Here is a 70,475-nt window from a genome sequence, read left to right as displayed (position 1 = left end):
GACTGCAAAAGTTAATTATTTAGCTCCTCTCTCTCACCCCCAGGCTAGGGGACATTGCAATTAATGTGCACAGCAGAGGTGGGGTGTGTGTGTGTGTGTGTGTGTGTGTGTGCAGGTCCAGACCCCACGGAGAGCCCAGATGGGCGCAGCTATGTGCAGGTGATGGATGAGCCTGTCTTCTCTGGAGAAACATTTTCTTACAGCTGATGCAGCCCTGGGGGAACCCGACCTTCCATTGCCCGTCCAACGACTGCTGTGGATCATTGACCGCTGCTTAGCCTCCTCTTAAGATGAAATGCTGCTTCATGCTTTGTTAGCAGGAGGACTGAGGGCCGGGGTGTGTACCAGCTCTGTTACGGGTTGCTTTTATAAAAGGAAACAATAGGCTAGGGGTTTTGAGCAAGAGCATTTTTAATTCAGCCAGGGCAGTTTTAAGTTAGTGCAATTAATGGCATTTGACTGTGGTTATCTCCTTTGACACCTGGTTATTTGCAGACCTGGGGCACTCCTCAGACGGTTGCACCATGCATACAGCCTCCTCCGGATGGTCGGGTCCCAACAGCTGATGTAGCGAGCGCCAAGGGGCAAAGAAAGTAAATGAATTAGGTAGTTAAACCTCCACCTCGATGATTTAGTGATAATTACATATTGAAAAGCAAAGCAAGCTGCTGTTTGCATAGCAACTGCAATATAACTACACTCTAATTACAGCTCTGTCACTGATGAAGCTGGCCATTTAGAAAGCTCCTGTCCCACCTCTGTGTCTTCTCTGGCATGCATGCTCCATCCCCAGACGGCGGAGCAGGGGAAAGTGAAACATGGCAGCAGCAAACAGACAAATCCACCTCAGGGTACAGGATGCATGATGCTTCAGAAGCACCTGAGCTGTACGAGGAGCCTTCACCAGTGCAAGAGGACAGTGGCAGTACCCATGAACCCACTGCTGGAGAAGAAGACTTGAGTCATGGAAGGTCCTCTCCTGGGGGAAAAAGGAGTAGATGAAGGTGCCCCGGTGTAGGGCAGACCACATGCCAACTGCTCCTGCCAGTGGTGAAGGTCCAGGGAATGCCATGAGGCAGGCAGTCCACATTTAGGGCAGAAAGGCTCAGAAACAGTGTGTGTGGTTGTGTGGGGTTTCACTTTTTTGTTTGAGTTGCAGTGTGGCTGGAAAGCCAAAGAAACAGGGCAGTAATATGAGAGTCATAGAATGGTTTGGGCTGGAAGGAAGCTTTAAAGGTCATCTAGTCCAACCCTCCTGCCATGGGCAGAGATACCTGCCACTAGACCAGGTTGCTCAGGGAATATGTATGTGGAGGTGACCGGAAACCCATCAGAGATGGGCCAGGGCATCCTTCAGATTCATCAGGGAGTAGGTACTTGAGCCTGAAAAAAGGTGGTACATGCCGGTTGAGCAAAACCCACAGAACAGACTGGGTGGATTTGTAATTATTAGTTCCCACAGAGCTTTCCACAGGTGAATTTGGCTCTGTGGCCCATTTAGAGCCAAATAATCATGTTATACATTCTCCACAAAGTGATGCATCTTCCTCTCCTTCTGCCAAATCGTCTGATTTGAGTGCCAGCCTGAAAGTGTCCTACATATTCCTAAACTTTTCCAGGGGTCTCAATACAGAATAAAGCACCAAGGCACTTTGGTGCTCCCCTTGACCTAAAGAGGGTTAAGACACAGTGGGGACAAGCCGCCAGAGACGTCCCTTTATCAGTCCTGAGCTGAATCTTGACTACCTTGGAGAATTCATAACCAGTACTAGGTGATAAAGCTCAGAGATTTTAGGGGTCACAACTTTAATAAGGCAAAAATGAGAAGCCATGCAGGCTCGTCGGCATCTTGTGCCTTCTTGGACCACTCAAGGAACAGAGATGTCCCCCCAGCAGGTACGACGGTGGGTCTGGGGAAGAGCCATATGGGAGCAGAAGCTGAAGGATGGGGGGCCATCTCAAAATGCAGTATATCTGGGAACAGTTGGATTAGGCCTTTAATTATGTAGGCTCTGGAGTCCTCGTTGCAATTTATCACAACCCGGCACAGATGTTAAAAATAGGGCAGATGAATCATGCCCTAAAAGTGCCTGTTTCTGCTGACTACAAAGGGAGCCTGGAGTGACCGGCTCTGCTGGAAATGTCTGCATTGTGGATATATGAAGTCAGGTGAGAGAAATCCCACATCTCCCACTGCTTCATCTCTGTTTCTTACCTGGAACAGTCACTTTTCAAGATAAAAGGCTGTCCCAGGCTCCAGGGCTACTTAATCCTGTACTGAGCTGCTTAAATAAATGACAGCGGTCAGCTGGGTAGAAATTCCTGCAGACTTGTTTGCGAAGCCAAAGTCAATTTTGAAGCAAGGCTGTTTTACTTTAGTGCAGTGGACAAGCATTTCGCAGAAATTTTGGAGCTAATTTAAAGGGGTTTAGTGCAGCCAACAGGAAAATGAGTGATGCAATCGGCCCACTCTTCTTCATCTTGCTTATTCTGAGATTAAATTCAAACTATTGTATTCCACCCTAACAGTTTGCGCTTCCCACAAGTTCTTGTGCTGACTACACATATTTCCCTTATGAGAATTATTGTGGGGGTAATGGGAGGAATTTGGGTTCTTATCTCTCCTCCACCCCAAACAATCAAGTTCTGTGCCTTCCCAGGAGCAAGTATCTCATCTGAAGGTTTTCCATCAAATTGAACCCCAGGCAAATTGTTGATGAAATGATATGTTTAAATGTCATCAAATTGAACCCCAGGCAAACTGTTGATAGAAATAATATGTTTAAATGTCATCATTAGGTTTCACTGTTATCAGCCTGCTAAGAATAGCAACAATCATGCACACTGAAATTTGCAAACTGATGGAGACATCAATGGTTTCCTACATCTTCTATGCCACCATAAGGCTGAGAGTTTATACTGAAATCAATTAAATTTATGGTGCATGGTGGATTGCTGGTTTTTTTCCTAGAGAAGTGAGAGATTTGAAAAAGGAAAGAGGAGAAACTGCAAAAAAATCAGCAGCCAAGGCCAGTTTGACCATGCAGGTTTGACGGCAGTGCGGGTTGTGATGTATAGACTTGTGCAGTAGGAAATGGACTGTAGCCATGACGGAGCATCTGTCAGATGATAACTTGCAGTCATTTGCAATCTGTGCTGGAGGCAGACCAAAGGCCTGAGCCAACACTTCGAATTATCCGAGCCTTTTCTCTGGGCCTTAACTCCATCTTCTTTACATCCCATAGAATAAGACTCTTCTGCTGCTCTACTGTAGCACAGCAGTGACATCCAGGGGCCATTTCATTTGCTGTTGAGATCAGCCTACTGATATCCAAGAGCATATGTACCTAAGCCAAAACCCCACTGAAGTTGCTTGGAAAGATCCCCATCAATGTCAACAAGCTTTTGATCCATCTGTTTTACTCCATGTTTTTTAACAGTTAGCAAAAAAAGAGCTTTCGTGCCCAATTACCTTGGTCGCTACCTTTTTGGCTGAGTAATCTAAGAAAAACCTCCCTCAGTCAGCCTTCTGTTCAACACACAAAGTGACCTTCTGTGCTGTGATTTACTCGGTCCCACCACATCTCCCAAAACCAATGACCTACAGCATCAGCAGTAGGTCATCCACATCTCTGGATCACACCGATAGCGTAGCCTCAAGCTTTTGCACCAGCTGCCAGTCCTATTTGCGCCTGTAAACATGAGATCAGCAAACTCCCAAGTCAAAGGCAATCAAACATGACCTTAGCCACCTTGATGAGCAGTTGGCAGCACCAACCTGCCAACCTTCAGCCATCTTGAATGATGGGTGGTCATCTGGTCTTGGTGGGGGAAACTTGACCTCAACATGACTGGTTCACATCTCTCACCTGGATTTAATCTGAGTTTCTCAGACTCCATCTCGTTACAACTTTTCCTAATGTCATTTCCAGCATTTACACCTGTGCAGATGTTGGTAACCTGGAGTAAAGTCACTTCCTCATTTTTTCTTGGATATGTGGGGGTTTTTTCATTCTAGAACAGGTTTTCAATGCCTAAAATCACTCTGGCAGGACTTCTCCAAATCTCTGCTGTTTCCTTAAGATCTTTTTTGGACATGTGATCAGGACTAGACATAACTTTTCAGAAATGGTCTCACTAATGCTGTTTACAGAGATAATATCACTTCACCACTCCCACTTCATATTTGCTGGCTGTGCAGCCAAGGATTACTCCAACCTTCTTGGCTAAGGCATTGCTTGGAGCTCATACACAAGCAACTGTCTACCAGCACCGTTTGATTTGGTTCTGAGTCACCGCTTTCCAGGATGTATCCCTTCATCTCCTAGGTGTGACCCACGTCCTTTGCTCCAAAATACCTGACTTTTCCCGTGGCCACACTGAAGTAAGTTGTTCAGTGATTCCCTCTTCACTCATCAGCACCTGCCCACACAACCATCCCGCACCCATTGCTACTTACCACCAGTCCCATTTTCATACTGTCTGCAAATTTTACCAGCTCTCTGTTTTTTGGTTGCTTTTTTTTTTTTTTTTTGCCATTTGCAAATAAGGGGCTGCTGCTTTGTGGTTATTGGATCATTCTACAGCTATTTGCTCTTCGCATTTTTCTTCCTCCCACTTTCTCTCAGCTTACATTTCACCGCCCGTGCTTTTACTCCTTTTCGCTAATATCTGTCGGGTCTGTTTTTATTTTCTAAAGGTGGCTCTTTTGGCTCAAATCACTGGACCTGATGGCAAATGTTTGGGTTTGGGGAGAGGTGTAATGAAAGAGGATCACACTGAGAACATGCCCCGCACGTCTCTGCTCTGCGTAGACCAGACATGCACCGTGTGGCCCAATGTGATGCTCATCCTGCATTAAAATGAGAGTATGAAAATATTCCACAAAACAGAAGTGCTTAAAGCTACCAGAGGTGGCTCTCCAAAAATCCCTTTTTAGCAAAAAATAGTTTTCTCATGGTCCGGTAACTGTTTTGATAACCCTTTCCCTGGTGTACCAGAATAAAGAATAAACAGGTAGCAAAGGAAATATTTTGCTACAAGCTTAACTACAGCAAGGCAAACACTTTCTCCATTCTCGTTTTCCCCCTTTTCTCAGCTAGAAGGACTTCTTTTGGGGGGTTCCCTGGGTGGGACAGGGCAAGCTGGAGAGCTGGACTGAGTGCTCATAGGAAAGAAATTAAAGAACAAGTGAAGATTTTGCAATTGTATCTTTAATTCCTGGTTGGGGTGTATTTGCCAGTGAAAGGAGCAACTAGGGGGAAAGAAATCAGAAATTCTTTTTATAACTAACAGGCAGTATGTACCCAGCTTGAATGGAAACAGGCAACAAGAAGCCTCATGCCAGAGCCTTGTTAAATGCACAGGCAGAGGTTGGGGTTTAGGGTTTTCCTCTAACAAAGCTATTTGTGTTCCTCCACTTCAGCCACTTATAGAGCTTCTTCCCCACGGTGCCAGGGAAGTTCATCATCTTTTAATCGTAGTAAAATCATAATGCCTGTGCCCATTGCTCCTTTTCCCATTTTGCATTTGGAGAGCTGAGGCAGGGCAAGTCAAGCCCAGCACCATGCAGACAGCTGTCGGGAGCGAGGGATGGGTGATCAGAAGAAGCTGGTGCTGGAAGTGCCACACCACCCTCCCTCTTTCCCTGCCTGACCCTGCAGCGGGGCATGACAGGGGACTCGACTGTCACCAGGGTGAGACGCAATAGATGACCTCTCGGTTGGAGAGAGAACCTAACGTTTCTGTTTCAAACCAGCACTTCTTTGGACCTCTTATGTAAAGGATAAAAAGCTTTTCAAAATAGCCAGCATGATTATTCATGACTACTCATTTGCAGCAGTGCTTGTTTGCCATGACAGCGCTGATGAGCTCACCTGAATAAAAATTTATGGGGGAGAACTGATGGCTGAAGGTTTTGCACAAGCAAAGGCGTGGGCCAGCATGGTCCCTTTGCACTGGCCACTTGCACCCCACTAGACCTGGGACCACATCCCCCTCCCAGAGCCGGTCCTGCCCCTGCCCTGGCTGCACTGTGCCGGCTGGCACAGGGAACTCCTCCCTGAGTTATTCTTTCCACTAGTATCTGCAGAGGGGAAGGGTTTGTGGGCAAACTGGGTTTCCGAAGGAAGCTCTTGATGGATGGGCACACCTGGGGGGTGATGATTCCTATAAAAAACACCCGAAGACATATGCCCAAGGCTGCTCAAGGAGAATGTGGCAGTGCTGGGGAGGGAGCCCAGGTCATGGAGGTCCCAGCCTATCTCAGGACCCTTTCCCAGCAGGCAGCCTGTCCTGTTCCCTCCTGCTCACCGCTGTCTTCCGACCAGCAGGCTGCAGGGACTGGAATTTCCTGACTCCCAAGACCCCAACTGTCCTGCCTCAACACCCACTGAAGCCTCCTTTGCTTCCCCCTCCCTGCCCCCCCCCCCCATTTTGTTTGTCTGTGGTTTTGCACAGGGAAAAAACAAAGTAACCGGAGGTTTCTGGGAGACCATACTCTGCGCCGCCCATCAGAGAGCAGACAATAATATTTAGCTGCTTTGATCAGTTTATTGTTACAGTATATTTAGATGGCGAGCTGCAAATTCCAGCGCAGCAGCAGCTGCAAGCAATGTGGTGCGTGTGGCGCAGTCCAAAACACAGGCAGGATTTGTCAGTGCAGCCGAGCGGCGGTTGGGCTGTCTGCTGCGTGATGTAACCCCTCCTTTAATTTGTTTTCCAGAAAATTCATTTTTGAGAAGTGCTCTGCGAATGGCTTGGCAGCAGCCGGAGGAAATGGGCTGGGGAGGACGTCAGCTGTCAGCCCGCAGCCCCCGCTCACCAAGCCCTGGCCGGCGGGATGGCGTGGGGGCTTGCAGGGCTGCCTTCCCTGCCCGGGAAGGGCCTTTGGGCTGGGTCCATACTTGAGTTACTCTCGGTCAACTGGTGCGGCGAGCTCCAGAGCAGGGATCATATTTATTTGTATGCTTTCACAGTGCACAGCACAGAACAGTCTGCACCTGTGGATGCGACAGTAAAACGAGTGATTAATAATAAGCCAAGGAGCCAGTGCAATTTAATCTGTGTAAGTGAATGCAGTTAACTGGAGAAGGATGCTCAGGCTGGCTGAGGACGTCCTTCCTTTCCTCTGTGGGCCTGAGACAGCACGTCCAGGCTAAAGCCTTGCAACATTTAGAGCATACAGCACAGAGAGCCTTGCCTGCTCGGTTTTGCTCCACTTGACTTTTTAATCTGTAGGAGGTGAACGGAACGTGGCTGGGAGAGGGAAGAGTGCCAGCTGCAGCGGGAGAGGGGCAGAGTGGCAAGTGATCTGCTTGTCCTTGACCTTGTTTGTATGCTTCCTTCCTTCCCTCCTTCCTTCCCTCCTTCCTTCCCTCCTTCCTTCCTCCCTCCTTCCCTACCTCCCTTCCTCTCTCCCTTCCTTTCTTCCTCCCTCCCTCCCTCCCTTCCTTCCTTCCTTCCTTCCTTCCTTCCTTCCTTCCTTCCTTCCTTTCTCCCTCCCTCCCTCCGTCCCTTCCTTCCTTCCTTCCTTCCTTCCTTCCTTCCTTCCTCCCTCCCTTCCTCCCTCCCTTCCTCCCTTCCTCCCTCCCTCCCTCCCTCCCTCCCTTCCTTCCTTCCTTCCTTCCTTCCTTCCTTCTTTCCTCCCTTCCTCCCTTCCTTCCCTACCACTGCTCATGTGTATTATCACAGAAGATCCCACTGACTCGCTCTGAGGTCCAAACCCTGTTACATGTCTCCTCCTCCTTTTGGAAGGCAAGGAAAGATGGGTTGCTCTTTCCCATGGTCTCAGAGCTGCAGGGACCTCCAAGGCCATCATGCCCACATGTGGCTTCAAGCAGAACCACAGCAGGTCCAGCCCCAACAGATGTTGCTATAGAAGAAGCAACATCTAGTGCTTGCTCTGAGAGACTTCCACAACCTCCTAGCAATGGGTCCTGGTGACTGGTCACCCCTCTCCAGCAGGAAGCTTTGCATGATGTGTACCCTAGATTTCCCTTGGTGCAATGTAGCAATGTCCCCTGCTTGTCCTGTCCCTCAGGGACATGGAGAACAGACTGTCCCTTAGTGCCCTCAGCAGCCTTTCAGAAGCAGACCATGGCCTGTTCTGCATTTCCAGGTAGTGAATACGTGAAGGAGTCTAGTTTCTTTCTGGAAAGGAGGTTCATGCATCTTTTCCTTCTGAAAGTCTTCCTTCCTTCCATGAGTCTCACTAGGGCCATCAGGGGAGATGACTACTGGGAGTAAAGTCACTGGAAATCAGCTCCCTCACTTCTTCCATGACCGCTGACCCTGAGGCCAAAACTGGGCTCTGTGCAGCACAAACGGGTGCAGGTGATGGTCTTACTGGCTTCAGTGGGACTAACTTAACATAAGCCTAAATGCTTCGCTGGAGGAGGTCAGAGGCATCTGTAGTGGCTCACTGCAAGAGGTGGTAAGGGAGCACTTGGGGACTTTCCTGGGCTTTGGGGCATGGCAACTGCCGAGCGTCACGGCTTAGCGCTGTGGGTGAGCAGGAGGGCAGTGTCAGCTCCGCTGCAGACTCCTCACCACCTTGCTGCAGGTCACCTACTTCATAACTCACTGAAATAATTTCTCTCTGCAAAGAAGGGCAAGCTGAAGATTTTGTTTGGCCAGATTGGATTTTTTTTTTTTTTCTTTTGGAAAAATAACAGCATAGCATTTCCTCTGCCTTGTCCTCTCCTGTGCTGTACTGGTAGCTGCACTGAAGCTGATTGATTAGTTTAATAACAGGCAGTTGATATGCAGCCATAAAATTATGCACTTTTACTCATCAGCCTGATTGAACTCCTCTGCTGACTGTACAGGAGCAGAATGGCAGAGTTATAATAATGAGGGAAAGAGCCAAGGGAGAAGTAAGCGCGGTGGTGTTATTGTTGTTGTTTTAAAGCTGAGGAAGAAAATGACTCCAGGGAGGAACTTTTCCAAAATAAATACCAAAATACAGAGGGAAAATGTTAAGATGTAATTAGCACTGGTACAAGTGCCATTAAATGTCTGCTGGTGTTGGAGGCATCAGCAGAGCTTCTTTTACACCCACTTGGTCTTTGTTGGGGTTCAAGAGGTTGGGGCTGACCCTGCTGAACACCTCCAGTTCTCTCGTCCTCAGGAAGGGTGAGAGGGGCTGAGCCCTTTGCAGGATGAATCCACTTGATGGGAAAAAGATGGGAATTCTGCTTTTTATAAAATTTTTCTTTCTGATTCTGGCCAAGGAGGGAGCTGGGAAAAATGTGTCTGGGAAGGGTTTGTCCCCTCTGACTCCATGCTAATGGCAACAGTGGAGAGGAGATAGTGTGAAGGAGGTGCGGGAAGTACTGGGGCTCTTGCATGCTGGCCTGGTGAGGACATGACTCCTGTCGGTGATGTCCCTATGGCCCTGAGCTCTGCTCTCTGCATTTCGGGGCACCGGAGGAGCTGAAATCAGAGTCTGTCCCACAGGGTGTCAATCATACTCTCCAAAGCCACCAAAGGGAATTGAAGGTTCCTGTTCAGCCATGAATCAATATGCAGGAGCAGGCAGTGGGGCTCGCTGATGAAAAGCCACACAGCCCCCATCCATGCATGGAGAATGGCATTTAAGACTTTATTTCCTAATAACATATTTCCCAGCGCTCCAGCGTGGCTTGCTCGGTTGACAGGCTCACTGTTTGTCCTGGACACATTCATTTTATTTATATGACTAATTTGTCTGCGAATAGGTCAGCCTGCTTCTTCTGCCTGTGATTCCCGTCAGTCTCATTGCTGTGAAACATTTTAATTGCACCTAGCCCCGTGCTGCAAGCCCCAGCGTGGGCATCACTCAGAGGTCTGGCTGCCTTGTCACCAGGTCCAGTCTCCATCCAAAAGACCCAGTACAAAACTATCCGATTTTCCCTTTGGGGCAGATCTCTTGGGGGTGGGAACAGGGGAGGGAACAAGCACCATTTGGCATTTATTTTCTCCCAGACAAATGCTTGGCAGATGGTTGCACAACTCTTCTTGCCCTTGTCCCTGATTGCACCCCGTCCCAGGTTGTTCCTGGAAGCAAGGCTCTGCCTTGTTTGCTCCAAAGGGCTTTGGGTCAGGCCATGCGTGGCTTGTAAAATGCTATTGGAGATTATACACAGCTGCACCGACATACCCAAGGGTGCTGCTTCTCCAGCTACCCCCCTGTTTATTAGGGGTGCCCTCACCTGTGGTTCTTGGGTGGGCTTTTCTCCTGGGTTCTGGCTATGCCACCTCCTGTTTCCCACCTCCCCCTGGACAGGAGCAGTTGGGTTGCTGTTGGTGTGCGTTATCTGGGCCAGATTATCTCTCTAAGACCCACAGGTCAGGAAACTCCTCCACAGCTCCCGAGATACAAGTACTGACTGGTACAGTCACCCTGTCAGGCTGGAGAGAAGTGTCCCCTGAGGACAGAGGGGTACTGTTTAGAGTCATGGCAGGTTCCCTGATGTCACCTCCAACAGACCTCAATGCCCATGCATGGGCCCCTGAACCCTGCCAAGGTGCCCAGTGACCACCATGGGAAGGCAGACCCTGAGCTCACGTACAGCCCTTGGACTCTGCAGGGGCAGGACTGGGAAGGACTCTGTTCCTGTTCTCGGGCAGGACTGACTCACCCTGTGCCAGTCCTGATGGATGTTTCTTCTCCTTATCCTTAGAAACCACCAGTGATGGAGATCCATGATCTTCCCTGTGGTGACTCCAGTGCCTCACCAACCCTGAGCCAGAGGTGGGGTTCAGATACATCTCTTAGACATCTGGTATCCCTTTAGGCACCCTGTTTTCTGTGATTCCTTGAGATTCCTGTGAAACCACAGCCTCGGGAACCTCCCAGCAGGAGTACAGTTAGGATTTCAAAAGCTGGAGCCCTGGTGAACTTCATGTTCCTCAGGGCAACGTCCATAATCATCCGGCTGCTCCTGGCAGGGTTTCAGGGCTGGCTGCAGCACACCTCTCCTGGGTATTTCTTGCGGTGTGCTATGGAGCTAAAGCAGAGTCTGCTGAAAGTGGTGGAAGTCTTTTGACGTACAGCATGGATGGATCAGACATTGTGAAGAGCATCTTTCCCCAAGCCCAGGAACCAGGGGCAAGGTCCTGGGTTGATGAGTTTGGAGCTGGAAGCCCTGAACTCTGTTTATTCTCCCAGCTGTTGCAGGTCTGCTTCCTTCCGGCAGCCTGCAGTTTTTGATAGACTTAGCAAAGGAAGGTGTGGGGTATTGCACCTGAATTCAGAGTGATGTTGGTGCTAGAGCAACGCCTGGCTCCATGGCTAAGGAGCAGGCCTGCACGTGGCCCCTGGGCCGGAGTAGAAAGGATAAGCACACTGTGTTGTAGCAAAGACTGCTTTTATTTGTCTTCATCTAAAGTAAAACCAGACCCCACAAATCACTAACAAATTGCCTTTCTGCAAGTGAAAACGTTGGTAAAAGCTGTCAGGGTTTCTTTATGAAATGAAGTTGGAAAAGAAAATTTAACTGCTCCTTCAGGCTTCCCTTCCCCTTCTTTTTCTGGTAAAAGCCCCATTACTGGGACGGAAAGCTTCAGTATTGAAATCTGCCATTAAAGTTTTAAAAGGCAACAACCACCACAAACCTTTCCAAATAATTTGGAGAAAAAAGCAACAGTAAAAGCTACCAAAGCTTTTTCCCCAGTCTGTATTTTGGGTAGTTGCAAAGAGCAGCCCTTTCCATGGTAAAGTATGTCACAGGGAGAGAGCAGAAGAGGAGGCAAAGGAAGTTAACATGTGGATGGAGGCTGCAACAACAATGTTCTGACTCAAAGAATGTTGCAAACACATTGAGTATATTTGGAGATATTTTTAAACCCGTTTTAAACCAAAGCAGAACTTGAGGAGAAGGTAGCCCAGGGCAGGAGGAGAATGACATGGAGTTTGAGTTAGGAATCCAGGCAGAGTGAAGGATCATCAGCCCTGAGAGGGAGCTTCAGGGCAGCATGGAAAGGGGCAGGAGCCGAGGCAGTGAGTCTGGGGAAGCCGCCAAACTGAGCAGGTTGGCGTGGGACATGGCAGGTCGCTAATGCAAGAATAGGTCGTGATATAGTCCTGTCTTGAAGTCACCCAAATGTGCAGAATGCAAACAGCAGCTTGCAAGGTGCCAGGGCCAGCTGTCTGTACAGCTTTAGGTATGGCCTGAAATAGCAGACAGAAACTCTTAATAAAAACAATGTTCATACAGCAGCTCTTGCCTACTGAGAGGGGGAAACCTACCCAACAACAAGTCCCAAGTGCTCTCCTGCTCTGCGCAGAAGATTTGGCTGAGTGACCTCCTCAGGTCCCTTCCAACTGATTTATTCTCTGATCCTACGAGCACAAGTCAATGTGCTCACCAGGGTCCTCATATATATTGTGTAAAGGATGATGAAGAGGGTGTAGCAAGTGAAGATCAGAATGAATTCTGTCCACAGTGAATATCTTTATGCAGACTTGGAGTATCATAGAATCACGGAATCATGGAACCATCTAGGCTGGAAAAGACCCATAAAATAATTGAGTCCAACCATAAACCTAACACTGCCAAGTCTACCACTAAACAATGTTCCTAAGTGCCACATCTACACTAAACACCTCCAGGGATGGTGACTCAACCACCTCCCTGGGCAGCCCGTTCCAGTGCTTGACAACTCTTTTTGTGAAGAAATTTTTCCTAATATCCAGTCTAAACCTCCCCTGGGGCAACTTGAGGCCATTTCCTCTCGTCCTATTGCTTGTTACTTGGGAGAAGAGACTGACCCCCACCTGCCTACACGCCCCTGTCAGGCAGCCGCAGAGAGCAACAGGGTCTCCTCTGAGCCCCCTTCTCTCCAGGCTGACCTCCACCCACCCCGCCATGCCCTCAGCCGCTCCTCGCAGGACTTGTGCTCTGGACTTTCCACCAGCGTTGTTGCTCTCCTTCAGACATACTCCAGTACAAGATACACATAATCCCAAGGATCCCTACAGCAGGTCTTGGTCCCCCTCACAGTACTGGGGTTTTACAGACCTTTCCAGCAGAATCTGGCTTCAGTTTGGGGATGTCTCGGATCATCTCCATAGATTCTCCTTCCCTCCTCTCCCCAGAGAGTTACCATTGCTTGACAAACGGGGACTTTACACCCAGCTGAGACAGAGGCAGGTGCACAAGAGATCTCAGCCCTGCTGCATCCCTCTCAAGTTCTGCCATTTTGTATTCCTCCACTGGCCACCATCCCCAGCCCTTTCCCAGAACAGCCTCTCTGCCTCCCTGCTGTAACACAAACTCCGAGTGCCATCAGACCAGAGCTGGCAGCCACTTCCCCTGCGCTGCAAGGCCAGCACGCCCCGTTGCTGCCCCGTTCCACCATCCGTCATCTGCCATCTGCTGCACACAGCCAGGCCCACCGCGTCCTCATGGCCCTTTGGTCCACCTAGGAGAGAGAGAAGGGAAAGGAGGGAACTGGGGAGGAGGAAAGAAGAGAGAACAAAAGGGATGGAGGAGAGGAGAGGAGAGGAGAGGAGAGGAGAGGAGAGGAGAGGAGAGGAGAGGAGAGGAGAGGAGAGGAGAGGAGAGGAGAGGAGAGGAGAGGAGAGGAGAGGAGAGGAGAGGAGAGGAGAGGAGAGGAGAAAGGGTAAGGGTAAGGGAAGGAGAAGGAGAAGGACAAGGAGAAGAAGAAGGAGAAGGAGAAGGAGACAGAGAAGGAGAAGGAGAAGGAGAAGGAGAAGGAGAAGGAGAAGGAGAAGGAGAAGGAGAAGGAGAAGGAGAAGGAGAAGGAGAAGGAGAAGGAGAAGGAGGAGAAGGAGAAGGAGAAGGAGGAGAGAGAAGAGAAGAGAAGAGAAGAGAAGAGAAGAGAAGAGAAGAGAAGAGAAGAGAAGAGAAGAGAAGAGAAGAGAAGAGAAGAGAAGAGAAAACTAAAGATTTGCCAGTAATTTAAAATATTTTATAGAAAGTAGAAGGAATGTGGCATGAAGCAAAATGCAGGTCTTAAAAGTGCTGCTCATGCTTGCCCCTCTGCAGGGGCAGCTCTGTGGCTGCCGTGCACTGCAGGACGGTCTCTGCCTTTGTTTTCTTCCGCTGAAGTGAGCTCTCGGTCACTCCAAATGTCACGGCAGCCTGCGGAGCCACGGCTCCCTGCGGCAGCCCCTTCCGGACACCCCCGGACACACTGTCATTTGACGAGAATCTTGGCTTCAAGCACCAGAGGGCAAATCGGTGTCAGAAACAACAGAACCACCGGGAACAGGAGGCAGAGGGGGTGCAAAGCCGCGGGCTTGGTCTTAGCGATCATTATCAATTAGCACACACAATACTAAAACTTTGTGGACTGCAACAGCAGCCTCAATGGGCCAAAATGCCCCAAATTCCCCTCAAACACCATCTTTGGAAATAGAGGGTTTCTTCATGTTGCTTCACCATTGGACTTTGCACCCGACATACTGATAAAACCTCGACCAACACAGGCAACGTGTGGCAGACTGCGGGGTCCCTCCCAGGTGGCACTGCTTGATTTTGTGGTTGACATTTAGCTATCACTGAGATGGGCACATTAAAACCATGATAAGGCAAATATTTGCTCAGCATGAAAAGCTGTGGATAGGTAAGTTGCCTGGCATTACTCCCAGCATGTCCCGCACAGGGTGAGTGGGAATGCACGGACTGGAGATGGGAAAATCCCAACCTCTGACCATTCAGAGGCTCTTAAAGAGACCAGTTACCCCCTGGGGAGCCCATCTTCTGGCTTAAAGCTCAATTTGCCATGTGAGCAGCATTGATTTGAAAGTATCAGGTGCTGGATTGATCTACCTAAATCTGTTGAAATCCTGATGGAGCAGTTGATGCAGGCCAGGACGACACTCATCCCAGCTTCCAGCAGAAATCCAAACTAGACCAGATGAGTTAGTGCCTCCAAGGTGCCTCTTTCCCTCCATGGCCTGCCAGCGTGCCTGCTAGCTGCACACAAGGTTTGGGGGGGTGGGGGGAATGTACACTGCTGCCCTTTGAGCGTGTCCTAATCATCTGTCAGCATCACTGTTAAAAAACCCTGCCTCCTTTCTAATGCAAATTCACCTGGACCTCAGTTTTCCAGCTCTCTGCAATTGTCACATTTTTCTCAGCTAGTTTAGGCAGCCCTGTATCCTCTCCCCCCCCCCCCCCCCCCGAAGGCAATCCTCACCCGTAATGAAGTCCAGTCCCAATTTTAGCTTGTGTTTGTTAACCCTCTCCCTGCGATAATTACCTCCAGCTCTCAGATTATTTTGGTGACTCAACATCCCCAACTTCCCAGCATTGTTTCGCAGTGGCTGCTTCATTAACACCCTGTGTGGAAGCAACCTTACTTCTGCATCCCTCTCACACTGACTCAGCCCTCCATCTCCAAGACAAAACCAGTCCCTTCTGGCCCTGCTTTGGTGCGAGTTCATGGCCTGCTCTTTCTCCCCTGTGACCACTTTATCTTTTTGCATCCTCACTGCTCTCTCCATGACCAGATGGGACTGTTCTTTCTTTGAATGCCACTTGCTAGTAAACACTGGTCCCAAGGCAACCATTAATTTTTTGTCCAGCATCAAATGAATCCATAGCCACTATACTGAGGTCCTCAACCGAGTGATTGCACTTTCAGTACATGATATTGCATGCTCGTGAAATGACCAGCTGTGTTTTTAGAAAGACTAATGCTATTCTGCTATTACAGCGCAGGTTTCTCAGACTGAATTCTCTATTAACTGAAGTCTTTTCATTTCTGTATATCAAAGACCGGAGCTCTTCTCCACTTGCATTCAATGGCTCATAACGGATCCCCACCACTACTCACTCTTGGGTAACGTTAGCTCAAAGATGCAAAGGCATGAAAAACTCCCTGGCTCTGAGCTATCAATAAATCTTAAATGGAATGTGGGGGGTTTATTAATGTGTCCTCTGCTCCCTTTTGTCCCTTCCATCTTCCTCCACATGTAACAGCCCATTACTGCACCACTCCACTCACCTGAATCCCTCATTTGTCACCCCAGACTCCCTGCAATACTATATAAACCACTGAAAAAACTCTCCTTCTCTGTCACATCGCTTCAATTTGCTCTTGTTACTCAGAATCTGGTTTTGTTTTGCATTTGCCTGCTTTACCTCTGCCCATTTCATTATCAGTTTGACACCTTTTTGCTTGCATTCTCTACGCTTCAGCTAAAGAAAAAATCAAAAAAATTTCCCACCTGGGAGCTGTCGGCTTGCTTTGCTATCTGCCCATCTTTGTCTTCTTCCACAAAACCAAAACTTTCAGCTGCATATCGCAGAGGAGGCAGCTCACACCAGCATTTTTTGCTTGCTTTCTCAATCTTTCAGAATCATCTCCCAGCTGCTCCCCCTCCAAATTATTTCTTCTTCAGACACATGGGTTCTCTGAAGTCTGCGCTGACCTGTGTAACTCCATGTGATCTTCCATCTGTTGTTGACTTCTATGTGTTTACTTACGAAGGGAAAACTGAAAATGTAACTTCAAGATCTGGCCAGTGTCACTGTCATTCCTCAAAATTAAATTCTGCCGTGGATTGAACTCTGATTTGATCTGCTCAAACCTGCTCTGGTTCAGCCCCAGGGATTCTGACTGAGGAATGACCCATGAAATGCTTTCTGTGCAGTGCTTCATCTCATGTGGGGCCACCTCAGCCTGTGGAGAACCAAGGATGTGAGCCGCAGACATGGATGAGGAATGGACCACACCGATGTGGCGGGCACAACCACCAGCAGTGAAGTTATTTAGCTCAGAGGGGTCCCTGGAGTATCTGTTCTTTATTCCCTGCTCCACCATGGGGTACAGAGCAGTTCCCAGTATCGGCATCATGGTGGTTGCCCTTGCTAAGGACAGCCACAGTGGGAATAGCTCTCCAAAACAGACCATAACCCACTGGTTTGAGCTTGGACCAAGACATGTGAGCCTGTTTTATTGGGAGCCAGACCCCCTCCACATAACAAAGACTCTGCATCCAGAGGCAGACTGGACTGAAGGTGTGTCTGGATTTATATGTACATAATCCTCTCTCTGCTCCTGTCTCCATATAGGCATACAAGATTCCACCAGCTGAACCTCCGGACCAAGTATATTTATACATACATGTATATGTGCATGGCTGGTGAAGTGTACTGAAAACAGTTTATTTCAGAAATAGCATCATTTTTCCTGGCGAAGGAGAACAGCTTCTCTTATTTTCTGTGCCACTTGCATTTTTGGGCTTAGTGAGGCAAAATGCCAAGGAGCGACAGCGTGTTTACCTAAGAGCAGCTAAAAGAGCTGTGTAGCAATCAAGGTATTGAGTGGGTTGGGCTGAAAATAGATCAGCTTGGAAAGACTTTGATCAAAAATATTCAGCAGGGGACTGGATGGCCGTGAGCACTGGTAACAACTTCTTCAGGAATATATCCCCAATTTGCCAAAGCTAATTAGGTGCAATGCTTTTATGCAGTGTGGCCGTGGTCTGCCTTGCTGACTCACTGTGCCATAGTTATCCCCAGCTATGGGGACTGCATTGTACTCTCCCATCCTTTGAGGTTTAACTTTCTAGGTCAACAGTGAGGTGCAAAGACACATGGAGGATCCCCCCTGCACAAACATCGAGCAAGGTGCACACTGCTGCCTGCAATTACTCCTGAACCTTATGGAGAAACAGGTTTCATTATAGGGACTGATTTTTTGGAGGGGAAAATCTCTTTTGAAAAGGTGTTTGTGGCCTCACTGGGACATCACTGAGCCCTTCACCTCAATCTTTCTGGGACAATTATTTTTGTTTAACCCCTTGAGGCTCTCCTAAGCTCCCACCAAAACAGGCTCCAACCCTTTTCACAGCTGATAAAGTTTTGCCTCCTCCTTTCTTGATGAGCAGACATGCTCTGCCCTCTGCCAAGCCTAACCTACCCTTGCGATTACCAAACTATTTGCCTGCAGTTTCACATATCTCACTTTATGCAATACCTTGTGCCAGCTCTCCTTTCTGGGCATGTCTACATAGCTATTTTGGCCCAGGATCTAGGTCTGGCATGTCTCTTGGCATCCTGACAGTCAGGACAGATTACAGAAGAAAGTGTTCGGGCACTTTCGGCAGCTTCAGGAAAGTTCTCACCCTGCGATAGGAGAACACAAACACAGCCCAGGCTTTGGCTTTGAAGGTGTGGGGATACGACAGGTCTAGTCACAAGCCCTGGGCTCAGGTCCAGACAAAATGAACAACATCATCGTGTCTCTGTAGCACTTTGTTTGGAAGTGTTTCCGGTCCTTCATTGCCTTATTTTGTAACAAATGGCTTAGGATATTGCACTACGAGGCTTTTATTTCTTTGCACTTCTCCAGCTGCAAACATCAGGGTGACCTGGTCGCTGTGTAGGGCTGGGAGAAAACTACCCACCAGACAGAGCACTGTAAAACCAAGGGCTCTCTGCAGACTGCCAGATGTGGAGCTTGTTACAGACTTTGGTACCTACCGTTATCACGAAAACCACAGTTACTTCAGGACTTTGCCTTTCCAGGGCTGCCAGACCCCTAGTTCTGTACACCATTAGTGGGAAGAAATAAAAGCACCACGTAAGGGTTGTTTGGCCAGACTTCTGCAGCTCCCCGCCAGCTGCAGGGCACGCAGGTCACTGTTCTGGATGATACTGCAGGCCCGTCCCCCCAGCCCCGCTGATGTGTAAGTCTTTATCAGACTCCATAGGAAGTGGTTTGAATGTGGTCCAGGCAATTACCTGAGGCTTTCCAGCCTCCTACATCATATCTGGCACAGCCAAGCTGAGGGTGTCAGGGTTGCTGGCTCCAGGGCTCCTCCTCCATGTCATACAGCCCAGGTCTTCTAATGGCCAGGGTAGTTTTTAGTACTCTGTAAGAGGCTTAGAAACCAGATTACTATTTGATTACAATGATACTGGCCATGCAATTTTCCTTGCAGATCTTGAAAATTGCCTTGGTGTCCACATCAGTCCTTTCCTCCATCAACTAACAGCACAAACCTCATTGATTCCCATATGTACTGCTGCATGCCTACGGCTCTGAAAAACTCATGGAGAAAAAACCTCAATCATCACATTTGGGTTTAGAAAGAGGGAATCAGAGCGAAAATTTTAAAATGGCAGACATCTGTAGTGCCACTGTTTTCCTCCTGGGCTCGCGATGCTGTGCTGGTTTCCTGCCCTCTACTCAAGCTGAACAGATTTCCAAATGCACAAGTGGTACAAGAACCAGCAGCTTGCCAGCTGACTTCTCCTCATCAGAGAAACCTGTGGATGGCAACAAGTCCATGACATCTCCTAAGTGAGCCCAGAGGGGCTGAGTCCTCAGCCTTGGGAAGCAGCAGGCTGCAGTTTCATGGAAAACAAGATAGCAATGAAATGTGTGACCTTGCAGCATCAGTCTGAAGGCCCTTCCTGCCTGAAAAGTCAGACTTTTCTGACTGTAGGCAAGGCTATGTTTTCTCCCTCACAACACTCAGTTAGAGGTGAACGCGAAAGGAAATTTCAAGCTTTGTAAGGAAACCAAGGATAGCTTTTAGCTTTTGCCTGAATATTTTAGATGCTGTCTTTTAGGATGTTCCTTGTACTGCTGAATCTTGGGCCAGGCACTGGGGTTTAAGAATTATGGGTTCAGGGGAGATGATTTTGGAAATGGAGGGTAGAAGGTCAGGAGGCACGGCATTAGTCCTGCATGAACTGGTTAGTTACTGTGGATCAGCTGATACTCCTCAATTTGTTAAATCAGGTAATCTGACCTTAAATCTAAGCCCATAGACGCAACCACTGAAAGAGCACTTCCAGGAATAGGCTATTTACCCTGTAGCTGTACACGGAGTTACAGTAAGATAATGACCCAGGGATGTGGTTTATTTCCCTCTGGTTGCTGTGCTTTTTGGGTGCTCAAATGAAGGCTTTTTCTTTTCTGTTCTTCTTTTCTTTTTTCTTTTCTCTTTTCTTTTCTTTTCTTTTCTTTTCTTTTCTTTTCTTTTCTTTTCTTTTCTTTTCTTTTCTTTTCTTTTCTTTTCTTTTCTTTTCTTTTCTTTTCTTTTCTTTTCTTTTCTTTTCTTTTCTTTTCTTTTCTTTTCTTTTCTTTTCTTTTCTTTTCTTTTCTTTTCATTCTAACATTAGCACTCCCCTACTTGGTGATGCCCAGGGTTTCAGCTTTAAAATGGAGAAAGCTACTGAAACTAGAAATACATTAGTGCTATCTCCACGGCCAACATCTCAGCCCTGCTCTGTTCATAGCACCCAACTTGTAGATTCTGTCTCTGCAGACAGGCTGCTGGCACTGACTGTTCATCATTATGGGCAAAAGCACCACCATACACAGCACATCAGCTACAAACGCACAGATACTGCTGCAGTACAGCTGGCTGGCTGTCAAGATGGTTTATTTCAGCATGCGATGAGGACCCTGTCCACTGCCAGGGGCACAGGCGCTTGATCCTGCTCACAGCCAAGTTCCCCAAAGATGCTCGGTGTCTGTTACTCCCAACGGTGTCATGCCACTGAAAATTCCAGGTGTCCAATAATCCCCGTATGAGCCAGCACAGATGTCAGCCATCCAGCCAGCTCCTTACTTGTTTGCATTCGATGTGCATTTAGAAGCACGCAAAAATAAAATGACTGGATAACACTCTCCTGAAGACCACTTGTATTTCATATCACCTCAGCCTAGTGCCACATTGAAAACTTGCCTGGAAACCTGGGAAAATTATTTGCAGGGCTGCTGAAGCTCAAAGAATAGGTCCAGTCAAGGGCCCTTTATTCCTTGGCTTTTCCAGGCAAGGTTTATGCAGTTGACATAGGGATCATGTTATTTTTCAGGAAAGAGTTTCAGGGAAGAAAACTAGTAGATACTGAAAGCACTTCTGTGTCCTGTCAGTAGCACCAGGGTGGGACATCTGGGTCCCTATGCAAAAATACCAGGAGTCTGTTGCATTTTATCTGATTACAAGGACAGTCAGGAGCTGACTCCCTCAGCTCTCAGAAGCCTGCAGAAGTGGCCTGATGCTGAGGGGTGCTGCCATGGGCTAGCTGATGCTCCACCAGGTCACAGCTGCCGTCCCTGGATTAGCCTCCCTGGGCTCCCCTTACAGCCAGGTATGGCCCTTTTAGGGCACAGCTCATTTCACCCCAAAGGAATCATCCAGAATAGGTAAAAAAATTCTTACAAACCCATCTTGCAGGCTGCACCCTCCTCTGAGCACATTAAATCTCCGGTCTCATGTGAGACCCCCTGCCTTGGTCAGGGGCTGGAGGATGAAGATCGGAGGAGAGGAGCAAGACTGCTCGGCCACGCAGGAGGCATTGGAGGAGTCATCATGCCTTGGTGACCCTCTCCAAGTTTTGCCCTTAGTAATGGAAAAAACCCTGGTGATGCTTTTCAGGACTACTAGTGAAATTATTGCTCCCCTTAATTCCAGCAGAGATGGAAGAGGGGACCTGTACAGCCCCTCAGTGCACTTACACATATGTTTAAGTGCAATACTTCCGGCTTTCTTGCATGTGGCCTTTTTAGTGGCCTCCGTGACAGGCATCTGGCTGCCCTCCAGGCTGCTACTCTTGAGTGTCTCCAGCTGATGTTGGGGGAAGGTGCCACAGCCCAGCTTTGCATCTCTCTTACATGGATCCAGAAGCCAGGATAGGAAGACCAATAAGAGTGCCTGGGACCTTCTCTGATCTCTGTCGCTCTTGTAGCTCAGCATCCCCCTCATTATGTCCCTATTTCATTCCCAGCCCTCATGCCAGGGAAAGCCTTCCTCATAGCTCCCATATGACCCATAGACTAGCCTTTCAGGTCCACAGCGGGAAGCAACATCCACCATCTCCTCACCCAATTTATACCTCTCTAGGTAAATTAAAATAATGTCATTTATGCTTCATGTTGAGTTTTTAGCTGCCTCCACATTGCCCATGTTGGTGTAGAACCATGGAAATCTGGGAGTTTGCCATGGACTGCTACAGGTAAGATACCCCAAGTATTCATCAGCACCTTGGGAGGGTGCTGGCTTTTTAAAATCCATCCCAGTAATCCCTGGCATATTTGGCAGGATATCAGGCAGATGTGGTCAGGCTATTTCTCTGTCTGGTGCATGTTCACCGCTTGTTCACCAGGTGATTGTTTGATGATACCTTTGCAGTCCTGGAGAGTTGAAGCCTACAAGGTTTGTGCAAACAGGCAGCCAGGTAGAGAGGGGAGGGAGAGAGAAAGGGAGGTTTATTATTTTGGGGGCACAGGAACCTATCTAGGTGTTTAACTTGAATTCTTACATCTGGGGAAGAGCAGGTCACTTACGGATCACTTGTTGCTCTAAACACCAGCCATGTGGCTTCACAAGGAGCAAGGGAGTCTGTTACCTATCCCAGTATCTCCACTCACTGTATCATTTCAGGCTGGTTTGAACTGGGGATAAGACCTGGAGAAGAGTTTCTCTAGCTAAACCAAGTCCTCACCAGCATCCTTGTCCTGCATGGACAAGATGACCGAGACATCAGGAGCCACTGGCAGTGACTGGAAGTCTGATGACTACAACTGCTGGAAAATATGTGTGTGCACACGTGTAGGTGGTGGTGGGCTCACAAGCTGCTTCACAACCTGGCCCTGTCCCCAGCACATCAGGCTTCAAAGTTGTGCATTTGTTTTCATGTAGAGCAGCTCATCTGTCCAGGCGAGAGCACGGTTAGATGTCAAGCCCTACTGCAGGTACCGAGGGGATGGGAAAGACCAGCCATGAACAAGCAGCAGGCGTTCAACCCAGACCATCTGCTGCTGTTGGACTAATCTCTAACCTGTGGTCTCAGCTGGCCAAGGGAAACTTGTTAGGCTGAATTTATGTCTCTAGCTTCAGGTTACAGCCTGGCACATTAAAATAAACCAGCAGTGACTTTGGGTTAACTTAAAAAGCTGGACTGTAGATGAGAGATGGAGAAGAAATCATAGAAGGAGCTGTATACGATTACCAATGTGGGGAGAAGGAGACAACCCCATGCCAACAACAGCCTAAGCATGGCTAGGGCACCTCCCTGAGAAGAAGGAAAGGATGGAGTACCCCAAGGTGAAGTGGTGGCTGAAAAGAGGCTTGGACCCATGGAGAAAGGTGCACTTCTGCTCTGGGATCAAATGTTGTGTGCTCTGAAGAAGCAAATTTCAACCATTTCTTCTCTTATTACTATTGTTTCTTGTTACCATTGTTTGTCTTGTTTTCTCTTGCAAACCATCCTCTGCCAGAGAAGTGGTTATCCTGAAAACTTGGAAGCATTGTGGAGGAAGGAGGAGAATTAATATATTTTTTTTATTCCCTTTTTTAGAATGTGAAATAATAATAATAATAATTAAAAAAAACCACTCAGATGTTTTCACCACTAGGGAAAAGTAAGGACAGAAACAGAGGAGAAACGTCTGGAGGCAAGAAAATCTTTCTCCTAGCTTTGTTTAATGCTGGAGCAGGAATAGATGGATGAAAAACATTAATAAGAAAAAGGTTGAGGAGTGGACTTGAAGGCTGACTTACTGCTTATCTGATTCCTCCGCAAACCATGCTGGCAGTCTTGCAGGATGGTTTCAGGTGGCGTCTGACCGAGTCTCCCAACCCATCTGCATGTGGGTTTTGGGTGTGTTTAAGCTAAGCTGAACCTGCTGGCCATTTAAAGTTTGCTTTTACATACACTGAGAAGAACTGGGCTGGTTGGGCTGACCGTTACAAAGCCTCTTTCTAGGAAAGAGGCTTTGCGCAACAGAAGGGAAAATAGGTTGCTGTCAAGGTTTAGGGCATTTGCGAAAGAAAGTAAACAAGTGGTGCTGCCTGGCTGGGTGAGATGGGAGGTCAGCGCCATGCTGAGCTGGATCTGCCCCCTGCTCAAAACAAGGCTGTACTTACAAGAAGGTTTGGCTGGGAGGAAAGTCAGCTCCATGTTTATGGCAGCAGGACTCAGATCACTACCCTGCCCTGATTCTCCATGTGGTCCCATCCCTGGCAAACCATTTAATCCCAGTGCCCTGTCCGGGTACAGGGAGGAATCACCGCCCCGTGATGCCCAGGGCTTTGGGTGCCAAGCTCAGTGGGGAGCAGCTTGCACCTGGGCATGATATACCCAGAGCAAATGCGGCCACTGGCACTGCTATGGAGCTGCTGGTAAGAGTGGGAGGCTAATGGGGATGGAAGGTTGGTACTGGAGCAGTTGCACCAGCCACAGCCATGGCAGACTCAGAGCAAAGCCTGTCCCACAGAGACTCAGATGCAGAAAGAAACAAAAACAGGGCAAAAAATAACAACCACCGATCGACTGCACAAGCAAAGTCCTTAAAAACGCCCTCAGGCATTCGCCCAGCAAAATCCCAGGGGAGCTCAGCTGCCTCCCTGGATGATACCGAACCACAGCAAGTTACCTTCCCACCGCCCTCTTCCCTGGGGTGTGGGGCTGGGGGAGGCTGGGGCGCACAGCGAGCATCATCCGCTGCAAGAGGCAACGGGCGGCCCTGTCCTCGCAGCAAGGGCTGTGGTTTTGCCCTCCCTGGGAGGGGACAGGCTGTGCTGGAGCAGGGCTGTGGCACCCGGGGGGCTGCGCAGGGGCTCTGCAGCACATCTGCCAGCCGCCTGGCCCCCACCGCCAGCCCGCGAGTACATCTTGTTTGTGTTTTTCTGCGGAGCACACTCCCAGTGGGTTATGTCAGAGGTGAGGAATGCAGGGCCACCCTGTGTCATGAGATCAGACTTACATTTTTAGGCTGAACGCTTACCGTATTTGCTGGGAAGCAGCATGCAGGCGGCACGCGGGGCCCTGGAGGGGTGGGAGATACCCCTTCGCCTCCATCCCTCTTTTCCAGCCCTTGCTCCAGCAGAGCCGGGTGGAGCGGATGGGGCCCGTCTGCTGGAACAAGCTCTCCCTCTGTTCCTCGCAAGGAGTAAGAAAGGAAATGCAGTGAATTAACGCGAATGAAAAGGCAGCAGTGAAAGGCGGCTGGGCGCCATGCCAAGCACTCGGAAAACGCTGGCGGAGAGAGGTGGTGGTGAGCTGCTCTCTGCCGCTGCTGAAGGCATCGACACCCTGGATTGCCCCACGGGAGAAACTCATCCGAGCACCCGTACCCACAAAATGTCACTGTCCCAGGGGCTGGAAGCGTGAGGAGAGGCACGAGCCCATCCAGGGCCATCAGGGAGGCTGGGAAAGCTGGGCTAGGGGCTCTTGATATGGAAGACATTTGCAGGGTCTGACCCAAAACACTGCTTGGATCAGTGACTTCCCCCCAGTTTTGTTGCTGGGATCCAACCCCTATGTCCAACCTTTCCAAAATTCCTTGACTGCTTTGCAGGAGGCCTTCTGCTTGAGGGAAGCTGGTGCAAAAGAACTCTCCTGATGTCTTGCAGGGCTGCTGCAGTGCTTGCTCCCTGGTTTTCCCACTTAAGACTCCTTTGCAGCTCTGCTTCCCACCTAGGGCAGAAAAAGGGGAGCCACTTTGATCCTGGTGCCATGGCACAGAAAACCCACCGAGGCAGTGTCAGATCCTGGCGCAGGGAAAGGCTCTGCTCTGGCATGGATTTTGTTTTCCTTTTTTCTTTCTTTCTTTTTTTTTTTTTTTCTTTCTTTTCCTGTACTCGTTGCAGTAGTAGGTATCCTGAGCTCAAAAAGCCAAAAAGCAAAGAGAAACACTTCTGCAGACCGTGTCCAAACTGAACGACACTGTTTGTCGTTTGGGGGTGGGGGTTTTTTTGTTCTGTTTGGCCTTATGGAGGGTTTTGACATGGTGGTGTTTTATTCTGTCAGAAGGAAAACAAACCCTGAAATACCAAATTCTTTCACACAATGGACTTTCCTTTCTCTAAACATCCCTGTGAGATGGGCCTCTTGCAGCTCTCTCCTCTTCCCAGAACATGAGAACAAATACTAGGAAATCTGGAGAGATGAACTGCATGGAGCTGGCTGCAGCAGAGGAGCGCGCACCAGCCCCACGCTACTCAGCATCTCCGCTGCCAGCTAGTCCTCACCTGGAGGGGACTGGTGAGCCTCCAGCCGGTGTTGGTGATCCCTGTGCTTCTGGTAGGCTTCTGCTGTGCACTGCAGACTTCTTTTTGTGTCCCTCTGAGGCATGACAGGGGACAATTTCAGGTTCTCATCTCTTATCCTCCATCACGTACTACCCCTGTTTGTCATGTCACTTCCATGTGCAGTTCCAGACTTCACCGGTCACTTTGCCATAGTCCCAAAAGCCTCTTTGGGAAATTTCCCCCTTTGTGGCAAATTCTGGTTTTGGGGTCCTCTCTAGGCTTGTGGTCCTACAGAGGCATCAGAGAGTGTCCTGTGGAGGTGAGAGAGGTGACCAGCAGGGACAGGAGGACAGAGCAGCAGCTCTGGGGGGACCTTCAGACCCAGCACCCTGCCCTGGCCAAGAGGGTGGAGGTCCCACAAAATGTGAAGGTGATGTGTTGACAGGAAGGGGCTGGTTGCTTCCTCGTAATAATGAGGAGGGAAAGGCTATTGCATGGATTCCTTGGGAAAATAAGGCTTGTTTCATGGTTTGGGATGGTATCTTCTCTTTCTCCCTGCTCTCTTTGCCTGCCTTCCCCTTAATAAAGTTGTGCTTTGATGAAGTTTTCTATCACTGCGGGGTTTCTATCACCCAGTTTGAGACTGGGTTTCATCTTCCCTGGACTTGGAAGAGAAGGAAAAGAGGGCTTGAGGCAGCATTTAGCAACAGCCCTGGACACTGAACCAGGACCAGACATGACCTGGAGAAGGGGTTGCAGTTCCATCTTGCCTGATCCAGAAGACTTCTGCACTATGAATGACAGGAAGAAAGGATCTTGGCTTTTATTAGTATCTTTCAGGTGTTTGGCATGCTTGATGGAACAGAAATCACCATTAGCGATGATTATAAATATGTAGGCTTGATATAAGTTCGGTTCAACTGCAGTGAACTCATTCGCTTTTGTTACGCTCCTTCAATTTGGAGGAAATACACTGACACTGCTTAGCAACCTTTAATCATTTTGACAGAGAACAAAACTCTGGGAAGGCGGGTTTGTATCTGTTACCCTGCCCCAAATGGTTACTTGATCTCCCACGTAATAAGTTATCTGTCCTTGCCATTTGCTTCTAATCAGCATTATTTTCCGAATTGCAATTGAGCGTCCTGAAATCACAGAATCATAGAATATCTCAAGTTGGAAGGGACACATAAGGGTCACTGAGTTCAACTCCCTGCTCCTCACAGGACTACTGTAAATGCATATTGCTTGACTTTAACGCGGTGCTATCCCTCGTTCTGCAGTGTGGCCGTGCACCATGCTCTCTCGGGCAGATCCATGAATATCAGGCAGTAATATTTCCATCTGACCCAGGCAGGCAGTTGCTGGTTTGACTCGGCATGCTCAGCAGTGGGATGTGCTGTCCCTGCCAAAGCAGATACTGTAGGTTCTTTATTTCCTAATTGTCACTTTTTCTATGACTGCTTCAAACAGAAACAAGGAGCACGGAAAGAACAGTGGTTCCCCTGTCAGGGATGGCACGGAAAAGGCAGAAAAAAAGACTAAAGGAAGAATGTGGTGAAAGGCACCACCATATCCAGGGGCCTGACTCTGATCTCACTTGGAGCAGTGTAAACAAGCAAGTTACAAAACCTAGGAGGTCTGACTCTGGTGCTGGCACCAGAAGGACGAGGAAAACATATTTTAGAACAATTATGCTGTAGAATATACATGATATCCTCAAAGACATCTTCATCAAACAGTGCAGAGGTTTGAGTTTTAGGGCCCGATCTAAACACTAGGGCCACAAGAAATGGATCTTTAACCCAGTATAAAGCGACTCTGTTTTACGGTTTCTAAAAATTTTGTATTGTTTGAAAGATTTTCTGCCATAAGATCTCCCTGCTGGGACATCCTGCAGATAGCCCAGACTCATCTCCCCCAAGCCCTCCACCTATCTTTCTGCTCTCTGTACTCCAAATCTCTGGATGACTCCGTCATTCTTTGCAAACTGCCTTGGCTTTGCCCTTTTCTGCTGGATACTCACCCAACCTTTCCTGAGCTACTGCCATATTTCCCCCATTTTTTGTAACCACCAGCCATGGTAAAGCTCTCTGCTCGTGTTCAGGACGGGACTGCCCTTGCCTGTAATCCTTCCTATGCAACTCACTGGAAGAACACCCCACACACACTTGGACTCTTGAGCAAGTCAACTCACCCACACAAAGAAAAATGAGGCAGAGCTGGTAAGTCTGAGTGAGGTACAGGCCAGCCCCTGTGGAACAATAGGACAGGATGTGCTGGGAGATCCTGTTCCTTGGTGTTCTCCAGGTTCCCATTAGGAGACAGGCAGAGCTACCTGGCCTGTGTGGATTCAGCTAGATGTCCCTCCTGGCCACCTCTCCACTGGTCACTGGTAGAGGCTAGGAACATGGGGCTGCTGCTCCACCTCTACCCATGTCCTCCAGGGTAGACCTAGAGGCTTGGAGAAGCAACGTCATGGTTGATCTCTCTGAAGGCCAAGGACACTGAGAGTGCTGGCACCAGTTGGGTGCCCTGTCCTGCCACAGAGAGGTCTCTTGAGCACTGTCTTAAGCTAGGTATGTTTCTCCAGAGTATGGCCAGGAATTCCCTGGAACAGCGCTTTATTCAGGGGCATCATGTATCCCACAGTTCCATGAGCAAGTAGATTGTCACGCCTCATGATTTATCCTTCCTGGTTCCCATGGAGCAGTGAGAGCCACAGAAGCCCTTAGTGGTTTTGGTTCTCCTTGGCTATGGCTCATTCCTCCAGTCCTTCTTGCTCTTACACCCTGCAGGGCAAAACAGAAAAGATCCCACTACAGGAGCAACACACATGGGCCATCTCCCTTTACGCTAACCAAGCGCACACTCCATGGCTGTCCTGCAGCTACCCGGGGGAATGAGAAGATGTCTGGGAGATGCTCAGGGGTGCTACTGTACCGCTGCACAAGCTACTTCAGAAAAGGGTATAGAAAGGATTTCATGCAGCAACAGCATGGTGATTTAATCCACTTCAGCAGGCTCTTTGCCAGGCATATCCTGTCCAGCTTGTGTTGAACTGACTGGCAACAAGGCGAGCCAGTGGCAGCCCACTCCAAATGACCAAAATTCGCCTCGTTTCAGTGCTCAGTAGCTGATTCATGTTTTGCTTTTCTGTCCCACCCAGTCCAGAGTGAGTTCAGCATGTCTCCCCAGGCTTCACTTTACTGCTTTCAACGCCCTCCCTCCTCCAGAGATCTTCCCACATTCATGGCCCAACCCTCTGCCACCAGTCCTCTCCATTCTCCTGGACTGGACACCATGCAAGGCAGGAGCCAGCAGCTTGCTGGCTTTGATTCATCATCATCTAGGAAAAATGCTGGCTGATCCTGCCGGCTATGCTTCCTCTTGCACCATCTGCCATTCATGATAGCCAGCCCCAGCACAAAGACGCGGTGTTTATCTCCACCACGCTGCCTCATGGGGAAAGGTCACTTCTGGGGTCACTGTTCCCATATGGCACTGCTGAAGATGGCATCTGGGAAGTGGAGCTGTGGAAACAGCGCTGTGCCATGCCCTGGCAATGCAATGGCATCCTGTCTCGTTGCTTTTTCTGTGGTAGGTAGGTTTTTGCTAAGGTAGTGACTCAGGAACATCAGCCTATATGCAAAGCTATGCCCTCCACAAACCTCTCCAGCATGTCCTGGTGTGCCAGGGAACGTGGCCCTGCTGGCTGCCATGGCTGACGGAAGGGACAGGCTGCCGGTGGCTATGAACACTGCAGGACATGCTCTGAATTTGGCAGAAAAAGCATGGCCATGGGATCATGGGAACAGATCTATATCCCACCAGCTCTGTACCACCAGGTAATGCTCCAGTTTGGTCTCAGTGATTTACCTCTCTATGGTGGGAGCTAAGAAACAAAACTGGAGGATTTCCCATGGGGCTCAGACTCCTGAATGATGCAAGCATATATGGCCCCTTTCCTTAAATAACTCCCGAGTGGAGCCAAATGGGTTTTCTCTCCAACAGATGGGCTGCTGACAGGTGCTGTTGGAGGCTGAGAGATGGAAAATCAAAGAAGATGCCCTGACATGGTCTGTCACTAGCTTGAAGAGAAAAAAACAGGTGAGATCCAGTTTCCTTATTCTGCCACAATATTCAGATGCTCTAGCAGTGCAATAACACAGACATTTATTAATTTTCCCTCTCTGTTCTGGTGGGTCAGGAAAGTATTGTTACCTTGTCTTAAAGGCAGGAGAGTGGAACGTGTCTTAAAGATGGGAGACTGGGATATATCCTTTGGGACAACAAGGATCTGCTTACATAGCACAGATCCCAGAAGAAGCAGGGTTGTGTCAGAATGGCATTCTGTAAAATAACAGAAAACAAAAGCTTTTCTTTCTGCCTAAATCAATAATTTCTGTGTTTCCTCTGTGGTTCACTTTTAAGGGCTTGCTGAATTCATGGAGGATGTGGTCACACTCGTTGGAAACTGCAGATGCTACAATATATGAACACAAATCTGCATTAAACTCACATTTTTGATGAGTTAAATCTCATGTGCTTTGACTCTTCTTGCAGGGTGATGGCAGGCTGGAATAGTTTTCATGCCCCTTGGAGAGCATTTGCTCAATACTTCTGATATCTCCTCCTTGATTTCTTTGACAGGATCCAGTCTTTTGTTATATACTGATGTCACTGTAGCCTAGGAGAGAAATCAACAGTCGTGAATTATGGGCTGTGCTGGTAGGACATTTCACTCTGATTTTAGTGTGAACAAATTCCAGATAATTAAAGATGAGTTCAAGCTACAACATTTCACTTCTGGCTTCTGAATTGCCCTAAGTGCTGAGGAGTGTCTGGGTTGAGTACTTTCACGTGGGTTGTTGGGAAGGTGAGATCCTTCAGCAAACATGGATCTGCACATAGGTCTCAGTTCTGAAGAAGCCTAGTAGTATAGCAATGCTGCTGTATCTCCACTTGGGAAACTTTCAGCAGACTTTGAAAAGAAGTATCTCAGAATGACTAGGCTGAAGCCGTCACGTGTTGTGTGGCCATTCTTCACCTTTAGGCATGGCATTCTCCAGCTGGTCCTTCACCTGCAGGTCATTTCCATCCTGCCTACCGCCTTCTGCTGCCGAGCACCTGAGGGATAAGGAAAGCAGCATCCTGGCCTGTGGGTATGTGTTTCTGAGATGGGAGAGGCATGAGGGCACTGACTGCCAGGACATAACATCTACCATCTCTGCAGAGCATCCTCATTTTATGTGTAGAAAAGCAACTCCGAACACTAGCTTCATAAAAACAAAAAGGGGTGGGAAGAAAGAGGCTAGAGTCTTGCTTTCTCCTTGAACAACAAAACTCTTTGACTCCAAGCAAAAGCAAACTGAAGTCACTGCATTTTGAAGTCCCTTTGGAAGAAGATGTGCACTGTTGTGGTACAACAGCGAGGGGAGGGTGTCCCCAAGCACACAGCCACCCTAGGGCACGATTCGAGGAGTAACTCAGACTTTTCCATTTGAATGCTCCATTTGTTATAAATAACCATAATTTTTAATCATAACTTACTACCCGCTGGAAGCCCCGCAGTAATGCCATTGTCATCTGTAAGCACTGGAGCCTGGGGAGAGAAAAGCGTAGGATGTGTTTAGTTATTTGATGGGCTCTTTCATGAGGGCTATGTTCAGATCTACCCATGTGCACAAAGCAGTGCAATTTGGAAAGTCTGGGCAGTCTTTGGCAAGGTCCTTTTCATACACTCCAACTACATCACCACACATTGCTCCTTAACATAGTAGTCAAGACATATGTGAATGCACTCTTGCCTACCCTTGAAGTTTATAGGTCTTGCTGTTGGTTAAAAATCTGAGAGAATTGGGCCAATATGTGGACATTGTGTCTGGAGGATGCCTCAGCTTGAGTTTTGGAGCTTTAACTTAAGATTTTTAACTCCTTGACATCGCAGGGGCAAACACTTGCTTTGCGGTCTGATGAACCCCACAGTTTCCAGCCAAGCATTTGACCTAGAGAGTCAAGCCCATTCCTGTGTACCTCACAAGGTAAAATCATCAACAACAACAAAAAGCACTGGAAACACAGCCTGATTCAATTGCCCTGTAAAATGCCACAATGGCACAATCAGATATGGAGCAGTCTTTTTACCACTTGGAAGGAACAGAGGCATGGACCTTCTTTGGATGTGAAACTAAAACACTGCTTATTTCTGGCAGAATCTAAAGAGCTTATCTTCACATTCAGGGGTTCCATGCTACCCTGTGAGGAGCTTCTCTGTTAGATCAGGCTGGGTCCATTTAGGGAGCAATGGGTTTGCATCATCCCAGGAGTGTGCCTGTAAGGAGCAAGACAGTTAAGGTGGGTGCTCATCCCAGCTATTGTCAAGAAATTGATTTTTAGTTGACAACATGAGGGGCTTTCTTTGTGATGGGTGAGGAAAAGAAGTCACCAGGAAGCTAAAACCAGAGAAGGATCAAAATGAGTATTTAAGAAAAAAAAAATAATAGAAGCATCTGGCAATATATTTTCTCTTTACATCCTTCTATGGTGTAATGGTCATTCACCACCCGAATTGTGCTGGTGGTTGTGGCTCCTCTCGGGGAGTACACATGAAGCAGTGCTGTATTGCACATGTGATGGCCTGATGAAGAACTCAGTCCCTGGGGAAGTGTCTGGTGACTGGTGGCTTTAGTGAGTCCTATAGGAAAGCCACTTGTGGTGGAGAGAAGCACTTTGGATCCCAGCTGGTTCATGTTTTACATATAAAAAATCAAATTATCATTTAGCATGCAATCAGCAGATGGAGTAAGGGTTTTTCAAACCAGAACCATAACGGGTTGTGTCAGTTACTGATCTTTAGCTCTCTTGGTCAGAGGTCCCCTGTGACTCTCCTATACTGCTCTGACACCATATGGCCTGGAGATCCCTGTGGACTTGAAATCCCCCCAGCTCCAGCCCCATGTATGGGGTGCAGGCACTAATTGCCTGTCCCACCAGAGACTGGCTGAAAAATATTGATTTCCTTTAAGAGCTCAGGAGAGGAGGCTGATTCACAGATGCTGTTGTCTCTCTGTTCACAGAACAGTGGGAGCGAGGACAAGCTTTCCATGTAGGCATCAGCCCCAGGTGGGCTGAGCTCTGGATCCGACATCGCACCACCCATGCGTTTATTGTGGGTTTGTCTCTCCTTGGAGGCAAAGGGAATACAAAGACAACCCCTCTGCCATGCCACGGTGAAGGTTCCAGCCACAGGACAAGAACACTGAAATAATTATCTGTAACATGCAAAATCTTGGTCTTCTACACCAAACCACAATGCAGACCCCTGTGTCCTATGTCAGCCACCATGGAGCCAGCTAAAATTAAATAAGCTGCTGTCTCCACCGAGCTGAGCCATATTCATCCTGGCAGCCCCAAGGTGCCATTTGTTGCTGCTCCTTCTACAAAATGCCACATCCTCTCCAGGGGATGTTTTCAAGTCGAGGTGCCCTTTCAGACCTGAGCTTCAAGGGTAGGAACAAGCCACCTGGGATCAGAGGCAGAAGAGAAAATGACTGAGGCATGAGGTGTTCAACCTGGCGACAGTAATAACTGGCTCAGATTTGTTCGGCTCATGTATACGCACAGGTGCTGTCAGAAGCGGGATGTAGGGGCATCACCAGCTCTGAGGTGTCACTGCTTTCTGAGTGCTACACACAGGTGCAGTTACTGCCTTGCTGAGGGAGGGTATCAATCTTTCCCATGTGATTGCCTTGAGTGCTGGAGCAGCAAACCCCTTGTTCTGCAGCCCCCTGCACTGAAATCAGCAGCACCCAGGGGTAAGTCCAAAGAAACGGCTCCTTGGAGGACAACCCACATGCACCTACTTGAGGGGCACAGAGTTCTCTCCATGAGTGTCACAGCCACTTTGCAATTTGGGAAGAGGTCAAAAGCCCCTCCATGGCACACACCTGAAGGGGCACTTCATCTTCTCTGCCTGAAGGAATTTGTCCTAACTAAAGCGTTTCACTTGATGATCCTTATGGGTCCTTTCCAATTTGAGATATTCTATGATTAAGGAGAAGTCAAAACTGAATCACTGCGAAGTGCCAGAGACAAGAGTCATTAATACTGGAATGCAAGTTTTAAATAATTTTTAATATGCTCTGTAAAGCATCTATAAAAGGCCCTTAATCAATATGCGTTTCAATTCCTTGCATTAGGGTTTGCAGAATTTAAATTCACAGCCGTGGAAGGGTCGGGAAACCAACCTGAATTTCTATCAAGAGGTCTTGCACAGCCAAACCTGGGAGACAGCCTGGATCCAAGTCATCAGGTGGGTGTCACCAAATGGATCAGACCTTTTTGGTGGCCTGTGCCACAATGAACTGGTGGTCCCAGTCCCCGGAGAATGGGTGTTGGGGCACATCATTGACATGGGGGCAAGTTTTGGAGTCCCTGTCGGTGGCAGCAACCAAGATTTTTGCTTGGCCATCTCTACCAGTACCAAATATTCACAGGCACTCTTGGCAATTTAAGCATTAACTGACCATCCCCTGGTGTGAAGAGCGGAGGGGATAAGGATGGACTGAGCTGTAGACGTTAGCTTTCAGGGCTGCAGGTGCTCATGCTTGGGGACTCCAGACCTTCGTGTGCAGCATTCACATGCCCTCATGGCATACACCATAGATTCGATAACTCTCTCCCTGTGTCAGTATGGGGCTAGTTTTGTGGCCAGTGCACAGCAAAGCAAGCTGGCGCTCCTGTCTCCTGCTGCCGGCAGCGAGAGGAGGAGAGCCATCACCTCACAGCAGGAGCACGGAGAGGCACGAGCTTTCCCAAGGCAAGGTGGGACAAGGGGACCTGTCCGAGAAGGCACTTGTAGGAGTGTGCAGGGGGCTAGGTGGTTTGAAGTGAAGCCTGTGCTTAAGCATGTGGCTGGATCAGGGCCAGAGGTACAGTAAAGAAATTTCCAGCAAGAAGAAACCTCTAGGAAGAACCAAACCCTAGAGGAAGTTCAGGGTGAGGTTTGCGCTTCCTATTTCAGTCTAAAAAAAGCTCTGTCCCAGGAGGGGGTGAGTTTCAGTAACATCTAGTTTGTCTGCCCCCCCACCAGTCAGTCCAATTCTTTGTATCCAGGATAGGGGTGATGAAGGTAAAGCACATGGAAGCTCCACAACGCAGATGCACCCCCAGAGCATCCTTCCCTGCAGCCAGCACCCTGGGGTCCAGGCGCAGAGCAGCAGCATCACACTTTGGTTCGTAGGTGGAGGGATGCACTGAAAGGGGCAGAGATGGTTGTTGCAGCTAACTTTATGCCCAGAGATGAAAAGAGGGCCTGGGGACAGATTTATCCCATGGCTGTTTGCATGCTCTGTGCCATGGGTTTGCATGCGGCCAGCTATTTCTCTCCCTAGACAGCCCCCAAACACAGCTCGGGGGTAACCAGAAGCTGGGGGCTGCTACCCTAGGAGCAGGCTGGATGCAGCCACCCCGTTTTAAAGGCTAAAAACCCACAGCCCTATAGAGGAAAGCCAGGTCAAGTAATTTACATGCCTGCCTTAGGCCCTGCTTAGTTTACCGCCAGCCAAAAAATCCCCGGGTGCTGGGAAATCATCTTGAACCGCGTATGCACATCGCTGCGGCTCAGCTTGTGTTGGGAGGGATGCATCCGTCTGATTTTGCTAACTGGATGTTTGAAAGGAGCTGGGGAAAAGCAGGCGGCCTTTTGGAGAGGGGAAGAAAGAAAGGAAAAAAAAATAAAACAGAAAGAAACCAAAAGCGGGGGCGGGCGGGAAGGAAAAGGGAGGATTTTGTCCCGAGGAAAGGCAGCCCAGAGGCGTCAGGCCCGTCCCCGCCGTGGCGCCGCATGGCGAAGGCCCCTCTCGCTGGGGCTGGGCGCCCCTCGGCTGCGCACGGCGCCCCGGCGCGGCCACCGGCGCAGCCCCCCGCGCAGCGGGCCGGCCGGGGGGAGGCAGCGGGCCGGCCGGGGGGAGGCAGCGGGCCGGCCGGGGGGAGGCAGCGGGCCGGCCGGGGGGAGGCAGCGGGCCGGCCGGGGGGAGCGGGGCCCGCGGCGGGGCGGGCGGCGCGGCGGGGCGAGGGCCCGCCTGCCATCTAGCGGCACCGGCCGCGCCGCCTGCCACCCACGCAGCCCCGGCGCGGAAAAACACCCCAAAGCAAAGCCCGGGCCCTGCCGACACCCCCCGCCCCCGCCTCCATCCCTGTGCACGCAGGGGGATCGGTTTCTGTTCTGGAGGGGGGGGTGGTGGGGTGTCGGAGGGGTTTCTGCCAGCGGGGTCTTGTGCCTCTGCCAGGAAAATGCACCGAGACGTAAGTGCGGTGGAGCAGAAATGTATTTGCGAGCTGACGAGCCAGGCTGAAGCAAGGAGCCATGTACTCCTGCCTGTGTGTAATTTCCTTCACGCCCCCTCCTTACACCTCCTTTCCCCCTCCTTTTATGCCTCCTCTCCCCCACACACACACACTTACACCTTTCCCCCTTCTCTTATACCCCTTTCCCCCCTCCATTTATACCTGCCTTCCCCCTTCTTTTCTACCCCCTTTCCCCTCCTTTTATGCCTTCTCCCCTCCCCCCCCCCCCCCCCCATCCTTACACCTCCTTTCCCCCTCCTTACACCTCTGTGGAGGATTTTTTCCTCCTTTCCCTCCCTCCAAAGAAACCCCCTGTGGCCACAGCCGGGCTTTCCCCTCCTCTCCATCCCTTCCCATCTTCTCCAGCCTTCCCCCTGCCTCCCATTTTGTGGCCTCACAGCTCCCACCCTGCTGTGGCCCCGATGGGGACTCAGAGCAGGGGAGCAGGGGGGACAATGCCACGTTTATGTTCTCCTTCGGTGACCTCGTATCTCCTTAACACCCCTCGGACCTTTCAGGGGTGCTGACACCCCTCTGTTTCTGCACCCGAAGGTCTGCAAGCTGAAGAGGGCGTGTGCCTGAGCCCCCTCTTCCTCTGCCTCTTCCTGCAAATTCCTTCAGGCAATAAATCTCCACACACACACACATACATTGTGCTGGGGCTGTCCTGTGCCACGGGGGTGACATGTCCCATTTCATCCCCACGGCATAACCTCATGCCCAGGGAAGGAAAGGCTCTTCAAAGGCCACCCCAGAAGAGATGGAGCAATGTGCTCCCTATGATCCTGTCCTGCCCCACAGCCCCGTGGGGTGCTTTTAGGGGGGCTGCAGAGAAGAGACCCAACATGGGCATCCTCAAACAGCCCCCTCAAGGTGCTTAGCAAATGCAAAGAGGCACAGAGCTAGAATCGGATGTACAAGGAGGGGAAAAGCTGGGCTCTGGACAGCCCTGAGATGTCAGCCAGCAGTGATGGTGTGCCCGGGGTGCCTGGTGGTTCACCCACCCACGTGGATGCCAAAAGGAAAGCCACCGCTGAGCTCGCCTTGCAAACCGGCACGAGGTGTGGGGTTCAGCAGCAATCCTCTGTGCTGGTAGAGGGCTGAGCACTTCTGCAGCACCCCAGGACCCAAGAGAACAGCGGAGATGGTACGGGCATGTTATCATAGAATAGTTTGAGTTGGAAGGGACCTTAACGAGCTTAAACATCTAGTTCCACCCTCCCTGCCATGGGCAGGGACACCTTCCACCAGCCCAGGCTGCTCCCAGCCCCGTCCAGCCTGGCCTTGGGCACTGCCAGGGATGGGGCACCCACAGCTGCTCTGGGCAGCGTGTGCTGGTGCCTCGCTGCCCTCACAGGGAAGAATTCCTTCCTTATATCTAACCTAAATCTCCCCTCTTTCAGTGTAAAGCCATTCCCCCTTGTGCGATCGCTACAGGCCCTGCTAAAAAGTCTGTCCCCAAATTATGGGGAACCCCATTATGTGTCTGTGCCCCAGCCCACAGACCCTCCATCAGCAGTGGATGCCCGAAGCCTTTCCATGCAGCTCCATGCTGATATAAAGGTTTATTTTTAGCTCCAGTATTAGCTTCATGTTGATTCCCAGACATACTCAGCTCTTCCCAATGACATCGCCTTGCAGATGGGGTCCAGCCAGCCCCGGGTGTGACCCAGTTCTGGGAGGCCAGTTTGCCCGCAGTCCCCCATTCGCAGCTATGGTTTGGTGTAAAATGCTGCCTGATGTTTCTCCCTTCCTGCCCCAACCCAGCAAGGACCCAGCAGCGGGCCTGGGGTCAGTGGCCCCTAAATCACACTGCCAGCCTTCAGCAGTACCATGGCAAAAGGGGCAGTCAGGGTTTCCTTGTGCACTCCCTACCCGCGCCCCCCCCCCAGCCTTGCTCAGGAAACATGTCCACCCTCCTTTTTCTGCCCTTTTTTCTTCTTTTAGTGCTTTGCTGCTTACCTAAAAAAATGACATGACTTTCAAAGTTCAAGTTGACTGTACAGTCCAATCCTCGTGCAAGCCCGGAACACGGGCAATCTAACGTGTCATGATGGATTTACTCACAAGGACGGGTCTTATGGCTCGGTCTTGTGCTCTCAGCCAGGTGCTTTTCAAAGCCCTTCGGGGGGAGAGCTGCACCCCCAGCCTGATGGGAATGGGCACGGAGGTGGTCTTTTGGGTCCTTGTGTTGAGGTTGTCCTGTACCACCAGGCCATGGTGCTGGGAACGGGTGCTGGACATGTTTCCTTTGCAAGGAGAGACGTTGCTGGGGCCAGCAGCGTGCACGAGGTGGGATTTCATCCAGGGAAAAAGGCTGGAGGCACCAGCCCCGCCCATCTCCATCCTCCTGATGAAGGGCTGCAGGGGACCAAGCATGCTTGGCTGCTGAGGACAGGAGGAAATCTTCTGGGAAGAGGGGAAAAAAAAAAAAAGGCATTTTGGAAAAGTGCTGCTACCTGGTCCTCCCGGTTCAGCACTGGCAAACCGAGCTTCTGGTCACTGGGGTTTCCCGTTTCACTGGGTCCTGCCACCTTCCCACCACCGTCGCGGTGTGCCTGCTCCCCATTCCCTTGCAAATTTGCTTTTGGGGATGGTTCCGCTATCCTCACACCTTTGATCGATCTATCCTTACACCTTCGATCACCGTGACGAGCTACAGGAGGGCTGCAGAGTCCTTACGCTCTTACCAGCACTGAATGAATTAAAAAAGAAATAATCTGGAACAGAGAAAAGCTCAGCATTTAACCGCACACTAGAGCCCTTTCCAGTAAGGTACGGCAGCGAAACAGAAACAGCAATTTGCAGCCAAATAAACATAACAGTGAAGCATTGGGAACAAGCAAGAGCATTCAGGACGAGCAGCTGCCCCACTCCCCCAGTCCCCCTGTGCCCCTGTCCCCCTGTCCCGGCACGGCACCCGCCGGGGGGGGCGGGAAACACCGCCGACCCCGGTGCGGGGGTGGGGTGGGGGAGGGGAACGGCCCGGGGGCGGGGCACAGCGGGCGGGGGTGGCGGCTGCACTGCGGGGGCAGGTGGCCCCGTGGGCCCGGCACTGCCCACGCACACCCGGGGACACACCCACGTAGGCAGGCACTGCCTACGCACAGCCGGGGGGCGGCAGGTATTACCCACGGACACCTGGGGTGGGATAGCCACTGCCCACGCACAGCCGGGGGACACACACAGGAATTGCCCACGCACAGCCGGGCCGGGACACAGGAATTGCCCACGCACAGCCGGGGGGGGGGGGTGCAGGAATTGCCCACGCATAGCCGGGGGGCGGCAGGTATTACCCACGTGTGCGGTGGGACAGCCAGTACCCACGCGCAGCCGGCACACACACACACACACAGACACACACAGACACACACACACACCACGCACACCCAAGCACGGCCCACGGACACCCCGGGTGCCTGTGTACGTGTGCGCGTGCGCGCGCGTGGGTGTGCGCAATACCGTGCTCCACCCCGCGCACGCGCCCCACGGGCGGGGCGGGGCCCTGACCTCGCGCATGCGCAGCGCCCCCCTCGCGCCGCGGCGGCCGGGTGGGAGCGGGGGCCATGTGCGCGCGACGGGGGCGTTCCCGCGCGCCCCCTGTCGGCCCGCCGCCCCGTGCCGCCCCGCCCCGCGCCGTGCCGAATCTGCGGCGGGGCGGGCGCCGGCGGCGCTGCGGCGGCCGCTGCCCGTGCGGAAAGTGCGGCGGCGGGGCGCGGGCCGGCTTTACGCCAGGCGGGATTTCATCATGCGGGGGGGGGTAGGGCGGCGCGCCGCGCCTCTCCATGCCGCTGCCGCCCCGTAGCGCCCTGCCCGCCCTCCTGCACCGCCTGCGCCGCCTCGTCCGCCCGCCCGCCGCCCCGCTCCGCTCCCGGCCCCCCCCGGCCGCGACCCCCATGGACGGTCCGCAAGCCGAGGCGCTGCTTGCGCCCCTCAGGCAGGCGGTGCGGCACCAGGTAACCCGCCTCGGCCCGGCTGAGGGGCGTCCCCGCTGAGGCGGGTGGCGGCTGAGGGGGGACACCCGCCGGGGAGGACCCGCCTGAAGAGGGGTCTCCCGCCTGCGGGGCGCGGATCTCTCTGAGGGGGACGGGTGCGTGACAGACCCGCTCGGAGCTCCGGGCCCGCGGCGGCCGGCCGGTGCCTCGGCTCGGGTCTGTGGGGAGGTGTCCCCCCGTGTCCCCCCCCCGAGCCCTGCCGGCTGGCGCGGGCCGTGCTCCGGGTGGGTGCCCCCCTCGCGGAGTGAACGCAGTGTCTCCCCACAGCCCCGCAGGGCCTGCTCGCCACCTCCCCGCTCCCTGCTCGGGGGCGCCGCGCAGCCCCGGCGGGCTCCGGCCGGGCAGCCCGTAGGCGGGGGTCCGGGAGCCGGCCTTGGTCCCCGGGGGAGCGGGGGCTGCAGGTGCCTCCCCTGGGGTGGGTGTTGCGCTGCCCCGGAGCAGGGGCCGGCAGGGGGTGGGTGACAGGGGCTGCCCGCTCCCCTCCCCGCAGCGGTGCTGTGCGTTGGAGTCTGGCAGAACTGGATCAGTTCGTCAGGCTGCCTGGCGTCCCTCTCCTGGGCTCCGTGCCTCCTCTGCCCCAGCTGGGGCTGACTTTGTCATGCTGCTAGGGCCCCGTAGCTGGCTCTTCGCGTTTTCTTTCCAAAACAGCCTGCATAGGTTCCCTGATCCCATAGGGTCACACGATGATTTCCCTTTAAGAGCAGAGTTCGTGCTGGGGTTTGGAGGTAAACGATATTCTTTAGAATTGCATATTTGCCTGATGTGCTAAGGCACATCCTCCTTTGCACATTTTCCATTTCATCATTCTTAGTTGTCTAGATACATAGATGTCTTCTATTAGCTGGGACTGCATCATGTTCTCTTTCATCTCCCTCACAGGTGGAGCTGTTATCTTTATCTTCCTTGTTACCTGAGAGTGATTTATTTGCCTTATTTCCTAAGTGAATCTTGATCTTGGTGCTCTTGCTGTGTACGTTAATGGCAGTGGAGCTTGTTTATAGCACATGGGAGTTCCCCTTCCTTCAGCAAGACCTATGTGTGTGGGTTCCCCATATGCCTCCTTTAAGTGGCAGAATCCATAGTCTTCTGCTTAGCTGCACACATAGCTACGTGTGTGTAGATCTACACATAGATTTGTGCATGTGTTTTCCCATTAAATAATTGGATTTATGACCCTCTAATTATACCAGCACTTCAATGAGTTTTTATTATGAATCATTGTACAGCATAATGCCTTGGCAGGAGAGCTTCTTGTAAATAAAACTATGATCTCTAGAGCTAGCCAATTTATTTACTTTAAAATCCTGCGTCTTGGGTGCTGACGTTTGCCTTTAAAGTATCAATGCACCCCTTCTTTCTGGCCGCCTGTGGGATTGAAACAGGAGTGTGGGGTGCCAGGGAAAGGTTTGTGGGTAAATTTGTGTAGCTGGGATTACAGATATTGTGTTGTACAGCTGACAGTAGTAATTCCCTGAGATGATTGCACAAGAGGAAAGGGAGGGAGTAACGATGACTGGGGTTGGTACCTTATGATGCAGAGGACCCTGTCTATCAGCTTGTGGAGAAGCAGTTTAATTAAACCTAAGGGACTCTTAACCTATGGAGAGGAAAGTGAGCAGCCTATCTTCCTGCAGCAGTGCCTGATGCAATAAGCTGCCGTGATCCAGGGGTGGATCCCTCTCTGCTTTACTGGTCTGTGGGACAAAGCTGCAGCAAAATTTGCCACATCGAGTGCTGCTGTGTACTCCTCCTCTGGGTTGGGCTCAAGATCGTAGCTTTAATTAGGTTGAGTCCTGTCAGCAAACATAATTATTTGCTTCAGTTGTGTGTTGTTGTTTTTTTTTTCCCTCCTTGCGTATGTCTGAGTACTCTTATAGATCAGGACAAAGAGTTGCTGTATGCTGCTTTTAGATGCTCAGCAATGAGCAGGGTGGTAGCTCTGTTGAGTCAGCAGTAGCAGCTTTGCAGCTTCCTTGACGTTTTTCCACTGCCGACCCCCTAGCTCAACAAAGGCAATTTGGACTTACTACTTTAAAAGAAAAAAAATACAAGAGATCAGATCCCTCCCTCTGCCACGTTACCCAGGAATGGCAGTTGAAATCCTCAGCCCTAGAGTGAAACTTTCATATTTTGGTATAACTAGTTAACAGGAAGGAGAGTGCAGATTTGTTCTGTTCTTGTAGCCATCGGGGTTAGGGAGTGTGACAGGATTCTTATTTTTCTCTTTTCTTTTTGTGTGTTTGGTTTAGTGCAGTCTTTTGAGGCTTCCTCCTTTATTAATAAAATTAGCCTTTTGAACTCCTTAGTCTCTGAAGCACTTTTAGCTTTTCTAATGTGATTACTGAGTGGCAATCTGTGTATTGTCTTCTTTTTGATTTCTCAGTCACCTGTAATATTAATGTCAGAAAAGCTCGGAATTGATGAAAAAGCTGTTGTGATGGAAATGTTGTATTCTGTTTGCAGTGGGTTTTTTTCCTTTTTTCCCCCTTCTTTTTGTTTAATGGGGAAGTGCAAGGTGCAAGAAAAATGCTGAACTTGGAGCATCCCATTCTTAGAACATTCCACATGAGAAGGCATTGACATCTCTGTGCTTTTTCCTTCTGGGTCAGCTCCTTTGTCCTTCTCAGTAATTCAAGATTGACCTTGGTTTTGGCTGAAGAAGGGTGGACTCAAAGGAAGACTTTTAATTAATTTATCTCCAAGAGCAAGCTGGGCGTGACTGCTGAGGATCATGTTCAGAAAAGCATGCTGTTGGATACTTAGGGATTGAATGCTTCCCTAGGGTTAAAGGGAAGAATTTTCCCCACAGGACGAAGAGGCCTTTGTGGAATCATAACAAAGTGATGGTGGTTTGACTCGGGTCAAGACCTCAGTGTAAGCCCACTGCATGGTTTTGGTGCTCTGAAACGTTTAGACTTCGAGGTTTAGTTTATTTCATTTTTTTAACTCCATTCCTTCCCGAAGTTGCTGGATAAATTTTAAAAACAGTAACAGTTTTTAGAGATAATGCAGTACCTTGTTTGCTTAGACATTAGGCTAACAATGCCTGTCTTCTGTGAGACCTTCTTCTAAAAATTTGTGTACTTACTGGCCAGTTTTGAATAGATGTGACAGAGGAAAAGAGGTCTGAAATGGTCATAAATTTTGAAGAAAAGGGAAAGGGTAGAAGGAAGAGAAGCCTTATTACTGAGGAGGAGGGCACAAAGCCTTTATTAACCATCTGAGAATCCACTTGGTGCATCCTCAAAGACAGAAAACTAGGATTTGTGGGAATCTGCTGTGAAGAGGTACATACAGGAAGATAGTTGCACACTGAGGTTTAATAACAGGTCTGGGATTTAACAGCGGGGGGGGGCATTGAATTTTTCTAATAATGCCTAGTTCTGCTAATTCTCAAATGCCTTCTCACTTGTACCAATTTAAGCAGCCTCTTGAGACCTGCGTGGAGGAGAGCTGGGAGCCAGGATGAAGCCCTCCTTCTGGAGTGACAGGGGAGCTCAAAGAAGGAGAGCTTTTCTCTATGGCATTCAAAGAAAGAATCGGTGTTGTGTTTTGTCTCCTTCTTCTAGGGAGAACTGGTAAGGAAACTGAAGGAAGAGAAAGCTCCTCAGGTGGATATAGACAAAGCTGTAGCAGAGCTCAAAGCTCGGAAGAGGGTCCTAGAAGCAAAGGTGAGTCTGGAAATTAAATTTGAGTTCCGCAGTTTTGTCTGAAAAGCCTCGAAATCTCTACTTAATGCTTTTTTATAGTATTGATTTGGGCTAGACTGTTTGAATGACTTCTGAAATAGTTTGCAAGTTTCCAACTAGTGGTAGTTTCATTCTTTATCTGTTACGCTGATACCTGTTAGCATTAAATAATAGTGTGCAAACAAATATGTGTTCAGGTTGTTTGTAAGTCAAAGCTGAAATTCAGTGTGTATGTTGCTAATCTTTGTTGACTGTATAGATCTTTTTTGTGTGCAGTGAGAGGATGTGCTGCTTGCTCTAGCAAGTTTCATTTTCAGCTTCTTTGTGCGGATTTAAATTCCCAGACTGGCATAGAAGGTGTTTCTTTAGAAACCATTTTCTTTGCTACTGTTTAAACAAAGTTTTTGGAGATGTTTCAAGTAGCCTATGATTTCCCTCAGCCTTATAGAGAGGGGTATATTGAAGTTGCGCCCCCTTTTTGAAAATGCGAATGTGCTCTGGAAAGTCTTTCTGCAAATGGAAATGATGGAAACTCAAGTTTGTTTTGTCTCTAGATTCATAAACAAGAAAAAACAGGCTTCCTTATCCTGCAAGCTCCCCTCCCCTTCTCAAACTGAAACAATAAATAGAAACTCCTGAACGGAAAAACAGTCAGGTAGGCAGATTCAGCCAGGAAAACTGTGAGGTTCTTTCTGATTTGTATTTCATATAAAAATGATTTTGTGCTTTGGTGGTAGTCTTAAAAATAAATTAATAAATAAATACACCACTGCTTGCAACTAACTTACTGTGAGAAGGTGAGTGTAGCGGAATTAAACCAGTCGACTCTGTTTATCCTGCATAGTCACATGAGGTGAACAGTCAGTGCTCCCTGCCGGCTCTGGCATGATGGTTACCTGTTTGCATACGTTTAACCCAAGTAAAAAGATGTCATTTTTACTTAGTATTTGGCATAGAACTGTGCCTTGAAACCATTGCATGAAACCCATATGGATAGCTGTGTTGTCCTGGAGTAACTAGTTTCTAAATATCTTCCCAATTCTGTTTCCCAGCCCTCGGAAGCTTGGCGTAGAGTGACACAGCAAGGCAAGTTAGGGGTCATGGTATGCATTTGAGCCCCACCTTCCGTTGGAAGAGTGCCTGTAGGATGCAGTGTAGAGGCGTGCTTACCAGTTACACAATTTGTGTGGGTGGTATCCCTGTCAGTGCAAGAATGACCTTGCAAATGCAGCATCTGCCCTTGTGAGTGCAGCACTCCAATACAGTCCTTCTTGGTGGTGTTTCCAGCAATGCATCAGTCACTTGCACCTTTTGCAGAAGGCAGCAGTGTGAGTGCTTGTTAGCTTTAGCAGCTGGTAAGTTTTCTGCTGGTACAGTTTTCAAGCCCTGTGACTCCTACTTAAAGATAGCAGAGTGGCTCTGAATTTGAGGCTTTGAACAGGGCAGAGAAGTTGAGTGTTTAAAATTCCTTGGCTTTATGTCCTCAAACTATATCATAAGTCAGAGATGATTCTGTTTCTCTACGGAGTCTTTCTTGCCCTTGAATACTAACACAGGTACTTTTCTGCCTTCTATTTATGAATATATTTATGTTTATGAATGCCAGATAGAAGAGACTGTTTCTTTGACTTCTGCAGCAGTTCATGAACTATTCTCTTTAGGTAATAGAAGAGGGCTCTACAGTTTTCTGTGCCCACTCCAGTTGTTCCTCTACTAGCCGTTTCTCCCTGCCAGCTCAGAATTGGGCTGTGTCACTTGCTCTTCTTCTTCCAGCTCTGGGCAAAAGCCATCCTTTCTCTTAAGAAACCCTGGTCATTGTGAAATGTGATTCTATGATTTTAGGCAGAAAGTGCCAAATGGATTCCCTTTCCATGCTTTAAAAGTACTTTTCTGGTGCTTGCTGTCATGTGTGTGCTCTCTCTGTCTTTGACTCTTTCCATCTCTCATGCAATTACTCCTTGGCTTATGCTAATTCATGGGAGCAGCAGATGTACAGTGCTTTTAAAATTAGGCCACGTTTATTTGTCTTTATAGATGCTAAAAGAAGAAAAGTTTGAAACTATTGGTTGTACAGTACTTTCTGTTACCAAAAGGCTGTTCAAAATGGTAGCATTAGCCACTGAGGAGGATCTGAATTAATTTATTGAGCTTCTTGGCTTCACTCTGCTTTAATTATCAAAATATCATGCTTGAAGAAAATCTTTCAGGTCTGTTGACTTCACTAATGGGAGTTGATTGCAAAAAATCGTAGGTTTTCAGGTAAAATGGTGAGCCTGCTGTAAAACATTTTCACAGAATCTGGGCAGCGCATTTAGGCACTCTTAAATAAATTTTCTGAGTGCAGCAGGCCGTATTTGTGAAAGCCTACATTTTGCAAGTAGATCTTTGTGCAAGTAGCAGACATACACCTTTGGCAGAGCACAGGGATGATGATGATGTTTGTAATTGTCATAGTCAGAATTCTTTCATGTGAGGTACACTTTATTGAAAGCTTCATTTATGCCAAGAGTTAGATATTTGTAGTTCAAGCTAGTCACTCCAAGCTCTTTTTATAGTCAGGAGAGGGAAATAGGTCAGAAGAATTGCTTTGGAAATTGACATTTTCCAGTGATTGTAAAGAAAGCTGAGGATGACTAGCTTAGACTTAGTTGTCTGAAAGTCGGGACAGATGAGTCTGCCTCAAGTGTCTAAAATGCTGCATTCGGACAATCATGCTTGTAATTGAGCACTTGAATTTCAGTGTGACCATTGCTCTTTGGAAAATGAGTATGTTGGCAGGATACCTTTGCTTCAAAATGGGGTTTACAGACTTTTGACTCATAGTGGTGAATGGAGAGGATTTCTCCTCCTGCCAGAAATGGGAGCAATTAACTGTTTTTGGTTTGCTTGAATTAACAGGAGCTGGCCTTACAGCCCAAAGATGACGTTGTGGACAGAGTTAAAATGGAAGATACTTTGAAAAGGAGGTTTTTCTACGATCAAGCCTTTTCTATTTATGGAGGTACGGATATGAAGAGATGTACATTTTAATCCATTTAGGCTAATGTTGTGGTCTTTCTAGGTGTGTGAAATGACATCGTGCAACATTACATTAATGCAACACAAAGGCATTATTTTTAAAGTTGGCTTTAAACTTTACTTCTTGAGTCTGTAAGCCTTTCAAAAGTTCCCCCTTCCTAAAGTCTGTGGGTGGGGAGGGGGCTCAAATTTTGTCTTTTGTTTTCTGAATGTAAATGAGTGGACCTTAGGCTGCGTGTTCTGAGCAGTTCATTGTAGAAGATTGTTTCTTTGCAGAGGGGTAGGGTGTTTTGGTGTTTGAGGGGGTGATCAGCTTATTTCCTTGTGACTGTTTGTCTCTGTCAGAGCTTTTCTTGGCTAGATAGTGCGCAAAATTAACATGAACCTTAGAACCTGTTACTTTAGTGAACTTTGTCAATGAACAGGTGCAGGTGAACAAATGTGGCTGTTAAACCTCTTCAGAGAGCTGATTTGAGCATTTGGGGGGGGCAGCACGATGCCTGTATTGTTCCTGCTCTATCACCTAAGACACTAAAATAAATACTCTAGGTTGTTTTATTGGATTTTTCTTTTTTTTCATTGTTGTGCCTAACCTAGGGATCAGCAGATATGTGTTATTACTGACAATAACGTACTGCTTTGGCCCATACATTATCACCTCTTCTGTATTCAGATTCTTCCTTCAGCTAAATTGCTTGCACAAAACTCTCCACAAACTGTAATCCGTCGGTGGAGGAAGTGTGACTTTCACAGTTGTTGGTATTTATCAGTTTCAGCTTCTACCGCTATCTGAGGGCCCAGTGGGCTCCGCAACTGAACTGTATTGGTTAGTGTGTAGGGCAGTGTCTGTCTAGGTCCTTCATAGAGTTTACTTTCAGCCTTTATGTTATGGGTCTTTATGTAAAAAGCCTCTCTATGGTGAGCCACATTCCGTATTCTGTTTAGCCCAGGGAAGCTGGTGCTTCATGCTCAGAAAATGACTTCAAGCCAACTGATGGAAACACTGGGAAGGGAGGATGTTTCCTCATAACAATGCAGGTTCATACAATGTAGGACCTACTGCATTTTATTTTTTTTTTTACCTTATTCTCTTTGCAGGTGTCAGTGGTCTGTATGACTTTGGGCCTGTTGGGTGTGCTTTGAAGAACAACATCATCCAAGCATGGAGACAGCACTTTATTCAGGAAGAGCAGATCCTGGAGATTGACTGTACCATGCTTACGCCAGAGCCGGTTCTGAAGTAAATATAGGTCTTTTTTCTTTCCTGCAGCATATAATTTCTGGTTGTAGTTGCATTTTACAGTCTTCTGTAAAATTACCCACAGGAATCTTGAGACTGGGTCACCCAATTTCATACCTTGTTGCAGTGCAAAATAATTAGATGGCAGTGCACAGGTCAACGTGAGAAGCTGTTCCATAAATCGGGGAGAGCAGTGGGACTTACGTCTGAGAGTCTGATGTCTTAATGTCTCCTTGCAGTCCCATTAAGAAATAAATTTCCATTATCCCTTTTTTTCTAAAAGATCAAGAAGAGAAGAAAAAGAATTAGGTGACTTGCCTAAACCTGGAACACCTGAGTCATAGTTTAGGACAGTGGCCAGGTTGCTCGACCATCCTTTCCTTCTCTGTGGAGGGGTGGCAATCTGCAGTGTGTTAATTGAGCTCTGAAAGCAAATGGTGCCTCTGTAGCCCTGGGGATTGAAACCCTCTTTTTATCCACACGCCAGGTAGAAGGACCATCTTCCAGGGTGAGGGCATAGTTCAGATTCTGGACACTTCACCTCCACATGTCTCCACTAAGACTACCCACAGGTTTGCTAAATATGTCAGGAGCTTTTGGACTGAGAGCCTGAGTGGAGTGAACTGCATTACTTTGTATGGGTCATGGCACAACGGGCAGAAGCTTTCATGGATCACTGGTACAAAATAGTGGAAATCTGTCCACCTGAATTACTGGTTACTCTTCACAACTGCGTCTATGTCTTGCTTTGATCACGATGCAGTTCCTACAGGCGCTAAGTGTCATCTTAAGGGACACGTTTTAAGATGTAGTGACACAGATCAGATTTTCTGTGGGATGGTACTGCTTAATGTCAATCTATAACCTGAAGCAAGAGTGAGCCTACAGTTTGGGTGCATAGTTTAAAGCATTTCTTTTTGGTTATGGTCTGTCCACTGCGACAGTACCCAGGGCTGTCTGGTGGAAGTTTTCATGTTCTTTTTTCTATCATCTTTTCTAGGACTTCTGGCCACGTAGACAAGTTTGCTGACTTTATGGTGAAAGATGTGAAAAATGGGGAATGTTTTCGTGCTGATCATCTCTTAAAAGGTTTGCTTTTATTCCAAGGCTAGGTGGCCTTGGGGATTTCTTGCAGTGGTACAAATGTGGGAAAAGACTTATCTTTCTCAGGGGAGGCCAATTGGTGTAGCCAGTCTTTTGTACTTGTGTTTGTAGTTCGTTAATCCTACCATACCAAAGATCCCCGAAGTTCTCAGTTTCAGCCAAATGTTGTGTTAGTGTCCTGTGTTACATGGTTGGGTCATTTTTATGAAATCCTGGGTCATCAGGCCATAAAAGATCACTGTGTTGTCTAAGCTGAGGACTCCCTATATAACAACATTCCTGTCCTCTACCATGTTCTGGTTTTTGTTTTCTTGAGTTTCAGTTGCTTTTTGTTTGGAACTGAGAAATGACTTAATGATGATACAAGGGGACAGAGCATGCTTTCCCTATGCAAAGTTCAATTACGTGGTGACTGCTGACTTTCGTATACCTTAGAACTCAGCTGACTTTTGGGAATGCTAAACAGACTTAATGCATTTCTTAGGTTTGCAAAGTCTTCACTCTTCTTTCTGGTTATTGATTAAAATTTGTTTAAAAAACCAAAAAAAAAAGGAAAACTTTTTTATGTACAGCTCCATTATGAAAGGAAGGACTGTTCTGCTCTAGGTTTAAGTTGCTTGTGCTCTCCAGTTTTCTAGCGTTTTCCTTGGAAGTTAAGTATATAGAACAATGCGCACTGGCATCAAAGCTGCTTTCATACTATTTTGTTAGAATTTTTGTTTTATTAAAAAGACAAACAAAAGAAGCCCATCTGAGCTCTGCCCACTTGGCACACTGAACAGCATCTTAAACAAGAGTGTCCCTGTCTCTTCTGCAGCCCATCACTGGTTAACAGCCACCTGCTGTTACTGACACTAAAAAGTTGGATTGCTTTTTTCAGATGAGTGGGAAATGTTGGCATCGCTGTCTGCCTTTGTATCTCATGGAGAATGTTGTGCTTTAAAGTGGAATGCAGTCTAACCCTACTGTACCAACTCAGTGCATGCCTCTGAGTGCATTTGGATAAAATTAGCCATACTGGCTTGGGATCAGATGTTGCTTTTAATTTCCAGTCCGTATAGAAAGAAAATAAGGAGAAAGGGACTACAAAGCCATTGCTTGGGTTTAGAGGAACGAGTATTGGAAAGAAACTAGATAAGGACCTGTTGTTTCCCCTGTGGTGCGTCACATCAACAAACTGTAGATCAGCATTGCCCTGATGACAGGAGTGGAATTACCCTGATAGACACTAGCAAGACAACGGGTGGGTATACACTAACAGTCATACTGGAGGATCCTCCTGATTTTTTCAAGCGTTAGGTTGGGGTCTGTGATGGTGTTGCAGTACAAACTCACTAAGTACTTCTTTTGCTTACAGCTCACCTGCAAAAGCTTATGTCTGACAAGAAGTGCACAGCAGAGAAAAAGGCAGAAATGGAAAATGTTCTAACGCAGGTGGGTGCCTGCCTGGGGAGGTGGATGCTGCAGGGATATGGGTGTAACTGAGGAAGTGCGATACACCGAGTCCAGAGGCAGTGCCCCTTCTGTGTCTCTGAAGATGCTCAGAAGTCTTTGCATCAGAGATATATGTCCGGCTGTACATGCTCCTAAATACTGAAGACTTAGTTGTTAACAAATACTGTAAACTTGCTGGTTAATCGCATCTCCTTCCTTCTGCTGTTTTGGAGAGTAACTGCTGTTATATTTGTCCCTTGAATGTTGGATTGGTGGGGCTGAAGCTATGTTCTTGGAGCTGGTGTGCTCTGTTCCGCTTCACGCCCTGGCAAAAAGCCTGTCTCTTCTGAGTCCTCCCCCTGTACCTTTGTAAATTCCTGACTGGGATTGTGATACAAAGGAACAGAGACGGATGAGAAGTTTTCTGAATCAGCTTAGCACTGAATTGGTATGTTTTAAAGTTGTCTTGGCTTTGAAGTACTTGAGATTAATTCCTCTGTCTCTAGCACCCCGCACACATTTTTCCTGTTTCCCATGAGAATAGCTGGTGCTCCAGGCTGACATTCCTGAGCAGCTGTGCAGATGTTTGCCTTTTTTTATTTGTTTTCTTACCTTGTTTTTAATGTTTGTTCTTATGACTTCTAGGATAAATACTTCTAGAGCCATGCATAGAATGAATGTTTCCTTCTAGAAAGAGCAACTTTTTTTAATCCTGTGTATTGCACCACTGGGAAGCTCTCATTAGGTTTTTCATACTACCACGCTGAACTTTGACCATTCTTTAGGGGAATTTATCTATTAATGAACTCTTATCTCCTGTCCTTTCTCTTATACATGAAGAATCATGACAATTAGTGCTAGAGGCAGCTCATTAGATTTTAAATTTGAGTGTTAAATCATTGCTGTACTGTTCAGTATAGACCCTTTATGGTACTTGGGTCTAGTAACTACATTTAAATGTACATATGCAGAAAGCTAGTACGTTAATGCACAAGACAGTTGCAGAAATTGTGGGTCTTGTGCAGTTAGATTGCAGTTAGATCTGTAGTTCTGCTGCTGCTTGATTCCCATCTTCCAGAGAAAGGGGAAGGTAGGGTCCTGGAAGGGGCTGAGATTATCCTACTTGTGAAAGTGTCCAGTCATTGCCAAATTGTTTTCAGAGCAAATGGAGAATCTTTCACCAGGAAACCCTGTGCTGCAGATCTGTTCTATTTAACTAAAATGTAGAACAGCTCTAAAAGAGAGCATCTAATGCACAGCTTGACTGCTGTGTTTCATGCACCAGAAGAAAAAGAAATGAATGCTGACAAAGCCCTGCAGAAATTTTAGCTTTCTTCTCTCTCATTGCTTTATTTTTTCTTTTTTTTGTTCCCAACTCAGTGCTTCCCATGCCTTAGCTGAAACTGTTCAAAAGAAGCTGCTGGTGGGTGGAGATGCAGTCCCAATGACTTTTCTGCTTTACACCCACTGTTATGCTCAGTGCTTGCATTTCTATCTAGACTTCAGACTTTCTGTGGTATGACTGAGTCGTGGACTTATGTTACTAAAATGGGTTTGCAGATGTGCAGTGTATTCTTCTGTTACTGGTTCAAACCTAGCTTGTGTGAAAATGTCAAGATTTCAGAGCTGTAGATCATGCTCAGCAAAAGATGAAGCGGACATAATTAATTCCTGTTATCTTGTCTAGTAATTAAAATAATTCTCCTGTGTTTTGGTATTAGTTGGACAATTATGGCCAGCAAGAACTTGCAGATCTCTTTGTGAACTACAATGTGAAATCACCAATCACTGGGAATGACCTGTCCCCTCCTGTTTCTTTCAATCTGATGTTCAAGACCTCCATTGGGCCTGGAGGAAACATGCCTGGGTAGGTACTAATCTCATTCTGCTCACACTGTCCCTTCTTCATAGATCACTTGGAGTAAAAATGCAGTCTCAACAGGATTGAAATACGCAATTTTTTCTTGAGTAACCTTCCCTTGCCTTTCAGTCCCAGCCTGCTCTGGCAGGTCAGCATTCCTTGTATCTTGGTGAAAGGCAGGATAATCAAGGAGCTGTTGCAGAGTCGTGAAAATACTTGAAGCAGATAGACCATGTGGATCACAGCTATGCCCTTGCTTGTTGGAGTAGTTTCCATAAAGCCAGTTAATGCTGAATCCGCAATTGTCAGCAACTGCTTGGCTATAGAGAACCTGTTTCAGGATGAAGTTATTTAGCAGGGTGATGGTAGCATCAGTTGCTAGGTGTTTGTAGTTAGTATGTGACAATGTAGAAGCTTTCTTGTCTTGAGTTGGGGTCTCCAAAACTAAGACAGAAACCTCTGTTGATGAGTGGAGGATATAATTCTTGCATATGCTCTGGGATGGGATCAGAGGTACACGTCATATGTCTTCTCCAGTATAGTACATGAAATAATCTATGTAGGTGGTATTCTCTGTGGAAATCTCAGATCACTGTAGGGGTTGTAGGGACGTTACACTAAAGCCGCTTCACAGTTTGTGTGACAGCAGAGCTGCAGTTACGTATCGCCTGCAAAACTCACCTTTGTAAGCAGGCTGGAACAGCTCAGGACTACATAGGAAAGGCAAGGGGGGTGCATTCCTTGTGACCTCCTTGATGTCACTGGCCACTGTACTTCATTCAAACACCTTTTTCCGTTCTGTGCTTGCATTTCAAAAGCAGCCAAATCATCCAGTTTGCGTTTGAGAGTAACTGTGGAGTGCTGTGTTTGGGCTGCGGCTGGTGTTTGTTCAGTCTTTTCCCCTCAGTCTGTTGCTTCATTATTTTGTGTCTAGAGTTCAAAAGACTCGGGAGTAAAAGTACCACCTTTAAGTTTTGTAGTAACTGTGTTTTTCTTTTCTCACTGATTTCCCCTCCATTTTATCTTCCTGATTTTTTCCTCTCCCCCCATCTCCTTTCAGCTATCTGAGGCCAGAAACTGCCCAGGGAATATTCCTCAACTTCAAACGTCTTCTGGAGTTTAACCAAGGCAAACTGCCTTTTGCTGCTGCTCAGATTGGAAATTCCTTCAGAAATGAAATCTCACCCCGCTCCGGCCTCATCAGAGTGAGGTACTGCAAATTTCCTCTTTTAGCAGGAGGGTACCTGGGAGCAGGTAGCGCCTCCCTTTTTGTTCCAGTGTTCGTACATGATTATGTCACTTTCATGCTTGCTTCCAGAGGCCTCCAGATTATGTGCCTAGTGAGTCTCTGTGTTCATGGACAAACTCTTATATTAAGATTTTAACTACAGAGTTCTATCTAAGCCTGGCTGGTTAGAAGTAGGAGCTCTGAAATAGCTGCTGTAATAGAAACACCTACTTTAAACTCAGTTTTACTAACAAAATTTGCTTCCATCATAATCTAAACAAATCATAAAGTAGCTGTGTTCTCTACAGAACATGCAGCTTTGCTTGTTTATATATGTTCATGTGATTTACTTTAAAACTGAAATCTGGAATCGAAACGTGATTGACCTTGTAGCGGTATTTTATTGCCTTGGTTTTGCAGTTCTGCAGCTTAATACAGAAAGGAAGTTGTGAGATAACCTGACTCAGGAGATGTGTTTGTGTCCCAAGAGCAGTCAATCAGGAAAGCTCAGAGTTACTGAGTCTCAGGTTGAAAGTGATTATTGTATTTCCTTAAGGATACTCTCTGTGTTTTAACCGAACTATTTTGAACAGAAGTCTCTTCTGTCTAATTTGGAACAAGAGCTCCCATGCGCAGTCAGTGTAGTTCTGCCATGCACACAGGCAGAATGTGTCGTAAACTTGGGAACTGATTAATATGGTGCTGTAAATGGTGCCACTGAGAGGCAGTGGCATCGTTAGCACTAAGGGAACTCTGGAATTTTCTTAGTCCTCATATGCTCTCTTGCACATCTGGGAATGAGAACTTTTCTCATTGAAATGCATTTTCAGTCAAATATAAATTATATGCTTGTGACACATTTATTGGAGACTGTTATGCTATCATAGCAAATTATATCCTGATGCCTGTGATTTAAAGTTAATGATTACCTAGAGCTTTTTAAAGGTTCTTGATAGCAAGCTAATTCAATATAAAGCAATTTCAAGCAGGAAGGTTAAGAATCAGTCTGAGTATAGATGTGTTAAAGATAAGCTCTTAAAACAGAATGTACACCGTTGCTGAATGTAGCGGTATCGTTATCTTCAAGAAATTGTCACCTCACCTGGTTATTTTAGGTATCTCTCATGTGAGTTAAAGCTACTGAATTAATCAGTGGCTTATTCTTCATTGACCCTGTAGGAAATGTACAATTCTAATATGGGCAGCAGTCTGGAAAAACTCCAGAGAACTTCTGAAAGTATTTCTAAAGGTGCTAATCTCTGCTCTGAATCACAGTGGTGATAACCATGTCCTGGAGATCTATAGATGAATTTGTGGAAAGTTTTATTAGGAATTCAAAGATAAAACTAAATCCAGTGTCGAGGCTGGTTCATATTCCAGTCGTCTATACATTGGCTCGGCTCTTGGTTTACATGTGTTTTTAAATTGCTGACTTGCTTGTGAGAGGCTAAAGCATAAACTTTTATTAGATTGGCTGTGTCTAACAGATGAAATATTTAATACACGTGGTTGGTTGTGTTTCTGTTAGGGAATTCACCATGGCAGAAATTGAGCACTTTGTGGATCCCAGTGAGAAAAATCACCCCAAGTTTCAGAATGTGGCAGATCTCAACATTCTCCTGTACTCTGCCAAGGCCCAGGTCAGCGGGCAGTCCGCCCACGTAATGCGGCTGGGAGATGCTGTCCAGCAGGTAATGTTCCTCTAGCAGGCACATGGAGCTTGCTCTTTTGAATATTTCCTTCAAGGCTAAATTACAAACTGTTATTTTGATGCCAGCTGGGGTTTGCTCCCAGATTTAAGAGTCGGTTCTCTTCAGTGAATCAGTGTGGCTGAAATCCAAGCCTGGCCCTTGTTATCAGTAATGAAAGGCTGCAGGTTGTGTTGGGATAGTGGTTGGAGGCTAAGCTTCACACTTGGCTGGTGGGAGAGCAGCAGTAAGGAATACTAGGATCTGCCAAAAGCTCAGCAGTGACTAGGAATCTAATACTTGGCTGCTGACCCCCATCAGTACGTGGCTGGCACATTGGGGTTTCACTACCTGATTCTCCATCCATGCAAATTATGAATGAGTAGATTGACCAGCCTCCTTCAGCCCACCCACCAAAATACTGCCCCCCCCCCCCCCCCCCCCCCCAACCTAAATGGAAAAACCCCAAAACCAAACCACCACCACCACAAGAATGCCCCCCTGCCATTGTACTGCAACTGCGAACTGTAGGGTACAGCTGTTGCAGGGTCTGGAGCCGTAATTGCAGTTCCCATGCAGTCATCATACCTGTGCCTGTACTGTTGCAGAAAATACTGCGAGGTATTTTCAACTAGGTGATCTTCAGAGACAGTTAGTGATGAGTTCTAGAGTAATAATAACTTACTATTTTGTTCAGATGGAGATACTGCCAGTGGCACTGGGTGAATTTGAAAAGATTTAATAGTTTCAGGAGAAACAGTACTTTATCATGGGCAGCTGCAAGAAGTTCTATCTCTAACATGTCAGGTTGTCTGCAGAAGTACAGCAAATCATTACTTTGCTTCCTTAGGAATTAATGTCTGTGGTTTGGTTTTTTTTCTTCCTGCTTTTTCCCTTTCCAGGGTGTGATCAATAACTCCGTTCTCGGTTACTTCATTGGCAGAATCTACCTCTTCCTTACAAAGGTCGGTGTATCCCCAGAGAAGCTGCGCTTCCGACAGCATATGGAGAATGAGATGGCTCATTATGCCTGTGACTGCTGGGATGCAGAGTCCAAAACATCGTATGTAAGTGACAAAGTGAAACAGCAAGTGGCACTCCCTGTCAGATCTGTTGGTAGTGCAGGAAGGGGTTCTGGTTTATTTCTTGTTTTTTAAAACGAGGGCTATGAGTCTGATGTTTCTGTCCAGTCCCACGTTGGTATGAACATACTTACTGCAGTGAAAATATTCTGAATCCAGGATTAAGGGAACAGGTCAGCTCCCTGCAGTGAGCTTGCACAGAGTTTATGAATTGTTGATGTTTCCTTGTAGGTCCATGCTTCAGGCTCTTCTTTGCTGGAGCCTGAAGTTGCCTGGGGACTTTTCTCTGGTTGAATTTCATATAGAATTAAAGGGAACCAAGTCCTGGTGCTTTCCAAAGGCTATAACCCCTGTAACAGCAGTGGGGAATGATTTGTTTTGCTGGAGGCATTATTCCAGGGCATACTCCATCCTGCTTGAATATTTGCTTTTCCTTTCCCACTTCCAAGCTGTGAGAAATGAGTTAATTCCTGCCAGTTCAGACAGCTGGTGCTGCGAGAAAAATTTCCCAAGGATTTTTTGTCTTCCTGCTGAGCCATTAAGAGCTTTTCAGTTCAGGCCTTGTTGAGTGCTTTGTCTTTCTTTTGCATTGTTGGTTGGATTTTGAAAAATGTGTTGCTTTTTTCTTTCAGGTAAACCAGCAGTAATAGGGGCAAAGCTCTTAGACTCATTTTAGATTTTCTTGGAGGGCTTTCAGCCTCTTCAGTAAGTCTCAGCCAAGTATATCAGCTGGAATTATAGTTTCAAAAGAAATGTCGTAGAAGGCGTAGTAACTAGACTGTATTGATTATGAAGTCATTCCCCTCTTCAAGGGTGTAGAATCTACTTTTGGGGGTTGAATCTGAGTAAAAAAGAAAAAAAGTTATTTCATTATTTTTCCTTCATGTAGTGAAGCATATGTTCTTCTGCCTGGTTAGCCTTTCCAAGGATTCTAGGATATATGCAGATTTCTGAAAATACCTAGACAACTCTGTGTATTCTAGTTCCTATAAGGGATCAAAAGATGTGACGGGATTTTGCTGAGGTCTGTGGGCTAGCCTGTGACATTGCAGTGACCCTTATCTGATGGATGACCCCATCTGCAGACCTGACTGGGTTGAGAGCCAAACTGGTAGCATGCTCAGCCCAAAGGTGTCTGCACATGGAATGGTTCAAGGCTTCAGATGGTGCGGACAGCCTTACTTACGGGCAGGAAGAACCTCGTACAACCTAGGAGTGAGGAGGTTGTGTGTGGTTGGTGGTTTTTCTCTGTGTGGTTTTTTTGGCTTTTTTGTTTGCTTGCTTGGGGTTTCTCTCTCTCTCTGATTTTAAGGAGCTGAGATAGACTTACCATGAGCGATGTTCCATTACAGCTAGTTAGAGGAATAGAAGCCAGTAAAGTTCTGCCAAACTTAAGCAAAAAAATTCTTTGCATCTTGGGTGTGTGATTTGTCTTCATATAGAACAGACCTGTAGAAATGATTGAACCGATGGCTTCCTTTGAATATAGACAGCTGATTTCCCTAAGTTCAGAGCCTCTCATTGCAGCCAGCCCAAAACAGGCTGGACATGCGTGTGCCATACCACGTAAATAAGATTAATAAACTTTGCAAGCCTTGTCATGGATAGGGGCAACACTCAGAGCAGTATGTCCCAACAGCCTAACCCAGAAGTGAGGACAGCAATCCCAGGGGCATGACAAAACCACCGTGTGAGCTAGGCTTACACTTTGGTTTGTCACTTAACTCTGACCAAAAATGTTTATACCAACTTGCAGCACTCTGTAGTAAGCAGTTAACTGCTCTGAATAGCTTAAAATCCATCCTGTAAAATCATTACATAAACCTGTATTTTGTGTTTTCTGAGAAGTAGCTGTAGTACCCTAATGGTTTAATTTGTGAAAAATTCCCCAAGATTTTCTGGAACACCATGATTCTTCAAGCACTGGAATTTCTTCTGTTGACATACCTTTCCTGACACCCTGCTATATCACTGCAAACCGGAAAACCACACAGCATCTGGCTGCCTATATGTCCATGCTGATGTGACAGTGAATGGAAAGCAGCTGATGTGCCTTTTGTTATACAGGATTGTCTTTTAGAAAACCCAGATGGTGGTTGTATTTGCTGCAAGTGTAAGGAGGCTTCATCTATTCCGTGTGCGTGAATGATGTTTTGAGATTCCTCCTTGCTGTACATAATGAAATGTTGAAAGAAGTGCTTTCCTTGCATGAGATCTGTCTTGGTAGCTCATAAGCCAGGCTTTCAACCGTTCTAATGGGGCTGGTTGCCTGCTGTCTGTTCCATACTTGCGGAGCAGTGAAGCCCTGAAGGCATGATGTCTCATGTGCCTGTAGCATGTGGGTGATAGGACTGTGTGCTCTGGCCCCAACCCTAAGCTATTGGCACAGGGCTGTGTTCTGCCAAGCCATGTGGAAAACCTGGCCCTGAACACAGGCACTGGTTAGATAACTGATCATTTCCTCTGAAAACAAATGGAATCATTCAAATGACGGAGCAACTAGTGAGTGAGGGCTGCTTATTGTAACAGAGCTAATTATGTAGAAAAAACAGTCATGGGAGCAGGGAGGGCTTAAGGGTGAGTAAACATATTTGATGCTTAAGTGGACAAAAAAAGTGAGTTGGTGAAAGCTTCTGCTTTTGTTTTTTCAGGGTTGGATTGAGATTGTTGGCTGTGCTGATCGTTCCTGCTATGACCTCTCCTGCCATGCCCGTGCCACCAAAGTTCCTCTTATAGCTGAGAAGCCTCTCAAAGAACCTATATCCTTTCAGAATAAACCAGATTCTCTTGAAGTGAAAAGTGATCTGACAGTGAGATGTCTTTGAGAGCTGTGCAGCTCTATTTTAAATTACATCTGTAAAGTTAACAGGGAAACCTGGAGCTACAGACCAGCATGACTTTGGGAAGTAACCTGCAAAGAACTGAGCACGTAGGTGACTTTACCCTGGTTGGCAAAGGGGCTTTACTATTTTGCTTGGTTTTTTTCTAACTTAATGCTAGGCTCTGTTTTGGCTGTGAAGCATGGTTTAAATATGAATGTGGGGTTACTATCCCAGGTTACTCAATGACATTCCATGGTTCTGCTGCTAGCTGTACTTGTAAAAAATGTATTCTTGTATTCTTTCAAAATTCGTGATGTTCTGCCTTTCAGTATTTTTCTATTGTTCCTTTCTTCTCTTGGAGAGGAGTTCCTTAATCCAGTAGTGGAGGAGATTTCTTTGTGTTGAGTAGCAGTTAGCTTTGACATAGCAAAAGAACCAGGCCCTGCTTTCTGTCGTCTCAAACTCCTTAACTGCCTTGTACAGAACAGTTAACATTGTTCAGTTTGAGGCAAATAAGGGAGCCATTGGCAAAGCTTATAAGAAGGACGCAAAGGTGGTGATGGAATACCTTTCCATGTGTGATGAGTGTTACATCACTGAGATGGAGCAGCTACTCAACGAAAAAGGGTGAGCTGGCTGTGTGCGCATCGTAGCCTTCTCTGACACCTCTGATGAAGGTTCCCAAAGTGCTGCTGGATTAATTTGAGCCACCTGAAACCAGCTTCCTTGTGAGAGAGTAGATTGAGTAGATAATCTGAAATGTTTTAGTGCTCTCCCACCCATTGTGGTCATCCATCAACATATCTTTTGATGCATGCACATAAATGTGTAACCACGGTATTCAAGTGTTTATGTTTGTGGGAATGAGGTTCTGGCTTTGGTAGGATCATCCCGTAAGAGAGACACTTCAGTGAAATGGGCAGTGTTTACTGGCTTCCTGCTCTGCTTTGAGAGTTGGCCAGGACTGGCAAATGGTTTTGAACTTAATTTTAAAATTAATCAAATAATTCTGTGAGTGATGGAACAGAGTAGTTAATGAGAACCAAAACTTGTGTGAGTATCCTCCGATGCCTAGTGATGTACTTTAGGACCTGTTACAGCCTTGGATTTATTGGGGCAGCAATTTGTATGTTTTTCCTCGACCTGTCGGCTTGTGTTCCTAACATGCAGGAACTGAAAATGTAGGAGGTCTCTACAGCTGTCAAATTTGGCTGAAGTAGGCCAAGCCAACAGCTGTATGCATTATGAGAAGGCTAATGGTGCAATAATAAAAAATAAACTTAATTTCCTGCTTGAAACGGTGCAAGTTGTAAAGTCAGTGAACACATTCCAGAACGGTAGTGGGTTTTTTCTCCCCTGAGCTATAATTTATTTCATTTATATTTCTACGAATGTGCAAGTGTAGAAAAAAACAGTAGGACTCAAAATGGGAAGAGACGCTATTGCAGAATACGGTGATGTGTACACATGTCAAAGCCAGAAGGGAGTGAAGTTAGTTCATCCAGAATGCCACTGAAATGATTGAATAGATGAGTTATAAACATCCCAGGCTTGAATTAGATAGTAGACTGAAAATCATGACTGTTGTTTCAGTTCAGCATCCAGTTTTAGCTGCATTCAGAGCAAAATCTTTATAAACTTCATCCCATTTGATACTGTGTCAAAATGCAGGTGATTAGCACAGACTTTTTTAAGAAGTTTTTTGTTACACTAATGTGAACGCTTCAGTGAGAAGGGTACCATTGCTGACTGCATGTGTTGACAGTATTGGTGTGCTAGACCTACCTTTTGTGTGACCGTGTTTGTATAAATCCATGGTGTGAAGCCCTCAGGTTTGCAGCAGCAATTTTCTGTTAGGATGCATAATAACAGATGTTTGCTTCCTGTAAGTGGGATGGGTCAATACAGCCTAAATTCTCGTTAGCAAGGAGCGTGTGCTGGTTGCAAGCTAGCAAGGAGCAAGAGAAAGTATTTAGAAGGCCATAATATCAAAAGCTTTAGAAATAACTAACAAAATAACTGTGCTGTGTCCTTGCCTTTGGCATTTGTGAAAATGAAGGTACCTTCTGACACAGCTCTGTGTCCATGAGAAGTCCATGTACTTGACGAGATGTACGGTCTGCAGCAAGTGCCTGTTTTGTGTGCCTCCCTTTTTTTTTCTCTTGATGTATATGCTTCATCCTGAGATTCTTCCATTTCCTAATTGAGTTTGCTTCAGGCTGTTAACCACAACTAAGTTCACTGTGATTATGAAAAGGGTTGTTTTTAATGTACATGTAGTAATTTTATTATTAATGTAAATTCCTTTTAATGGGAATGCCACATGTTTCTTTGATCTCTGGGGTTTGCACTGGCTTCTATCATTCTACTCTTAAAGTCAAGTATAACTTGTTTATTTATTGCTGGAGCTTTTAAGTGACTTCTTTTTCCTTTGCAGGGAATTTACTGTTGAAACTGAAGGGAAAACTTTTAAATTAACAAAGGACATGGTTACTGTGAAGAGATTTCAGAAAACATTACATGGTAAATTTGTATCTTGTTTGATCTTCAAAATTAAGAGGCAGATGAGGATACACTTTGAATATTAACTTTTATTTATTGCATTGTCCTGTTAGTATTGTGCCACAGCACAGGAAAAATAGCAAATTTCATTTCCTTGAAATTCAGCAATTTAAGAGAAAGTGTTCACACAGCAGTGGGATTTCAGTGACCATTGATGCAGGCCTGTCTGCCTGCTTCTCGGCTGGTCTATTCAGTGACCCGTTTAACAGACTTTGGCTGGCATATTATGTTCATGCTGCTTCAGTTGCATATTCAAGGATTTGTAAGGTTCCATGTGGTGCTAAGAACCATCTGCTTCAGTGATAGAGGAGCTGGGGAAGGTGCACCAGCTTTGGGAGCTTTCATCTGTAAGTCCGTTGCAGTGCAGCAGGTGGGTTGCAGCAGTGTGTTCAGAAGGCTATGGGCAGATCTCTGTGCTCAGAGCTGCTGTTGTCACTCCGCTGCCTGGAGCCAAGTCTTCCAGCATCTGCCAGCTTGCCAGCCTGCTGTCCTGACCAGACTCGGTAAGCTGACAAGTCCAGTCAGTTCCTCTGGTAGTTGATAATCACATCAGCTTTGATCAGGGACTGCATCTCCACAGAGCTTTTGTCCTGATGTGCAAGATGGGGCTAGAAGGTAACTTTCCAAAATGCATGGAATTAATTCCTCAAAGTCTTGTCTTTCCAGCCAGCTCTGTAAGTGCCTCACCCAATTTCGTTTGGGAAGTCTTTGACAGAGCTGGAGACTGGGGCAGATTTTTCCCCAATTCATACTGTAACTAGTGGATCATCCTGTCCTAGGTTGAGGATGTGATAAATGCTGCTGGGAAGGGGTAGAGCAACTTGTAGCGGGTGCAGAATATACTGGTTCCTGCAGCTGCTGAGCCTTTGAGATGTCCAGGTGTCTTTTCAGCCAGCATGTGCTGCTGCTGTGCCAGGCTTTACTTTGGTACAACTTCAAAGAACGAATCAGAGTTGGTAACTGTTAGAGACTGTACTATTGCTGGGGGCCAGCAAGCAGAACACCAATTGCTGATTTTCCTTTAAACTTCTATGTTTGGCAGTTTGGCTACTGTCTGCAAGCAGATGGCAAAGTTTATGGTTTCCCTCTGTCTTGTCTTGAAAACTGGTTTGTCAATGCACAAGTAAAACAAGACCATCCTCTTACTGTGCTCAACTTTTGGGGCCCCCAATATAAGGAGGACATGGACATGTTGGAGCGAGTCCAGAGGAGACCACGGAGATGCTCAGAGGGCTGGAGCCCCTCTGCTGTGCAGACAGGCTGGGAGAGCTGGGGCTGTTCAGCCTGGAGAAGGGAAGGCTCTGGGGAGACCTTAGTGCAGCCTCCCAGTACCTAAAGGGGCTGACAGGAAAGCTGGAGAGGGGCTTTTTACAAGGGCATGTAGCAACAGGACAAGGGGGAATGGCTTTAAACTGAAAGAGGGGAGATTTAGATGAGATATTAGGAAGAAATCCTTCCCTGTGAGGGCAGCAAGGCGCTGGCCCAGGCTGCCCAGAGCAGCTGTGGGTGCCCCAGCCCTGGCAGTGCCCAAGGCCAGGCTGGATGGGGCTGGGGGAAGGGGGCCCTGCCTGTGGCAGAGGGGTTGAAACTAGATGATTTTTAAGGTCCCTTCCAACCCAAACCATTTTATGTCACTGGGATTATTCTTTTGGAAGGTAAAGTCCCACCTTGGGTTAGGTGCTTAATTGAGGAGGATTGGCTCTCTAGGCACATAGAGCAGGAGGCAAGTCAGGATGCTACCCTTGATTTTCAAAAGCAGCTGATGCCTGTTTGGTGGTGTTTCTTCTCCAGTAGATAATCTGAGCTTTTTCTAAAAAGCTGTACTGTCTGAGCAGGGCAGCTGTCCACTGAGCTCCTTTCATACACAGAGGGGAGAAGGAGGAAAAAGCCTCTTTGACAGACATGTGGCAAGGATTGAAGAGAATGACGAGTATATAATAACATAGCACATCATGTCCTCTGAGAATTTTTGTGAACACTAGCTAGTTGATCCTCATTCTTTCCTACTCTCATAATATGTTGCAGTGGGATGGAGAATAGGGAGGGGGTAGCGGCATTGAAGCAGCTGAATGACTCAAGAATACATGGGGAGTCTTTGCTGAATTTGAGTTGGATCTGAAGCTCTCTGCTCAGGCTGCTAGATACTGAAGCTGGGTCTGTAGATTAAACCAGTGTGGGACAGGGACTGATCATTACCCTGCCATCATTCGGGCTGTTTAATTGCTAGCATATTTCCTGGCATGGTTTTGGTCTGTGCCAAATAGCACTCTCCCAGACAATGCCTGGACATAGCTTGTGGCTTGATGTGGAACTGGTACTGTTCCTGGTGAACAGTTCAGGTGAGGCTTTGCTGTTGTTAAATGGAAGAGGGTTTATCTGCATGGATGCAAGTTGTGCAGTGCTATTGGCTCTCAGGGCCAGAGCAGGGGCCCCGACTTGTTTTTTATAACTTAAATACATCCTATACCTGGACTAAGTCCAAATCTCTACTTCAGGTATTTGTATTTAGAGCAGAAGTGTTTAACCTTGTATTTCCATGTGCTCAGCTACAAGTAATCAGAACTTCTGAGCAGAAATGTAGCTTCAGTAAACACATCTTTTGTTGTGTATAGGTTCTTTTTTAATGGTGATGTGGGTTCTTTTGTGTTCCAGTGGAAGAAATCATTCCAAATGTAATTGAACCCTCATTTGGTATTGGGAGGATCATGTACACAGTGTTTGAACACACATTCCACATCCGGGAAGGAGACGAGCAGAGAACGGTGAGCTTTCCTGCGGCTGGGCCTCAGCTTAAACCAGCTGCAAGCATTTGCCTTTCCCTGACATCCAGGGAAAGGGCTAAAATAAGACGACTACACAATACAGAGTAGAGATGGGAAAACCCCGGTGGACTGTTGAATTGCTGGTTTTGCCAGCGTACGTGTCACTTATCCATGCAGACTGAGAGCATTCTGGGCTCTGTGTGTGTGTGAGGCGCTCACTGTATTCCTGGCAAGGGGGTGAGAAATTCCTCCTTCTGGATTCACGCTTGGCAATGTCCCATTGCTCAGAGAATGGCATCTCTTCAGTGATGATTTCCTTTCTCTCTGCTGCTTTTCCTGGAATCATACGTCTGTGCAGCAAGATGGACAATAGACTGTTTTCTCAGTCTCTCAGGAAATTCAACCTTCTCTGATTTTGGGCACCCCTAAAATCTTGGCTTGAAACTTTACTGTTTCTGAGGGAAGTGCATGTAACATGCAGAGCACCAGCCTGTTCCAGCCAGTGCCCAAACCGTGATGCTCTGCGCAATTGCTGGTAGCCCATGGGAAGCTGGCTGTAAACTTGATGCTGGTTCCTGTTCGTTGTGTCTGACTGCTAGACTGCGGTTGTAGAAAAGTAAAACAGCAGCACTCCTTAGCGTCTCTGGTTGCCACAGGACATGGTACGGTTATGGGGAGGGGGTGGGGGGACAGGGTTCAGGAACCCAGAGTTACGACACAGCTTTCAGTCACAAACTGCTCGTGAAGTCTAAAACATTGGACTTACCTTCCTCATACCCACTCACTTTCTCTCTGGCCTGGGCTGCTCTGTATTGTGGTACATCTCACCTACATTACTTCTGTACCCCTGCAGGCTTTGCTGATTGCCAGGAAAGGTGGTGTTGGGTTTTTCTCCCCCCCGCTTTTGGCACATTTTGCTGAGGGTCTGTGGAGGGTTCTGAAAACCTTTGAGCTGCATATGCTCCGTGCGTGTGCAGTCTCTGTGGGAAGCAAATGGAGTTTGGTTTAGACTGTGCATAAGACTAAATCTCCTGGAAAGTCCCCTCTAACCTTCGTTTTTCTGTCATTCCAATGAGGTTCACTTTCTAAAGGGAGGGCTCTGGTAGATCTCTTTTGGTGGGAAGTAATGTTTAGCTGTTGGGAGGGAAGGGGGAGCAGACAACAGCTGGAGAAAATTTTGCTTCAGTGGTGTGAGATGTTACTGCTGGGGCCCTGAATGCTAATGTCTTACAGAAGGCCAGTGACTCCACTGCCTCCAGCCTCAGTCAGAACTTACTCTCACCTCCTAAAAATCTGGCATAACCATTAAGCTTGTGTTTATTTGTGTTTTTTCTTTTTTCCTTAGTTCTTCAGCTTCCCAGCTGTGGTAGCACCATTCAAGTGCTCTGTTCTTCCTCTAAGCCAGAATCAGGAATTCATGCCTTTTGTCAAGGAATTATGTAAGTGTATTGAACACTGTGGGTCCAATGGGGATGTCCACTGGGAAGAGAGGTTTCTTCCTCCGTGCTATAGGGAGAAAATAGCATTGGGATTGTGTGGTGCTTGCATGTGCAAAGGGAGAGCCATTGAACTAAAACAGCTGAGTTGGCTGGTATCAGTCTGTGTTGGGTATCCATCAAAGTCTTTGGTCTAACCTCAAAAAACCACCTCCCTGCCCTTCCCTGTGTTGGTTTCCTGTGTAAAAAAACATTTTTTTTCTTTATGTGTCAAAAAAATGTCTTTCCCACTGTTTAGAGAAGCTGTCAGGAGCAGTGGGGTTTTGGTTTTGGGTTTTATTTGTATGGGGTTTTTTTTGTTTCATTTTTTGATTTATTTTTTTTTTTCTGAATGTTCTTTCTTCGCTCTTGTTGGCTAGCTAATTTATTGAATCGGTCCCAGAGCTGCTGAGCTTCCAGGCATTCTGTCAAAATGTGCACTGGTGCCATCTAAAAGTGAATACGTGAAGGATAGGAATGTAGCCTGCATGTCAGACAGTGCCTTTTGCTGTCAGCATCAGTTCTGCTCAGGACCTTGGTCCCCGTGCTGGACATGCCCCTGCACACATGTAAGGCTGGTGTGTTTTTGAGTTAAAGCAGAGTTGTGGGACTGTAATAACAGGTTGAAGAAGTTGGTGACTTTGATTTGTGGGTGAGAGCTGAGTGATGCGATGTGGAGGCTTGTGAGAGTAGCAGTGTACCTGTGGTTTGGGTTTGAGCTTGTAGTCTTGGCAGGGACTGGAACATTGGAACTTCTGTCAAAATAAAAATGACAGCCTGTGATGCTGCTTGAAACCAGGATGCAGGACACATGGTGCCTGAGGATATGGGAGGCCTTTGCTAGGATCATGGTGCCTGCTGAGTATGTAACTAGTCCTGGTGATCCCCCCTTCTCTGCTTCTTGCAGCTGAAGCACTCACCAGGAATGGCATCTCTCACAAGGTGGACGATTCCTCTGGATCCATCGGCCGGCGCTATGCCAGGACTGATGAGATTGGCGTGGCCTTTGGGATCACGATCGACTTTGACACTGTTAACCGGACACCTCACACCGCCACCCTAAGAGACCGTGACTCGATGCGCCAGATCCGAGCCGAGGTAAAGGGCAGGCAGACGCATTCGGCTGCTGACTTAGGGGCTGGGGGAGAGTGTTAGCTGCTGACTCTGGTCTGTGCGGGAGCTGCCTCCGGCTCTTGTAGGCAATTCAGCTATTCTGAGAAATCCCTAGGGAAGAGATAATGGTTAAACAGATGATGCTGGCCCTGCTGCTAAAATGAGACTTTTTGGGTTTTTTTCTTAGATGCAGAGGGTGTTGATCTTACTTGAAAGCCATGCCTTGCACTGATTGCACTGTTCTTTAGAGTGCCTCTTTCCAAGTGAAGGCTGCTGAGTAAATGCATTTGCTGGGTTGTCTGGCTTTCAAAAGCAGGGCTTCTCTGAATCCAGAGGCACCAAAAGGCAGAAGATCTTTGCCTGATACAGACTGGCTGATGGAGCACAGCTCAGGCATAACGCCTTAAAGCTTGCTTCCTGCCGCTGTTGCTTACACAGCACTGGAGAAGCTGGTGAAGTGTTGCCCAAAAGCCACGCCTGCCCTAAGCATGCTCTGCTAGTATGGCCACGATAGAGTCTGGAATAGCAAACCTCCCTATGGTGGTGTCATTGCCTACGAGCAAAACCTGCTCAGAGCTCTGGACGTGCAGTCTCGGCGCCTCTGTCACGCTCTTCCCTCCCTGGCCCCCACCAGGAACGCGGTTTGGCTCCTGCAGGAGGAGGGCTTAGGGCTCATCTGCAAGGCTGAGCTGTTACAGCTCTGCTCTGCGCTGCACAAAAGCACCTGTACTGCTTGGGGCTGCCGAGCTGGCTGTGGGTTTGGTGCAGTGTAACAAGTAGTGCCAGTTCCTCAGGGCACCCATCTGTCTCTGTATCACCTGGATGACCTCTCGCTGCCGAGCAGCAGAGATGAGACTTTGTTATCCTTAAATTTCTGCAGATTGGCTAGTTTCTCTGGCTGATCCTTTGTACCATAACAGTGTGCTATGGGAAGCAAAGAAAAGGCAACCGGCGGCTTCTTTTGGGCTGGTCTTACAGTAAATAGAGCCTGGCTAAAGCCTGGCTTACAGCATCTTTTGGATGTGTGTGTTGTTTTGTTTCCCTTCTAAAACTGTAGCGTAACACTACCAGCGATGAACCTTGCTGTGGTCCACCACAGTGACAATTGCATTCTCCTCGTGGGTCACCCTGAATAACTGAGCAGTCTTTGCTGAGATGCCACAGACTGTGTTATAAGATATCCTCCTAGTTAATGTTTTTTTCTCCCCAAAAATGATTTTGCAGGAAGGCATCTTGCATCTGTTCTGTTGCTGATCTAAAAATTACCCCTATTGACCAAGTATCCAACAGAGCAGCTTGGTTCTGATGACTTTATCTCTCATATGTCTTTGTGACTTTGCCTGCAGATCTCTGAACTTCCTGCTATCCTTCGTGACCTGGCAAACGGTTATCTAACCTGGGCTGACGTTGAGGCTAAGTATCCACAATTTGAGGGACAAGAGACTGGCAAAAAGGACACAATAGAGGAATAAAGAAAAGGACCTGAAGTAAAATCCTGTCAAATGTCCACTTTTTACTGTTCATGTTAATATGAAATAAACTTATCAAGTATTATTCAAAGCTGCATTGTTTGTGCACACAGGGACTATTTGTTTTTGGGTTTTTTTCCTCAATTGCTGCCTGAATTTAACTTTAAAAAATGAAATAATTGCAGTCCAAGTTAAAGGTGTTACGAATAAAAACGCTATTATGTATGCCTGCTGCTCTGTGTTCATGCAGCCTTGTACTTTCTTCAGAAATGTCTCTCTTTCTTTTTTTCCACTCCTGCTTACAGGTTTATTTCAGCCCCTAAAGAGGGCAGGGACCATACACCCTTTCATCTGAATTCAGGTCACCTTGGACTCTTGTACAAGACAGTACGAGTGGCTTGGCCTCGTGTTTATGGAGGGATGATCAAGGTGTCGGTCTGCCTTTCACCATTGCAGTGCTGTGAGCAGCTGCCTTAAGAGATAGGTGCAGTGATTTTGTTTGGCTGCAGGTGTTTAATACCAGTTTCTGCGGAACTGGGACCATTTGCATGCAGGGGAACAGAGTGGGGGCATGGAAAATCCTGTTCCAGTTCCTGCTCTTGTGGGGCATGGCTGGTTTGTGTGGCTGAGGGAGCGAGCAGCTAGGAGCGTGGAGAGTAGGAGCACTGGCAGGGATGCTCTTTCATTAAATGTCTTCTGGCAGCAAGGACAGCAACCAGAGGCTGCCCTAAACAGGTGGGAAAAGAGCCAGGCACCCTCTGACTTCCCCAGGTGCTGTCAGTGCCTTGCTGCAGCTGGAGGTGGGAATGGCACCTTGGCATTCCTGGAGCACTAATCCCAGTCTGACCCGGACCAGTTTGGAGGGGCCTCACCTCTCCTTGTGTTTCAGGCTGTTGTCCCACTGGGAAGCAGAGGGGCAATTGTTTTGTCTCCTCCCATGGCATTTCTCAGCTGTCCTCCAGCCCTTGGAGGGGGGCTCTGGTACCACCGTCACAGGGATTTCTATCCCTGGGCTAGAAACCTCTCCTTCAGAGGGTAGGGAAGCGTTCTCCTCCAAGCTTTTATTTGGGGTTGAAAACACTCATTTAAAGACAGGTTAGAAAATGCGATCCCTGGCACTGTACTGGGTGTAGCTGGCTGGAGATCTGTGAGGAGAGGCGGTGTGTTGGGCTGGGAGGGCAGGCGCTGGGCAGCTTCCAGGAGCCCTGGCAGCAGTTAGGGCTTTGCGCTGTGGGCTCTCCCTGCCGCGTGCGGGTGGCTGGTTTCCCGGTGTGACTCTTCCAGGGCTCTGTTATTGTTCCTGCCATTGTCACATGGCTGCAGGGGAAGCCAGGCTGGAAATTGTTGCAGTGGCTGGGTCTTTTGCAGGTTTGCAAGAGCTCTCTTTAAATGTGACCGCAGACAATGCTGTGCAGTGAAATCAAATGATAACCTGAGACTTTAGCCAAAGTTATAGTTAATGCTAAATTCCTCTGAACCACAGAGCCTTAGATATGAAATACATTGGAAGTTCTAGGGAGGCTCTGATCTGATGCCCTAAAAAATTCCTCAAATTCCCAGTGGGGAGAAGCAAAGCTGGTGTTTCAATGGGAAGACCCTGAGCGGTGCAGCTGGAGGTTGCGATTTACCTGC

General features: G+C 47.7%; 1 protein-coding gene and 1 long non-coding RNA gene across 2 annotated transcripts; one reads left to right on the top strand and one right to left on the bottom strand.

The window, feature by feature from the left end:
- Nucleotides 1-11,334: 11,334 nt before the first annotated feature.
- Nucleotides 11,335-23,647, bottom strand: LOC119146184. The gene is made up of 3 exons (XR_005103662.1): nt 23,480-23,647; nt 13,278-13,436; nt 11,335-12,489 (listed from the first exon to the last, which is right to left on the bottom strand). It is a non-coding gene; the product is annotated as an uncharacterized LOC119146184 (long non-coding RNA).
- Nucleotides 23,648-40,041: 16,394 nt separating this feature from the next.
- On the top strand, nt 40,042-69,076 carry GARS1 (glycyl-tRNA synthetase 1). The gene is made up of 17 exons (XM_037385005.1): nt 40,042-40,257; nt 43,866-43,967; nt 46,884-46,986; nt 48,102-48,243; nt 49,244-49,332; nt 50,705-50,781; nt 52,503-52,648; nt 53,703-53,852; nt 55,399-55,561; nt 56,461-56,625; nt 59,292-59,399; nt 59,944-60,089; nt 61,900-61,985; nt 64,677-64,786; nt 66,132-66,225; nt 67,169-67,359; nt 68,721-69,076. Exons 1-17 carry the CDS (start codon nt 40,087-40,089, stop codon nt 68,844-68,846), a joined length of 2,169 nt encoding a protein of 722 aa, XP_037240902.1. The 5' UTR covers nt 40,042-40,086; the 3' UTR covers nt 68,847-69,076.
- Nucleotides 69,077-70,475: the final 1,399 nt, after the last annotated feature.

The sequence above is a fragment of the Falco rusticolus genome, chromosome 4, assembly GCF_015220075.1.
Source record: "Falco rusticolus isolate bFalRus1 chromosome 4, bFalRus1.pri, whole genome shotgun sequence".
Taxonomy (NCBI): domain Eukaryota; kingdom Metazoa; phylum Chordata; class Aves; order Falconiformes; family Falconidae; genus Falco; species Falco rusticolus.
This window is presented reverse-complemented; position numbering and strand designations above follow the sequence as displayed.

What these genes read in the sequence shown, in the direction of transcription:
- GARS1 (XM_037385005.1), top strand. Translation starts at nt 40,087, where the DNA reads ATGCCGCTGCCGCCCCGTAGCGCCCTGCCCGCCCTCCTGCACCGCCTG. An exon ending in AAGGAGACGAGCAGAGAACG is followed by an intron (nt 64,787 to 66,131) that starts GTGAGCTTTCCT and finishes TTTTTTCCTTAG; the next exon opens with TTCTTCAGCTTCCCAGCTGT. An exon ending in TGCGCCAGATCCGAGCCGAG is followed by an intron (nt 67,360 to 68,720) that starts GTAAAGGGCAGG and finishes CTTTGCCTGCAG; the next exon opens with ATCTCTGAACTTCCTGCTAT.